Below are 72,089 nucleotides of genomic sequence, written 5' to 3'. Positions count from 1 at the left end.
TGTTGTTAAACAATCTCTAGGAGAGGGACTAGGGGACTTCCTTGCCCGGTTCAACCGATTAAGGATGACTTTGCCAAACATGTCCGAAGGTATAACGGTCGCAGCATTTTAGAACGGGCTGAGCAGGGATGGTTCAAGAGCAACGAGGAAACTTTTAAGTCGGTTAATGAAGTACACCCCCCTCCCCCCAACCACTTGGGACGAAATCCACAATGCTTGTTGTGCCGAAGTCCGTATAGATGAGGACGACCTCAACGGGCCAATCCACCGGCTAACCCTTGTACAAGCAGAATCAATAAAGGATCGAAGAGACAACGCCAGAAGAGATCATCCAATTCCGCGACCTAATAGGGAACGACACCAACCATATATCAAAACGGTCGCCGCCCCCTCTCCCCGCTACGAAGAAGGTCCATCCAGATCAAGGACGGGAACCTATCGGAACGACAGAGGTATGGCCCCTATTATCTGCTCACAATTTTTGTGTTTCACCTACAGAGATAGTCTATGACCTGGAGAAGCTCGGGCCAAAATTGAAATGGCCGCCAAAGATGAGATCGGACCTTAACACTAGAAAATCTGATGCCCTCTGTGAGTTCCATCAAGAACGAGGGCACAAGATGGAAGACTGCATCGTCCTAAGGCAGGAAGTCGAGAATATGCTACGACAAGGACACCTTAAAAAGCTTCTAAGCGATAAGGGAAGAACCAACTTTGCCAGAGGACACGAACATCATGGACCGCCCAAACCACCCTCACTAGCTCGTACCATCAACTTGATTATCGATGACGACGCCTCTATCAATATCGTAAAGTTCACCACTACCCACAAACTCAAGCGATCTATCACTCGCGAATAGTACGACAAACTCGAAGAAAGTATCATTTTTGACAAGTCGAACGCCAACGGTTTAGATTTTCCTCATAATGATGCCCTCGTTGTTACTCTACAAGTTTTAGATACTGATGTTAAATGCATTATGATAGATGACGGGAGCGGCGCGTGCATTATCCATCCCCGAGTACTTACCTAAATAAAACTCGAGGATAAGATAGTATCACGCTAATTAGTTTTAGCAATGCAGTTGAACGGATGTCCGGAGAAATTACACTCCCTGTTTTAGCCGGTGGTGTGACTTTGGAAACAACATTCCACATCATGGACCAAGACACCGCGTACAACGCTATAGTGGGATGACTGTGGATACACACCATGAAGTCCGTCCCCTCTAGCTTATACTAAGTCGTCAAATTCCCAACTCAATGGGAAATATTCAGCATACGAGGAGAGTAGTGTACGTCCCGGAATGCTACCGCATTGCTTTAAACAACACAGCCACCCAACAAAGGAAGGACAAAGAAAAAGAGGCATAGCAATCAGTAGGGTCGAGGTCGGGGTACTACGAGATCGGGGAAGGTATCAAAGATCCCGACGTAGTTGAAGCTGCAGGATCGACCATAGAACACCTCGACTCCATTCAATTAGATCCCAATGACCATAGGAAATGGCCTATAGTGGCTGCAAACTTCAGGAACTGGGTAAATTTAGTCAACTCTTAAAAGCTAATGCGGATTTGTTTGCTTTCAGCTATGCAGATATGCCAGGCATCCCAAAGGAAATCACCACGCATAAACTAAATTTTGACCCCTTCCACCCCCCGGTGAGGCAGGTCAGGCGAAAATTCAAGTTCGCGATCAACGACGCAGTGCGCGAGGCGGTGGAAAAACTGTTAGAAAATTATTTCATAAGGGAGTCCAAGTACCCCAATTGGGTCGCCAATGTAGTAATGGTTAAAAAGAAGAATGGGAAAAGGCGGATGTGCATAAACTTCACAGACTTGAACAAAGTATGCCCAAAGGACTCGTTCCCACGCCTCACATCGACCAATTCATTGACGCAACGGCCGGACATGAGCTGCTAAGTTTCTTGGACGCTTACATAGGCTATAATAAGATCCTCATGGAAGAGTAAGATCAGGAAAAAATCACGTTCATCACCCACCAAGGAACGTACTGCTACAAGGTCATGCCCTTCGGACTAAAGAACACAGGGGCAACTTATCAAATGTTGGTGACGAGGATGTTCATGGATCAGCTCAGTAAGAAAATGGAAGTATATATAGATGACATGCTGGTCAAGTCCAAAAGGGGAGACTATCACATCGACCATCTGAAGAAACTTTCGACATACTCAGACGGTACAGAATGAAACTGAACCCGGAGAAGTGTGCGTTCGGCGTAGCCTCAGGTAAGTTTCTAGGTTTCCTCGTATCATAGCGAGGGATCGAGGTCAACCCTTACCAAATCAAAGCCATTGAGGGGATACCCAAGCTCTTGACCACCAAAAAATAGGTCCAAAAGTTGACTGGCCGCATCGCCGCCTTATCAAGGTTCATCTCGCGGTCGTCGGATAGGTGCCATAAAATTTTTGGCGTACTTAAGAAAAATAACGGCCTCCAATGAACTTCGGAGTGCGTCCAGGATCTGAGGGAACTAAAGGCATACTTGTCGTCGCGGCCCTTGCTTTCAAAATCAGAGTCGGGAGAGCGTCTCCTCATTTATCTAGTTGTATCTAAGGTAGCTATGGGCATAGTCCTAATTCGAGAAAACAAAGGTATGCAATCTCCCATCTATTACATTTATGTGTGTGTGTTTACAGTTTATTCTACTTTATCCTTTCAGACACACGCTTTTACACAGACTAAATCTTCCACTTGCATTTTAAGCTTTTTCTACACAGGTTTCCGTCCATAACTTTCCAATTTCGATTTTACCATTTGAAGAGTTCTCTTCTAGTTCTGCGATCAACTTGTCATTTCCAACTAAAGTGGAAAAATAAGTACATATATGATGGACTGATAGATCAAGACTGGTTGCTTACATGAAACTTGACCGCACTGCAAATTAATGATATACTACTTTAAAATAAGTGGATTAAGACGGGTGGAATTTATTTTGTACAGTGGGTGCATTTGCAAAAGATAAAATAAAAATTATGCTTAACTGGAATGATGTATTACAATAACAATTAAGATGTCAATTTATCAGAAATGATACACTTAAATAGTATAAACAGAATTTAGCTGAATAAATTGGAAATGACCCATATCTAACTAGAGCTGGTTATAAATTTATTTTGTATACAAAAATTTTGTGCGAGACTGCGAGTTAGTGGCTGTACATTGTTTTGACCATGGATTCACGGAATTGTAGCGTTCCGTTTAGAGGGCCTACTAACTATTGGATTCACTATTGCTAAATTTACAGGAGAGAAGTGTCAAACAAACGTCTCACTAAATATTGGTTAAAAAGTATGCAAATGGCAAAAGTGACTCCAAATTATAGTGACGTATAGGAAACTAAAATTCCAAAAAGAGTGACAAAGTCAAAAAAGAGTGACAAAGTCAAAAAAAAGAAAAGGTTAGGAAATGGACAGCAAAAGAAAAGCCTGAAATTATGCAGATTAGTATTAAAAACCCACTAAGTTAAGCAACCAAGGATGTGCAAACACTCCTCCTATATCACTGTGCAAGAGAAAAGATTAGTTCCAGTATTGCTCCTTTTTCTTTCCCTTTTGTTTTTAGCGATCGACTCGTAAAAAGAACTAAATCATGAGGAGATGAGCATGTGGTTGTATCTTTTGCTTTTCAAATAAACGAGTAAATGATCACTGGTATATTCCAACTGAAGGAAAAACGGAGAATCAAGAACACACAGTTCCCCGAAATAGATCAATACTTGTTTCACTAATCGACAATATGCTATAATATGAATTACGTTGTATAAATTCAAAGTCTAAAATCGTACATGTATTATAAAAGTTATTCCACTACTAGAAATCCGGTAAAAACCAACCAAAAATACCAACCAACGTTGGTCGGTAATGGCCAAAAACCGACCAAAACGCGACCATTTACGTATGGACGGTATTTTTGTGGTCGGAAAGGAATACCGACCAAAGTTGGTCGGAAATTACCGACCAACTTTGGTCGGTCAATTAAATTCAAAAAAAAAATATTGCAAAAAAAACCGACCAAAGTTGGTCGGTATTTTAATTATGTAATAAAAAGATTCACCATCTGGGAATCGAACTGGGGTCTGTACTGTGGCAGGGTACTATTCTTCCACCAGACCATTGGTACATTTTGTTTTAAGATTGTCTTTTATTTGATTTATACTTTTTAATTGTATTTTCGCACGAAAATAACCGACCAAAGTTGGTCGGTTTTATTAAAAAGTAAAATTACTGACCAAAGTTGGTCGGTTTTTTTAAATGGCCCGCCGAATTAACCGATCAATTTTGGTCGATTTTCTTAATATTAATTTTTATTTATTTTAATTGAAAAACCGACCAAAATTGGACGATTTTTTGAAATATAAATTTTGCGGGACTCAAAAATAGTTTCCCGCATTTTTTGCGCCAAAGAAAACCAACCAAAGTTGATCGGTTTCGTAAAAAAAATCGATCTTGATCGGTTTTTGCCGAATTTCTTTAGTAGTGTTCCACTTTTTCGCAGAAGATCTCGTTTTTCTCAATAATTTTTCACAAAGGATTAAGGAATTATGGAGAGAGTTTTTCCTGTTTCTTTTGAGAAAAACAATCAATTAAAACAGAGAAAGGAAACCTATTTATGCAAGACAACCCTTGTTTAATTAATTGACACGCCCTACTCCCAATAGGTGTGTTAGTGCTTTGTTATTTTTTTCCAGCAGTCTCAACATAGCTTCTTTAGTACTGTTTTTTTTTTCAAAGCTGTTGGGAAAATATTTTTCTTAAGTCAAGGGTCTTGCATAAACAATCTCTCCACTTTTACAAGATGAAGATAAGATCTGCATATATATTATACTCTTTAAATCTCATATAGTAGAAATACATTAGGTATGCTGTTGTTGGTGGATTGACTATGACGTACCCATATTTCAGTCGTTCTTTCATCTTTTCCCTAATGACTTAGTATGTGAGACAAAATACAATTTCTCTCTTTACTAGGTATATATAAGGCATTATTCTTATATGTCAAAAATATATTTGATTTTATTTTCTTTCTATTTAGAACTTTAACTTTTTATAGTTATAAATACCATCGTTTTAAAAGGTAGCGTTCCAGGACTAATGTTTATTTGTACTCATGGAGGGGTGTTATCCAAGACATGGAAAGTAAGCTCCACGAAAATTTTATTTTCACTAGTAAAATTTTCAAAATTTGAAATGTGGAAAACATATACAGAAAAACGATGCAAAGCGTAAAGCACGCACGAGATAAATGTACCGCCTATTGAAAGCGTTAAGCTTCTCAAAAGGCCAAAAATATTTTTTTTCTCAAATGTATTTTTTCTCCCTAATTTGAGGTGTTTGGCCAAGTCTTTTGAGAAAAAAAAGTGTTTTTGGGAAGAAGAAGAAAAAAGTAGCTTCTTCCCAAAAGCAGAAACAGAAGCCGTTTTGACCTTTCTACCCTTAACAAAATATAGTATATATACCAAAATAACCGTTAAACCTAATACTTAGGATATTAATTTATAAATATTTCATATTATTTTTAGGATAGCTTTCTAATATATAGTGACTTTAGGGGTGAGTGCTTTTATATTTGTTGAATGATTTTTAATATATTTAACTTATATTAAAATAATTAAGTACTTTTAAATTTTATTTTCATATTTTACTTAAATAAAATAAAAAGATTTAATTATTGCATGTAATAACAAATTTTTAACATTATTTATTTACTTATAATATTAACTATTAAGTAAATTTATTCATGTCCTTATTCGTAATTTGATACTTAAAAGCATTTTCTGAAAAGTTTGGCCAAACACAAATTATTGCTCAAAAGTGCTTTTCAGAGTGATTAGCCAAACACAAACTGCTTTTGTATGCTTCTCTCCAAAAATACTTTTTTAAAAGCACTTTTGAAAAAATCACTTCTCAAAATAAGCTGATTTTTTCAGCCTGACCAAACAGACAATTAGTAACATGAAAGTTAATTCCATGTTTGCCTTATGACATTTGGAATTTAATTTCTCTCCTCCAGAACAAGTTCCAACTTTTATCTTTAAAACATTGATCAATTTAGACAACTTATGAATGACAAGTTATGGAAATTTTTGAAGTTTATGCATTGTAATATGTTTTGTGTTTAGCACAATAAACTCCTCGACTTATGATCAGAGGCAGAGTCAAGAATTCAACTTTATGAATTCTGAATTTTAAAATGACGACTTCAAGTGCTAATGATTAGATTCTAAATTTAATATTTATACCTATTTAATAAAATTTTTAATACAAATATATTATTTGAGCAAAAATTATTGGATTTGGCTGAATCCGCATACGGTCTTCTAGCTCTGCCACTGCTTATGAGAGTCTATTACTCAGACAGTCACTTAACTATGTGAAATTATTGAGTAACGTCACTTTTCTTTCATTTGTAACAAGAAAGTCACTCAACTAGTCTTATTGCATGCTCAAAATTGATCTGGTAGGAAAGGAATATCTCACAGATGCATGCTCAAAATTGATATGCATAAAGCATATGACTTTGTAGAGTGGGTCTTTATTGAACAGGTACTACAAGGTTTGCACTTTCCAACAAATTTTGTGAGTTGGATCATGACCTGTTTGAAAATAGTGTCCTACTCAATCAACATTAATGGCAAACCAAGTAGACCTTTTTGCAGCAAAGAGGGGACTTAGACAGGGGGATCTAATGCTCCCCTATTTATTTGTACTTGTGATGGAGTACTTGAGCAGACTACTAAAAAATATGATAAAAAATCCAGCATTCAAGTTTCACCCTAAGTGTACTTAACTTACGATCACTCAGCTTAGATTTGCTGATGACCTACTTCTATTTTGCAAGGGTGATAAGATTTCAGTGCAACTACTATTCAACTGTTTTCGAAAATTTTCACAGGCATCTGGACTTACTGCCAATCTTACAAAGAGCTAGGTATACTTTGGGAGAGTTAATCCAGTGTTTCAACAACAGATATTAGCTATACTAGGATTTTCAAAAGGGGATCTTCCATTCAGATACCTGAGGGTGCCCCTAAGCTCTAAGAGGCTATCTATTACACAATGTCAGTCATTTATAGATAAGATGTTGGGTAAAATCACAAGCTGGACCAGTAAGTTTCTCTCATATGATGGAAGAGTAATGCTAATTAAGAGTGTCTTGTTTGGTATTCAAACATATTGATCGCATGTTTTTGTTTTGCCAAAGAGGATAATCAACTTGATAGTGACAACATGTCGAAGATTCTTATGGACCGGAGATACAGGAAGTTCTAACAAAGCTCTTCTTTCTTGGAAAACTTTATATTATCCCATGACAGCGGGGGGAGTAAACTTTGTTGTTGTAGAAATATGAAACAAAATTGCCATTTGCAAATAATTATGGAACCTATGCAAGAAGAAGGACATATTATGGGTGCGCTGGGTTCATGCTTACTATGGTGCAAACATTCCAATCTGGGAATCTAGGTGTAATCAGGTGTCATGGTTGCTATAGAGAATAGTGAAAGCTAGTAAGTATGTGATTCAAGCTGGGATGAGCATGCAAGATTTGATCAATATACAACAGTTCTCCATCAAAGACTACTACAAGAAACTGAGAGAGGACTTCCCTAAAGTAGCTTGGAAGAAACTGGTGTGCAATAATTATGGTGCACCAAAATGGATATTCATTCTAAGACTAGTTGCTCATGAAAGGTTATATACTAGGGACAGGTTGATGCAATGGAGTATCACCACAAACTCAACTTGTCCTTTGTGCAATGTAGAGAATGAAAGTGTGCTGCATTTATTTTTTGAGTGTGTAATATCTACGGAGATATGGCACGAAGTTCTGCTACAACGACAAGGATGGCATGATGAGGTAGTTTGGGCAGTCACCCACTGTAATGGCAAGAATGTAGATGCTGAAATCTACAGAATGTCACTTGCAGGTTGTGTTTATTTCATATGGTAGGAGAGGAATCAAATATTATTCCAGAACAAAAGGCGAGGCAGTCGATGCATCATTAGACAAATAATACAGGAAATATTTCAACGAGGGACCATGAAGCCACATTTGTCAAAGAAACTAGATAGCCTAAATTTCTACCCTTAAGCAAGAGAGAGCACTGATGTAATGTCAATTAGAAGTAGCTTGTTGGCGTAGATGGTGAGATAGGGAAACTGTAGTCTGGGACTATGTCTAGACTCAGTTCTGGTTCTTAGTTTTGTTTTTCTCTTGTGCTGTAAATATTATTACTTGGTAATGAAAGTTATTATTTACCACAAAAAAAAAAACTCTAAAAAAAAAATTATTCTTATTGCACTCTGATGATCATTCAATCAGATTTAATGATTTTTTCGATAGAAAATACTGACTTGAAGTCCACATGTATTTTTGGACTACATAAAATAATTAACACCAAAACAAAATATAAAAATCCACCCATACACCCATAATTCAGGGTTTGCCGAATTAACTAGCTTGTAAGTTGTAAGTAAGCCATAATTTGAATGGAAAGGTCACGAGATGGAATCTTAATGCAGTTGGCCTTTCTTTTATTTCCTGTTAAGTATGGGAAAAGGAAAAATTTATGGAATACAACGAAATTTTCGGTCATTAAAGAAGATTCTTAATTTGATAGGCACATAGCACGTTTAATTTAGATGTAGACAACATAATTAATTTCCAAGCCGACGATGCCAACGCTATTTTGGGATGGGAAATCACACTGAAAAAGAAGAATCATATTCTTGAGATCGAAATTTCAGGAGTTACGACTCAATTGTAAATATCATATTCATTGGTTGCTATCATAGGGTTCCGAATAAGTGAGTTGCACTCTCTATACATCCATCTGCTTTGCTATTTTTTTGATTTCTCAATAAGGAATGCCTTTTCTCTATTAGTTGGCTTTTATTTCATCACTTTCATAATTGTAGATAACAAAATTGCATGGACTGACGGTCAGTACCGGTTGTGAGTTAGTTTTCAGAGGTGTTTCTTGCGGATGTACCGGGCATACTATCTGGTAGGGATATTAATTTTTATATTGACTTAATTTCAGATACTTATTCCATATCTATTCCATCACACTGTATGACTTCAGCTTTGTTGAAAGAATTGAAGAAACAGTTACAAGATTTACTTGACTCCAACTCTATTTCTAATAGTAGTACATTTTCTCCCCTTTTTACTTTTTGAATAATTGATATATATATATATATATATATATATATATATATATATATATATATATAGTTGCCCCATCAAACCATGTGAGTGTAGACACATTTTTACATTTATTATACTCGTTATTTAAGACTTTTTACCTTAACTTTGAGTCAATTTGAATGCCCTACTAAGGGAATGCAAATCCTCTGCGGTCCCTCTTGTTAGCATTCTAGCCAAAAGGCAAGTAGAGGATCCTTTCCTTATGGTCCAAAATCTTGAAGAACATTAATTGTAACTTTTTGACTTCATTAACTAACACGTACTTTGTGTAAAACAGGAGTAATTTAATTAAGTTGGTGAAGTCGCTTTTTAGTAGTATAAAAATTAAGTTGGTGAAGTCGCTTTTTACTTTGTTTAAAACCGGAGTAACTGAAAATTTTAAAAAATAATTTTTTTGGAGTTTTTTAAATTTTTGAAATTCATCTTCAAGTAAAAATCGAAAATTTCATGGCTGAACGCTATTTTCAAAAAAGGTGAAATATTATTCGAACAAAAGAGAAACTTTTTTTTATATCAAACGGGCCCTAATTCTGCATAATTTGTTTCTAAACCAAATGGCCGTACAAATTTGAAAAGTGTTTGAAAGTGGTAAAAGAATCACAGCACACATATGGTCTCATACTGAACATTTCTAAGGTTGAATAAGAGTCCGGAACCAAAATATGATATTTTTTGACTTAAACGATCGAAATACGTAAAAAAAAAAAAATGGTGACCAAAATACGTGTAACACCCTTTTAAAGGGCGCTATACCTTAACGACCGTTTGCCCATTAAGGTATAGCGCCCTTTAAAAGGGCGCTATATATATTTTTGATTAGACGTCCGGGTATACCGTAGTTTATTAAGGCGCTATATGTATAACGCCTTAATAAACAATGCTTTACCCTTAATACCGTCCCTTCCCTTTCCCCGTTACAGAAGCAAACCAACCCCCCATTTTAAAATCAAAGCAGCGGTCCCCCCATTAACGACCCAAAAAAATTTGAGTGGACTCCACCCGTCCCACAAAAAGTAAAGATTATTGGTCCCACATCCTAGCTAAGCCTCCTCTCGTTGTAGGTTGCTCGTTTCGGATTCAAATCTTCAACTTTCCAAAAAACATAAATCGAGGTATTCCGATTTAGTTTTTGTCGAAACTCGTATAAAAAATACATATTAGTTGTTTTAAATGTGTTCTATGTTGTTTTGTATTTTTTTTTTGCGATTAAACTGGTATGTTATTTTTATCCGGATTAAAATATTAGTGTGCTAAGAAAATATATAAAAATTGAGAAATCATTATTATTTGTTCCAAAAAATGTTAATAAGTTACTTTTTACTGTTCTATATGTATTTTCGTGAATGTTTTGTGATTAAATATATTTGTTATTTTTATCTGGTTTAGATTAGTTATTTGCTTAAAGACTAGTAATATAGTGCCCTTTTAGCGTAGTAAAATATAGTGCCTTTTAGCATAGTATCTCTGAAGTTATTAAAATTAATCATTTAAGTGTATCTCTTATACCCAAAAATACGTCAAAATAGCTGATAGATCAAACACAAACTCTGTCCAATTCTAGTCAACGATCGTAAGAAAATAACATAAGAAAACAATAATATTTTCCGGATATCTTGGTGCTACTAGGCCTCAAATATCGAGCCTTGAACCCATATGTGAATACTTAATAATTAAATCTTGTATCATTATAAAAATTAATTATTTAATTTACAAACAAACATATAAAATTATAAAACTAACATGTAAAATAATAAAACTAACACATACAAGAATTCCAGATATCTTGATACTACTGGGTCTCAAATATCGAGCCTGGAACCCATATGTGAATACTTAATAATTAAATCTTGTATAATTATAGAAATTAATTATTTAATTTACAAACAAACATATAAAATTATAAAACTAACATGTAAAATAATAAAACTAACACGTACAAGAATTCCGGATATCTTGGTGCTACTGGGCCTCAACCTCACTCCCCCTCCCCAATAAAACTCATACTCATTTTGTTACACAACAACGATACCAGTCTATCGTACTCTATTGTAAGCGACAATTTAAAATGACACTGTGGAGATAAACTATAGCTCACTCAGTTATTCGCTATCACAACCTCATCCCCCCAATATAATGAAACCCTTACTTTTCGCTCTTCGGACATTATAACAAAATGCTTGAGAATTTAACAAGAAGAAAAATTTAACAAGAGTTGAGAATATTTCTGAATTGATTTTTGCAAAATCCTTAACGCCTTTAAATAAGGCAATGCCCAATCTGGGGGGTCGAATTTTTTGAGGTATAGCGCCCTTTAAAATGACGCTATACCCATTTGAATTATTGTTATATCAGTTAAGTGCAGATGAGTTATTTTATTGGTGGGCCCACAAAATATGTATAGCGCCGTTTATAAAAGTGCTATATCTGACAATCTTGTATCATAGCACCTTTATAAAAGACGTTATACATATAACGCCCTTTAAAAGGGCATTGTATGTATTTTGGTCACTAAATTTTTTTTTTCACGCATTTCGATCGTTTGAGTAAAAAAAAACTATATTCTGGTTCCGGACTCTTAAAATACAACCTTAAAATATCTTTGGTCGGTCAATCTACACAAGGATCACGAACTTGTGTTTCTTTGCAGATTACAGAAGTCAGATGAAAACAGCACATGAGCTGAAAATTCTCGGATTTCGATTTGCTATAGGGAATTGGAATTTCAGATGGTATTTTTCCCTCTTTCAGCAAATATTAATGACAGGTCTGCTCCATTAATCAGTTAAATTACTAATTACACTATCTTCCTCCTCTCAGATTTATTCAGAGATCCATCTGAACACGTGGCAAAACATGATTGGTTCAACTACTGTTGCTTGGAAGAAAAGCTCGTACGAAGGGTTATTTGTCGACAAATGGCGAAGGAGGGAGAAAAATTATAACGTCGCCATGTGTCGGTGAAGTAAAAGGGCAAAGTCGTAAATAAAGGGAACAACTTAAGGGTAAAAGAGGAATTACAATAATCTATCCCGTGTACGTAGAAAAGTTGTTGTAGATGTAGGACTTTGTAGTCCAAATCTGTCATTTAATTTCTCTCTCAGCATTTAACGCGGCTATCAGTTTTGGCTTTTCGGCTTTGGCACTCTTTCTGTCCCCACCCCCCTATGAAACATCTCCGTCTTCTTTACACTGCCCAAAGAGTGTGATCACCACCTTCTATTTTCATTATTAAGCTGCCGAAGATCAAAGAGCAACCAGATTCTGTGCTAGGTAAAGTTTCTCTTCCAAATGCTCTTTCGGTTATTACACCGAAAGAGAAACGATTGACTGTAACATATTGATTCTGACTATTTTTGGACTGACGCTCGTAGTTTTTGTGGCTTTTGGATCCTTTACTGTTTTGAACAATTATTTGAAATTTCTCGATCACGGTGATTGTGTCCGTGATATTCGCTGTCTCTAACTCTGTGTGTGTGTGTATATGTGCGTGCTTGCGATTTGTATTGGCGGATACAGAGGATGAGTGCGTAATGAAGGAGCAATAAAGGAAACGGATCTGAAGCTGGAGATGAGAAGAGATGATACTTTTTGTATGGAAGAAGAAGCGGAAACTGAAGTTTTGTATTGTGATTAGATGATGAAGATGTACATATCGGCGACAGGGATTAAAAAATTGACTATTTCGAGTACCGCCGCTGTCACGAGCGGCGGAGGTGGTTTTGGATTGCCGGTAGTCATGAAAGGGAAGGGATCATCGCCGAGGATTCGCCGGATATCTTACCGGACATTATTATTGCCGTCTCTTTTGGTTCTCGGTTTACTTTTATCCTTGCTCTTTTTCAGAATTACCTTTATCATGCTCGAATCAGCCGCTTTTTGCTCTTCCTCTATCGGTAAACTATTTTCCGATCGTATTAAAATTTTTTCTTTTGCTTCTTAATGTGTTTTTCGTTTTTTGTTAATAATTTTAATTTTTTATTTCAATTGTTTTGTATTACAGGTTGTTTGGGATGGAGTATTTTCGGCGGGAGCGACTCGGCTGTGGTAAATCATTTTCCTCTTTCTGATAATTTAAAATATAATCTACTCATTGTCATTATCCTTGCGGTGATTAAAATATTGGAAATATTAGATGCAACAATTTTTTTGGTGCCACATCTTTTTGTGAGTTTTTCAGTATCACGTGCTAGTTTTACTATTATCCACGTGGGAGCACCTTCAGAATTTGGATCAAAATTGTTTTTTCTTTTGAGTAAAGTTGTTTGCCTGCTAGAAAGTGTTTCTTTTTTTAAAAATAAAATAAAATACACATAGGGTGAGGGAAGGATGGAAAAATAGGAGAAGATTACAACGTGGGGAATCGTATTTACACCAACAAAGTGAAAGTACTTTGATTTCTTGACTCTATTCGGTCAGAATGCCAAATTCTACTTGTTTGATAGTGCAGGAGTAGTAGTGGAGCCATAAATCTTACTAAATGGTGTCAAAAATAAGGGAGTTAACATGTAACATGTATACATAAAAATAAATTTTTAACCTAACTAAATAATAATAATTTTTCAATGACCCCTTACCATAAGGTGGCACCGTCACTGGTAGGGGACGTCCACGCCAAAAAATGTATCATATTTTGGAATATAAATTTTTCTGCTCATCCATTTTGACAAAAAATAATCATAAAGTAATTGTTGTCATTATTTTTCATTATAGTTTCAATTCGTTACTACTTAATTTAGGTCTCTGAATATTGCAGAGGATAACACTAGAGAAGTGTAGAAAAAAATTTGTGTCAACGTAACACGACTCTACTGAACTTGGTTTCGCTCCTCTACTATAATTCCTACTCCTCCGTTTCAATTTATGTGAACCTATTTGACTGGGCACGAAGTTTAAAAAAAGAGAGAAGACTTTTGAACTTGTGGTATAAAATGAGGCACATATATTTTGTGTGGCTATAAATCGTTGCATAAAGTTAAATTGTTTCCAAATAAGGAAAGATATCATTTTTTTTGGCACGGACTAAAAAGGAAATAAGTTCACATAAATTGAAACGGAGGGTTATAATTTTTAGCTGGCCGGGAAAACCGATAGAGTTCTACAATTTGTAGTTGCCTTAATTATTTCAGGCAGAAGAGTAAATATCAAACTAGGTCCTTGCCCATATCTTACTATACGTAAGTACAACTCAAGTATTATTTTCTATTTAGTTTCAAGGATAACCGGATTTAAAGGAATTGTCGGTAATTGACATCCACTTGTTGGTTTCTGTACATCTGGCCACTAGTACAGCCACATCATGATTCATGTTTTAACCTATCATCCTGACTAGGATTAAGTAATGTTGTTCCATCTTTATTCTTTGACTTTCTAGTCCCACTTGATCTTTAATGCTAGAGCATATTGTAATAAGAAAAAGTGGGAGACACTGCTTCAGTATAAGTCAAAATTGCTCTTAGAAAAATCACTTTCAGTAATCAGTAGGATGCCCACTTGACTTAATTGTTTAAGAGATTAGTTGGCCTTTCTTGTCGTTGCATGTTCACATCGCTATTGTCCATTGATAGAATAACTTTACGTTAATCCAATAAATACGTAATAACTGTCTTTATATACATTATTATTACTTAGCAATAGTTAACTAATACATATTTTTGTATCGATTTAATCACTTAAGTTCATTAAAAATGTGGTTTGGTCTAAGTGAGTGAAAATTTTCCTGACTCTGGAGTCTTGATGAACATGATTCTCCAACTTTTATCGTTTCTATTTCTGATGCTACTTTTACTCCCTTTTTTGACCGTACGGTGAAAAAGCTCAGAGAAGAGTTGATGCTGGCATTGGTGGAGGCAACAAGTGATGGTGAGAATGGAAAAGGAGGGATAGAGAGTTCAACTTCATTACCATCCTCATTCAATGATCTTGTGAAGGACATGACCTCTAGTGGACAAGACATCAAAGCTTTCGCTTTCAAAACTAAAGCTATGGTAACAAGCAACCTTTTACTTCCTGCTTTCCACTTTACATTTAGTTCGCTTTTCTTGCGGGTCATTTCTTTTTATTTATGAACTGCAGCCATAATTCTCGTATACCTAACGTTGTATTTTAGTTTCTAAGTAGTTGGATAATATATTTTTTTTCCAATCCTTTTATCCGTTCCTCTTTGGTTGGAGAATCTTGAATAGAAAATGCACAAGTAGGCCACTTTGTCACATGAATAATCAGACTGCCTGCAATGCTCCATCACTCAAGCAGTGCTGCATGTTTGTTTTGGAATGCGTAATGGCCCAATCCACTTGTTGGCCTTGGCCCTCTGTGTAAAAGTATTCTCTTTACCTACCAATAATACGAGCTAAGGCAATCCTATGATTGCAAATGTTCTGTAGTTACAACTTTAGTAGACAGCTACATTAAGCAATTAAATTACTGGGCACTAAAGTCTGAGCCAGAGTTTCTAAAAAATGTCAATTTTCAGTTAATTTATAGGAGTAGATATTATCGATCATGCCATTTCGGAAAATCTTCCTACTTAATTTTCAGGTCTGTCAAAGCTCTGCTTAATGTCCGAAAAATGGAAACTTCACATAGAAACTGTTTTCCACCTTCGTGGAAGGGGCATTTGCATTGTCAGGATATAGATATTTTTGTCCTCATCTAGCTCCACTAGCCAAGAAAAGCCAAATTCAAAATCTTATCGTTTCCTAGGTTCAGCTACATGTCAGGAATGTATCGAATCTAATCAAACTACTAATTTTAGAAGCTTAGATGGCAGTTCTAATAGCTTCTTTGCATTGTCTTTCTAAGTAAGGTATTGTATCAATGCAGGCCTGGTTCAAGGGATTCAGAGGGTTATCCCAGTATAGATTTTGGAATTAAATTTATCCTGTATTATTTTTATACAAAAATTGTTAATATAACTTATCAGTTATAGAAGGTGTGATAGTTGTCAAGGTTATAGTCCTGGTTTTAATCCCGAGATTATATATCCTGGTTGTGAACCAAACAACCATACCATACCCTGCTTCTATATCCTGAAGCCGAGTCTAAAATGCTGAGTAGTCCAAATCTTTCTTTACCTGTGGAGGAATAAGCATCTTACGGAAGATTTTTGGCAGTTTGGACCCAAAGCTATCTAAGCCAGTTTTTGGTAATGGCTAAAGTAAATTGAACTAGGAAGAGAGTCAATGCTGACGAACAGAGTGAGTCCTTACTCTGATTCCTTGCAAGTAGCGATATTCACAGATATATAGGACTAATAGAGGAAATTAAAGAGAAGAAAATTCTTATCAACCTGAAACCAGAATTTTCATTTAGATTCTTCTCTAAAGGGTAGTCCGGTGTACTAAGCTCCCTCTATGCGCGTGGTCCGGGGAAGGGCCGGACCACAAGGGTTTATCGTACACAGTCATTCTAGGATGTTAGAAACTCATTGTTGGCCTTTCCTAAGCTTCGGTTCCACATTCTACTTGCATTTTTAGTTGAAAATACATACTTGGGACCTTGTTCTTTCCGGACACTTAACAATCAGTTCACTACCTTACAAGTGACATGACTTCTTTTTTTAACTCGCTGAAAATTTCTCGATTATAGAGTAGGTCATAGCAAATTAAATGGAGCACCGTTGTATTGTTATAAATATTTGAAAAAGTTGTATGCTTCTTTCCTTTGTTTAGATAGTGAAGATGGAGAAATTGGTAGAATCAGCTAGACAACGTGAGTCTATTTTCTGGCATTTAGCTTCTCACGGTGTACCAAAGGGCATACATTGCCTATCTCTCAAGTTAGCTGAAGAATATGCTGAAAATGCTGCCGCACGTTCTCGCTTGCCTCCCCCTCAATATGTTTCACGCCTCACTGACCCTTCCTTCCATCACGTAGTTCTTTTAACAGACAATGTACTTGCTGCGTCTGTTGTAGTTTCCTCAACCATTAAAAACTCAAGTATCCCAGAAAGATTGGTATTTCATATAGTTACTGATAAGAAGACATACACCGCGATGCATGCATGGTTTGCCGTGAACTCAGTTAATTTAGCTGTCCTGGAAGTAAGAGGATTGCATCAGTTTGATTGGTCTCATGAGGTGAATATCGGGATTAAGGAGATGATAGAGATCCATCGATTAATCTGTAGACACAAATTTGACCGCATGAAGAGGGAAACTTTGGCAAACGAGTATGAAAATGATAAGGATTTGCAGTATCTACGGCCTAGCTGTGCATCCCTTTTGAATCATCTGCGCATCTATATCCCTGAGGTAATTGCTTAATTTAAGTATTTAACATTGTTTTCACCAACAAAATGATGATCTTTAATAAGAGACATTCAATGAATAATTGATTTTCTCATATAATTTCATGGGTTCACAGCTCTTTCCAGATCTGAACAAGATTATATTTTTGGACGATGATACTGTAGTACAGCATGATTTATCATCTCTATGGGAACTGGATCTCAACGGGAAAGTTGTTGGTGCAGCTTTTGACTCGGGCTGTGGAGATGGCTGTTGCCCTGGAAGAAAGTACAAAGATTACTTCAACTTTACGAGCCCTGTTATATCATCTAACCTGGATTATGATCGTTGTGGATGGCTTTATGGAATGAATGTCTTTGATCTTCAAGCTTGGAGAAAGACTAACATCACTGCGACTTACCATCACTGGCTTAAACTTGTAAGTATAGATCAACCTGAATATGTTGAATCAAAATTATAACTTGCCTTATTATTAGTTCTAAATGCCTATTACAAGGGTCTCACGAATACTTGGGATGTGCATTATGCATAGCTGCTGCTGCAGAATGTTTGAAAGTAGAGCATTTTGTGTCGATTATCATGTGAAATTACACAATTGCTAGCTTATATCTCTTCAGACAGGTTTTTCATGCTATCGAAAACATTTGTCAATAAGGGGTTAGCTTTCTGTTCATAAATAAAAGAGGAACGATCAATCTTATGGAAATCTAGCAATCTTGTCCATTCTTATTTATTTTAAGAAGCTGCTTTAACAGTGTGTTTTGACGATATCATGACTTTGACCTCTTAATTCTATTTTGCAGAGTCTCAACTCTGGTTTTGAACTGTGGAATCCTGGAGCACTTCCACCTTCCCTGATTGCTTTTGAGGGTCATGTGCATTGGATTGAACCTTCGTGGCACATTGCTGGTTTAGGTTATCGATCTGTTATGAATGTCACAGAGTCTATACTGGAGAACGTAGCTGTTGTACATTTCAGTGGACCAGCCAAGCCATGGCTTGAGATTGGGAGCCCTGAGATACGAAGCTTATGGAGTCGCCATGTAAATTTCTCAAACGAATACATTAGGAAATGTGGAATCATGGGGTGAATGGAAGGGGACACAGTCTTACTCTCAACGTGAAATATGTCGTAATTTATTCTTAAGATATATTCTGAGTTGGAGGGAAGAAGGTACAGCCTTCAGTCTCCGATCACACCACTGTAGTCACTGTATAGACTAAGCTAGCGTGCCATACACTACACAGCCTAGATGTTTGACAACTTTCGTGTATTAGGTTGATAGATATAAAGCTATTGTAAAGTCTTTTTTCCACGTTTCCGTACCTATAATAATATCTTAATTATTCTACTCCTTGAAAACTCTTCATCTTTCTATATATTGAAGTCATATGTAGCTTAGTTTCGACCTTCCACGAAGCTTGGATGACTATTTTAATGCTAGTAAGGGCACTATCAGATGTACAAACATTAAGAGAAATAAAGAATCAGATGTCCACTTTTACTAATTTTGAAAAACAATCTGAAATGAAGAACAAAAACGTGTATTTTAGATAAACTATCAACTGAGGTGAAATGGCTATAACTGACCATGTTACTTTTCTAAACACATAATAGAAATCCAAATAACTTTAAGTTAACCATAAGATTTCTTCAGTAAAATGACTAAGCCTTTCCTTGTATAAAATATCATGTACTTTCATGTAATGACAACCAGTTTAAATACATGAGCCAACGGAGGGAAGTCCACCCTCTACGATAAATATGAAGAGATTAATAGCTAGTTTTAAAAATTATCACTAGGTTGCCATACAACAGTTTATAGCATTTATAGAAAGCCTGTAAGAGTAAAAGGCAACATCAAACAAGATTTCATTCCTTAATTAATAGATGACTGAATGCTTGAAAATAAACAGTTAAAATCTCAGTGGTGATAGTTCTGATGATTTACAACTATAGGTTAAAATTGGAGTGACGTTTCTGAAGATGAAGGAAGACCCCTCACCCAAATTCAGAAAACTTGATAGTAGAGCCCTCCAATATATCAGCTGCAGAAATAACATCAGGCAGGAAAAAAAGTGGAAATAATCAGTTAGAGATTATTGTAGCATTACTTTTAAATATGTCCATTAAGATATAGAAAAATATACAATAATCTTGCATACAAGAGCTCAGCTTCAACATTATTTCAAGTAAGCTAAGAGGATGGCATATTGTTGGCTAGCTGTATATGAGACATACAAGCTTCTCAAAATTTTGCCAACTTCAGAAAACTTCCCACTATAGCCTTAGGCCCTTCTTAGATTAGACAAAGCATCTGGTCCTTCATTAAGATTTTGACCAACTATGTACAGCATAGATCAAGATGGGGTGCGGACTTTTCCTGGATCCACTATGAACGCGAGATGCCTTGTGTACCAGGTAGAAATGACACCAGGCAGCCACTCTAAGGGCTGTTATTTAAGAATTAGCCAATGCGTCATGAATTTCACTTTTTCAGGACAATAATGTCCTGAATTTTAGTTTAAAATTTTAGAACAAAATAAATATCGGCGAATCTCTAAATAGCATCCATGAGAATGGTTATATGTGCACTTACCCTTAGCTGCCTTTTTATTTTTATTTTTATTTTTTATGTACAGCATAGAGGAGGATACATAGTATGAAAGTATTTGACCAGTCAACCCAAAACAACTAAGGAAATGGATGGAGTAGTCTATGACTTTTTATTATAAACTCATTTGGAAGTCATTACACAATCTGACTACTATCTAACTCAATACCTTTATTTCCGACTTCTTAGGGACAAATTTCACTAGAAATGTTCTTATACGTAATATGTTGCATCAATATTAATAATTTTACCTTTGAAGAGATAAACTCAATACCAGCCAACATGTGTAACCCGATTTCAAAGTTCATACATAAACCTCAATGCGAATTTAAACTAGTGTGAGAATGAACTTACACACATGGTTAGCTTTGATATCTTGTTGAAAGAATCTGAACATCCTACTTAAAACCTTAAGATCATGGGTTCAATAGTTCAAAACTTATAAATTTATTGGAAATTCCTTCTGCAATTCTTGTGAGACTCCTAGGTAACTCAACCGGACACAGTTGATTCATAATTATAATGAAATGGGTAATACTCATTCTGCCTAGAAGATAGTGGTATAGTGGAGTTAAGTTTTCAGATTCCACTTATTATTTTCAGTGCAATCACACCAGTATCGGATCCTCCAAAAATACACTAGGAAGATCCGACACGCAACCGGCAATATTCTCGGAGAGTCCGAGCAACCTACATTTTCACATATCATGTCTTAAGGCGGGTTTAAGTTATATATACCTATTGGTGCTGACGGGTAAGTGGGATGTTATTTTTTTGTGTAATAAAATAAGTTAAGGCAGATATCAAAGATTGAATCAGAATGAGATATTTTACTACTCTCTTCAACAACTTCCTAGAAAGGTTAATGGGTTAATTCAACTAGATAGATGGCAACTCCCTACTATTAGACGAAGATACGAAAAATGTAATTTCTTTGTTAGTTGATCTTTTAGAGTATGATGAAAGGATTGAATAGGCTGCTTCCTTTCATAACAAATTGGAAGATTGATTCAATCAGTCTTTATTGTAGGACCCTCTTCTATCTTTACTTTTTTGCTTATGAATAGACATGGTAGGGGTCTTGTCTAACCCCCACACCTAAGGCAATATGCCTGAAGGAAAATTTCTATGTTAGTTAATTGTTCGTTGATATGGACTGGAAGACTAAATTTTAACTTCTTAGTCCAATATTTTGAAAGGTTGAACCCATTCAATCTTTGATGTAACAGACATCAGGCCTAGTCCCCCTCCTTCTGTTATCTTTCGCGTTGGAATGAAAGCACACCCAATATCTAAAGGGTGGGATTAAATAAATAAATAAAAAGTTGGTGGGGGAAAGAGAAACTTACACAAGCTGGAGAGCAGTTTGGTCGTCGTGGCGAGAGTAATGGGGATTAGGTTCCAGCAGATTTACAGGCAGGAAGTTGCGAGCATCGTTATAATTCTGAGAAGTAGTCATTGGCTGCTGCTGCTGATTGTATTCAGATCCTCCTGGCATCAAGTTCATTTGCTGTTGTGCTCTCTCTACCTCCGCTATCTGCAACATCTTTGAAAGATTAATTTTGAAGTTAAAGTAATGTTATTTTTATAATAATAGTATCATATAAATATATGGACGCAAGGAGATATACAAATGCATTATTAAGAAAAGCATATTACCTTTGCTCGTAGATACATGTTGGCATTCTGCAGATCAATCTCCTGCAACAAGTTATTTGGCTTTCTTTAAAGATGAAAATAGAACATATATATAACCACTACCCTCTTTGTCATCAATATGCAGGGTTTAGCAAAAAAGGTTTTAACGAAGATCTATCATAAACAATCTCTATTCCTTTTCAGGATAAGAGTAATGCGGCGTCCTTGTGGGAATACACTGCGTGCAGGGTTTAACAAAAAAAGTTTTAGTATGTAAAGCACAGGAATGAGTGGTTTTACCCTCTTTTGCATGAGCTCAATTTCTGAGAAGAGCAATTCATTCTGGAAAATCATAAGAACGTGTCAATCAGGATAATCGGAAAACTAGTGGAATAAGCTAGCAATAAGTGGAATTTACCTTTTTGGAACGGACTCTACCAATGGCCTTCTCAAGTTTCCCTTCCAAATTCTTTAGGTCCCTAGGGCTTAAACTGCTCAGGGCCTCTCCAACTATTTGCCTAAACAAAAAGCATAATCGTAAATCTAGTGAACTGTGCTAATTCATATTAGAGAAGATCTCTTTGTACTGACCTGTTATAAGTCTGTATATCTCGTATTTGTCGTCGCAGTTTGGCTGCTTCTTGCTGGTAATACTGAGAAAAATAAAGTTGCGTCCATTTAATCAACTCTATTATGATATTCACTTGAATAGGAGGATCAAATGCAAATGCACGCCACAAACATTTCTTTTAACATACCATTTCCCATTTGTATTTTTCTGTGATGGATACCAATTACTTTAGTTATGTTCCTACGTTTACTTAGTACGATAAGTCTTTTGTTTTGTCAAAGACTTATATGCCGGTAGATAATGTCCAAACTTGAAGTGTTAGAGAAACTATATATTTATAATGTAATATTAGACTAAGACGGACTTGGACATGATGTGCTACTAAAGACATTTTTATTTATTTAACAATAAGAGGTCGTTTGGTAGGGCGTATAAGAATAGTACTGAGTTTGGTGTATTAATAATGTTGGAATTAGTTATGCTGAAATTATTTCTTATTGACTATTTCATTTGGTATATTAGAAATAACACGCATTGCATATTTTTTTTTTCTTTCTAAAAATTGTTTGTTTATGAAAATACTCTCTATAGATTTAAAAAAGCTTTTGAAAGGTCAATTTTATCTTTATACATTTTATCCATATGTTAAAAACCATGATATTGCTAATGTAATGGTTTGCTATGTATAAAAAGTACTGAATAATGTGTATAACTAATACAGGTACTAATTATACGTAGGTTAAAAACACAACCAAATAAGGAATTAATAACACCAAAGCTAATACATATACTATTATTTTACCTAATACATCCTACCAAACTACCAAACAAAGATGCGCTGCAATATCAAAGAAGTAAAAATAGAAAACGCTATGCGAATACATCAAATATACTTATTTTTACTGTTGATGATGACTCAAGATCGAAGAATAACAAGTATACCTGAGTGTTAGCTTCAGAAACAGACCCTTGACTGGTGGAATCAGCATGGTGTTTCTTGTACCTATCAATGGTCGCCCTAACACTACACATACCCAATTAGAATTGATAAACAAATTAAGGCTTTAACAGTACTCTAATTTAAACCGCATAATTATTTTCTCTTCATTTCCCTCAAAATAACTAAAGCCCGAATTAATTAAAAGCTTGCATTCTAACCAATTTAGAAGAAATCTATGGGATAATTATAGGCCAGCATCTCCTAACATTACTGTGTCAAATGTACCAAAAACCCTGGAGACTTTTTACAACCTACATTTTTCATAAATGTTCAAAAATTTACTCTCTATATAGTTTGAGAATATTAGACTTTTTGTCAAATTGCATCACAAGAAAAGTCTCACAGCCACCAAGCCCTTGGTGGAAAATTAAAAGGGATTTTCAAAGAAATCAATATAAAACCAGCATTCTCAGCTTAAATAGTTATGAACAACCAAGTCACACCAGCTTAAGTAGTTATTTTGTCCAATTTCATTAAATTATTAGCATTTATATATTTGGGCGGGGTGGGTCAAATGATTTTTTGGGTCTTTACAAACTTATTTTTAGTTTTATGATATATCTCTTTTTTTTTTTTTTTATATATATATGAGAGATTTATTTTTATACTTAAAAAGATCTAAAAATGATACTTTCTTAATTTTAACATTGAAAATGGCCATGGAGGCCCATTTCCTCAATTGTTTTCCACCTCTCTTACCAAAAGAAACTAAATTAGGTAATAAGAACTTTTTTTGGGAGGCTATTTGTCAGTTGTGCAGTAGCAGTGTAAGTAGAATTTTAACACAATCAAACATTTAAATTTTTTATATAAGCAGAATGGTAACTTGATGGTAAGTTACCTGTTAGAATATGTAAAATATATTGATAGAGTAGAAGTCTATCACATGGTTTAATCTTTTATTTTTAGATTATTGCATGTTTGGCATTGTTCTTCATGATTGGAACCTAAGTACTAAGGGACGCCAAAGGGAAAATGATGAAAACTCTCACTATTCCATTGGGCAGAAGAAACAGCCCTAAGCAATATATGCACTCTTTATATTATGTTCTTTTTTGCAGAGTAGAGGAATAAAATGTGTTATTTGTACATCATGCCCTTCTACAATTTTGAATTTAAGAAAATGACCTTTTTAGATCTCTTATGTATAAAAGACAGACCTCTTACGTGTAAAAGCAAATATCCCATGTGTAAAATAAGAGGTAGGGTCATAAAACTAAAAACAAGTTTGTAAAGAGCCAAAAAACAGATTAACCCGCGGAATATTTACAATTCAAGAAAGAATATCGCATTCAATGGCACATTCAATAGGAAATAAAGATTCAGGAATTGATGATGATACACAAGAGCTAGACCCCAACATTGCTTTAGGGAAACAAATATTTTAGATGCTGCGCACATATGCGCAAAATATATATTCTTTCATTTTATAGTCAATTCTAATGATATTTCCTTCCACAATAAGATGGCTTCTAAAACTGAACAAAACGTCTTATCATTCCTTTAGATTTACACACCTAGAATAGCACAAGAGCATGTACAAGCATAATTTAGCTGATAACTCAAGTAATACAAAGGGTAAAGTCATCCACTTATGCAACACGAGGAAGTAAAATATCACGCTCTCTCTTGTTAGTATATCTACATTGTAAGAATGTATTGGGATCAACATAATAAGGTGTCACAGAGAGAAAAAAAAAATACTAAAAGACTGTACTATAGTTTAATAAGATTTGGTTTATTGTTGGTTTGACTTCCCTAATGAATGCAACCCAGTACTACTACAACAACAACAACCCAGTATAATTCCACTAGTGGGGTCTGGGAAAGGTAGTGTGCACGCAGACCTTACCCCTACCCTGGGGTAGAAAGGTTGTTTCCGATAGACCCTCGGCTCCCACTGTACTATAGTTTAACAAGATTTGGTCAATTTTATTTTTAAAATCAATTGTTCCCATGACTGGGAGCAAGGTGGTGAGTTCTTGGAGGGAGGGAGACGAGGGTCTATCGTAAACAGCCTCTCTACCCTAGAATAGGAGTAAGGTATGCGTACACACTACCCTCCCCAGACCCCACTAGTGTGATTATACTGGGTTGTAGTTGTTGTTGTTGTTGTACTGGGTTGTATTCATTAGGGAAGTCAAACCAACAATAAAAGAGAGGTGGATGTACACATCCTTACCTCAGCTGCCAAAAAAAAATAAAAATGGAGACCTATATCTACCTTACTAGTAGCAAAATTACAGGTTACAGTCTTGCTTACAAAAACAATAACAAAAAAAAAAATTACTTGCATAGAATCACAAAAAACTGAATTTTCTGTGTTTATGTCTGAAGGAGGTAATTAATTTGGTCAATTAACTTACATATGAATGATTCACTAAAATATAAAAAAGAGCCTGAGATTATTGAGAGAAAATTCTCTCCCTATAAATAAAACTCTCAAAACCTATGGGTTGTGTTACTGTGAGAAAAATATAAATGTGGAAGAGTTCTTTTCCACCAAAAAAATCTTTTTCTTTTTAACCGAAAAAAAAACAATTTTAATTATGATAAAAAATCAGGGCAAACTAACAGAAGGAAGGTTTCTCTAATCTTATACTTCAAACGGTTTGTTTTTCTCCTCAAGACTATTATGCATAAGCACTGCACACGCTATTAGAGGCCTTCTCAATCGCCAAAAAGATTTTGATAGTAAGATCTTCCACACATTATTAGAGGCCTTCTACAACTAGACAAAATACAAAGGCACTCTCTTGGAGTTAGACTTCTTAACTCTCGATGAAGTGATATTTTCTTTGTATGCTAAGTTAGGAAATGGCTGTATTAGAATGTGAATGCTCATTCATCATCTAAAAAATCATGGAGGCAATGCATTTTTATTTATAAAAGAAGTAGTATATAATATATGGATCTATTTTGCCGTGACAATAACAACAACATACCCAGTATAATTTCACATAGTGAGGTCTGGGAAAGATAGTATATACGCAAACCTTACCTCTACCTTATGGAGATAGAGAGGCTGTTTTCAATAGACTTTCTCGTGAAAAATGATACAATTATCTTTCTATATGTGGTTAAGAAGCAACATACAGCCTATCAAAATTTTGAAGTATAAACCTTTCAAAATTTTAATAGCTTGAAGGTGATCTTTGACGTGGTTACAAAGTGGATCGAGTACAAAGAGATGCTTAGCTTATCATAGAAGTACTAATTAAAAAGTTGTCGAGACAAATGCAATAAGGTGCTTATTTTGTCCTCAATTTGTCAATTACTATATGTTGTCAACTACTACTATCCCATCTTATAGGAAGCTGTTTAACTAGAAATTGTTAATTTGGTTAATGTATTATATTAGTGACAATAGAAGAAACTATTAAAAATGATTAAATCATTAATTTGAGAGAGTAATCACATCAAACTTTAAAATTTAATTCATTAAGCTAATTGAAATTTTGAGAGTTGTAAATTTGTATAGTAAAAAATGTTAATCATAGGATTGTCTTTTATTTTTAAAAAAGAAAGATTATGATACAAAATTGTCAAAGAAGAGTTACTATTTGCCTAGAATAAGGACATCTTTGTACCTTATGATTTGTGTATTCCGAAAACTATTCTTTCTTTCTATTGGTACCTCATCCTAAAATTGAGGCTAGTTGCTTAATCTTATGTTGGCTCCTTATGAAGTAACAATGTAAAATGTTCATAATATCTCTCAAAATCATCTAAACAATTTTTGCCTTATCCTTTTGAAAATACTTTTGAAAAATCATTGACTGCAACCAGACCAGAGGAACCAAAAATTAAATTTCAAAATTTCAAAATTGCAAAATAAATTGCCCAACTTACAGGACATAATCTGGCACAAAATCTCTAGTATTGTGCGACAATGAGAAAAGAAAGAACATAATAAGGATTGATGTGTGCACACATCACCTATACATTTTTAGATCAACTGTGGAGTTTCTCAAATTCTTTTGCATTGTAAAGATAGAATTTTTGTTTCGGTTGCCTTATATAATGAACTCTTTATTTTAGTAAAACCAATGTTACCATTTTAGAACTTTAAAGGAAGAAAAAACAGATAGTTCAACAGGATTTTTTAAAGCTAACTCATTCTGTTCTAATTTACTTCCTCCACTTTAATTATTTTTTTGGCTTTTTTGTTGTTGTCTATAATATCTGATTTTTTCAGATATCATGAAGGAATTAATTTCTTTTTTTCAAAGTTGCCGTTGGAGTAAAGAGCTTAGGAGTATTTGTTATATTTTCAATGAACAAATTAAAGTTAATATGGTCAATTTAATTATTAATTAATGCTAAAAGTTAGATTCCTTAATAGATGTGAAAACAATCAAAAAATTATTTAAAGTGAACCGAATAGAGTATTTTATTCTGTTTCTTTTTTTAGTATGTTACAAAAGGAATTAATAGCATTTTTAAATATAAAGTAAATGTAATTTAAACTTTCATTTTACTTTTAACAAGTTATTACTGCCGCACAAATATTGGCATGTTGAAGAGTACAAATTTTAAAGTCTCAATTTCTTCCGGTTCATATAAATTAAAATCGAGGGAGTGAGTAAGTAGCTTTCTGCCATATGCCTCGAGATTAGTAGGTCAAGAGGTTCAACTGGATTTTTTTTAAAGCCAATTCATTCTCTTCTAATTTATGTTAACCTATTTTTTTTTTAGTCTGTTACAAAAGTATAATCTCTTTAAATTTGAAAAATTTGTAATTTAAACTTTTAATTTTACTTTTAAAAACATGTTCCACACAAATATCATAATATAATATTGAAGAGTACAAATTTTAAATGTCTCAATTTATTTCGAATCATATAAATTAAAACCGAGGGAGTGATTAAATAGCTTTCTGCCATATGCTCCGAGAATAGTAGGTGAAGAGGTCAAAATAAAACCAAACTTTTTCCTTAGAAAAAAGGAAATTGGTTTTGGAAATTGAGTCTTCTTTTGGGTTTCCAAGTATTATCCACTGGGTTAAGGATGAACTTAGCTTCTATGGGGAAGACCTGCAACTTACAGTGAGGGGAGAAGTTCTGTAACCTTAATTTCGTCGAGGCAGTGATTGGTTGTCCCCTGCCACGCTGGCGCAAGATCCCACAACATATTGGCTTGAATTCATGTCTCTATCTCTCTCCTTTTTACCCAAGGAATAATACCCTCAAGTTTACCCTTTTACCCATTCCCAAACATCCAAAACTTTATCTTTCCTTTGCAGTTTCCTCCATTATTTTATACTCTCCTTGTGTTTTTTAGTGTGTGTGTGTGTGAGAGAGAGAGGCTTTTAGTGAAGTCTTTCTCTTGTGTAAAGTGTTTTGAGTGCAGCAGATGAGAAGCAGTCAGTTCAAAGAGCAGCCATTCTATGGTTGCACGCTCTTCCCTATGCACGAAAGACATCACATAAAAAGTGCAGTGACTCTCTTTCTCTTTCTTTCCGTACCCCTCTCTCCCCCAACAAATGGTGAAAAATAAGACCAAAATCTGATGAAATTGTGACCCTCTAATAGTTTGACTAGGTCTTCATACATATACTCTCCGTTTTCTTATTCATTTTAATGGACATTAGTTTAAGAAAGAATATCAAAAGTATTCTTAAAGGCCATACTTCTAAACCCTTTTTATAAGAACATGTAAAATTAGATGTTTAAAATAAATATTAAATTTTCAATTATAGAAAGATATAATTTTCTTAACCGAATAAAAAGGAAAGATATCAAGAGTATATGGAATTGCTTATGGCCCTGTTTAAGGAATTTTCCACCAGGTTAGCTGTTTAAGCTTAAAATTCAAATCAAAGTGTTGAAGATAAAACGCAAGAAAGATCTAAGTGTAGAAAGAAATACCGTAATACATAAAGAGTAAAAATTTACCCTTTGAGATAAAAAGTTCTTTTTTTTGAATGAAGTGAGTAGTGATAAAAGAAACCAACCGAGAAAAGGAATATATGACAAAACCTTCTAGTTGTTTAGCTCAGAACTGAAAATTCGTGTCTGACGTGACCAAATATTCGTGTTTAACTCCCGTATGATATGATATCTATGGTCCTAATTAATCACATCAAACCCTAGCCCCATATTTCAATGTTTCATTTCAAGAAATTACTGAAGGTAACAAACCCATTTGCTAAGATCACTCAAACTTAAGTTTTGACTATCCTGAAATTGGAAGTTTAATGAGTTCTATATCAGGCCCTTTCAAGATTATGGAAACCCTAGAAATAGAAATAATAGAGTAGTTTTATTTGGGACTGTAGAGGGATAGAATGGTAAAGAGAAGGGCAGAATCTAATTGCCTTTCTTAAATAACCCTAATTCAACTTTTGACTGGATTAAAGAGGGAACTTGATCTGAAACCCTAATCTGTAAGTTGATAGGCTATGGCCTCTGTGATTTCTAAAATGACATGTTATTAAGGAAACGTCAATTGGAGGAGTAAAGAGCAAATCACAACATGACAGCTTAGAGAGAGAGAAAAATGCACTAGAGGAAATGGCAAAGATGCCAAGAAAATGGAGATAGAGAAGGGAAAGCTAAGATTTTCGTTGTACTTTCTCATATCTCTTAACCTTACTTGTAAGTTTATTTGTACAACATATTTCTCTATATCTGTTTTAAACAGATCTATCTTTAAAATCAAAGAAGCAACTGAGAAGAAGCAACAAAAGAAAGGTTGGTGTTCTAAAGCTCATAAAGAAAAAGAAACAAAAACATAAAGCAAACAATTAGATAAGCAAATCTTTGTGACGAAGAAACTCAATCTTTTAACTGAACACCATATTTACTTTCTTATGTCAAGAAATCCACACACAAAATCTTGACTGACATAAGGCAATCAATCTGCATCTTTTTGTTCTTAACAATAGAAAAAAAAAACATAAATTGACACACACAAACAGAGAAAGAAAAATATTTGGAAAAACAGTTTAGCTGAAATTTTTTAGGTTAAAAGCAGATCTTGGCAAAAAATTGGTCATAAATATTGAACCTGTTATTGGCATATTCATATAGGCGACCACGGCTGGAGAAGACAATAAGGGCAACTTCAGCATCACAAAGTACAGAAAGCTCATAGGCTTTTTTAAGGAGGCCATTTCTACGCTTACAAAAAGTAACTTGTCGATTTGTAGTATTTTCAATCCTCTTGATTTCGATCTTTCCTCTTCCTGATTTCCTCTGAGAATTAGATGACTCAAATTCTTCATTAGGAAACACCATCTTCCCTTCTAAAGCTGAAAAAAGCAAAACCAATATCACGATCTCGTTAGCTGATAATTTCCTCAATCGGGGAAATTAAAAGTGTCGTCTAAGATAAATATATTTTGTGTGCATCCAAAACAAGCAAAACAACAATTTTTCTTAGACTTGCGTATGTTTGTAGTTACTTCTTGATACTTTTATTATGATGTTTTGATCAGGAAATATAGCAAGGATAAGGTAAAGAAATAAAGAAAGTCTACCTAGAATTTCTTGCAGAAAATTCTATTTTGTATAGCTTTGAACATGAGAGCTTGCAGAAAATGGAAGTGAGTTGCACAAGCAGAAGGGTAGTTATAGATAGGAAAAAATTGGACCGTCCAACCGCAATACTACTTTTTGCTTGTATGTCTACACTAAACTACAAATAATTTTTTTGATGTAGTGTAGGTAAGTGGTATTGAAGGAAAGTAACAAAAGAGGATGTAAAATTTTAGGTGTACACTTTGATTAAACTCCATATCAACCATCCATTTTCTCAAAGTATGGGAAAAAGGGAGTGAGAGACAGTAAGAGGCTCTTTTGAAAAGTGACAATTAATGGGATTGAATAGTTTGTTGTAAGTGCAGTCAACCCACAATTTAAATAGAGTAGAGAAAAAAAAGAAACGAGTAAACCCTTTATGTAATTTTTTTTTAAAATTTCAGCTGTAGCCTGTTCAAGATTTCTTTCTATTGAATTCTGACCTCCTCTTTGTTTAAGAAAATATTCACAGCTCCAGTTCACACCTCCTCCCTGAATTTTTAGATGATTAAAGGAAGAAAAAGAGGAACAACAACAAACCCAATGTAGTTCTATAAGTGGAGTTTGGGGAGGGTAGTATGCACGCAAGCCTTACCCCTACCTTTCCAATATACTCAGCTCAAGAAACAGTAAAAACAAAGCAACAAATAATAGTAACAAAAATGTAATAGTCTACGGAAGTAATGACATAACATGTAATAATAAAGAATCAAGAATAATACTAGCACTACTGGTAAGCCTAGGAGAAACTCACAGCTGCGTCTCGACCTTCAGCCCTAATCTTCGACCCCCACACCTTCCTATCGTAGGTCATGTGCTCAGTAAGCTAAAGTAATGATATATCCTACCTAATCACCTCTACCCAATATTTCTTTGGTCTATCATCAACGAGTGCGGAATGGATGGAAACTCTTCACTTTTAACTAGAAATTTTGAATTTAAATTTCAGAAATGAAAGAACTTTTTGGTAGATAGCTTTTTACCTCTCTTAAAATGTTTCTTCTGATTTAGTGAATTTCAAGTATCCAATGGTTAAAGTAAAAAAATAATAATATATATATATATATAAAATGGTCTCTCGATATCCAAAAGTACTTCTCTCTCTTGAATTATTCGAATTTGTTTTTTCGCGTTTCTTGAAGTTGTGACGCCTAGGAACAAGACTCCCATGTGATGTCCTATTGACCATCACCCATTACTCAATTCGTTTATGGTAAGGGTAGGGGAAACCTCATGATACACTTTACTACATTTGGTTGTCATCTATCAGTCTAAGGCCATATGCTGTGTGGTAGCTTTTCATCTTGTGCAGCCAAAATTTACTCCCATTAACTTTACATTGCATTAACGAATTCACCAAGTTGCCTCAGATGTCCGATGTTCAGAAATATCTACCAATGACATAAGATATGGTAACTACGACAACAATAGCAATGACTCATTCTCAAATTAGTTAGCTTAATTTTTTCTTTCAATAGATATTCCCTCCATTTAACTTGGACAGTTTTTATTCCAATACTAGATAATTTCTCGTAGGGATTTTCTAATACTAGAAGATTCCTATATTTTTTCGGTGAAATAAAAATTATGAACTTACTAAAAAACACATGGCAATTACATGTAATATCCCAAGGATCACCGAAAATTGAACTTGAAATTAAGGGGTGCGCACGCTATGAATCCCGTATTACCAAATCTCACATAAAACGCGTACGTGATGATAAAGTGGGCCAGAAAAGGGTGAATTCAGAAATATAACTGGAGAGACGCCTTTTGGGTTAAAGCAACTAAGAGGAATACAACGTGAGGCAATTAGGTCTCCACCGTTACAAGTTAAGTGATATATACAATCACCAGACACGTATGATGGTCGGACAAATTCCTAAGGGATGACATTGTGTCTCCAAGGAGGGATTCCTTAATATTAGGGCTTTAATTGGAAACCTTACCTCACGCCTGATACACACATCTCTCTCTCTCTCATATTTTTCTTCATCTTTTCTGCTTCTCTTTTCTCATCTCCTTTCCTTTTTCTTCTATAGAGAATTCAACAATGGTTTTCAATTATTTGGCTATGAGTTTTGGCTTAATAATTTGACTCAGGTAGCTGAATACTCTAATACACTGGCAATCGACCAACAAGAGACTCCACCTATATGGAACTATGTGCTATACTAGAAGGACTGCAAATCGCTTGGCGATATCATTTAACACCACTAGAAATCAATGTGGATTCGACAGAGATAATATCTATGATGCACAACCATAACATGCACTACTCACCTATACTCTTTGAATGTAGGTACGTACTTCGTCAACTCGGTAGCCCATGTATCGTGCATGTATACAGGGAGCAAAATAGAGTTGCAGATAAGCTGGGACAATATTGAGCAACACTGGAAATGAGCGAGATGGCCACTATTCTGTCACGACCCAAAACCAACCGTCATGATGGCGTCTATCGTGGAACTAGGTCATTCACTACTCAACTATCTTAACACAGTAAAAGCTTTGAAATTATAGACGGAAGCAATTACTATTTAAGGAAAAAACCTTTTTGAAACAGAAATAAACCCGCAACATAATACAATCTATCCCAAAACCGGAGTGTCATCGAGTACATGAGCATCTATACCACGAACAGTCTACTACAATGTCTAAGGAATAAGAAACTGAAATGCAATAAAGATAATGAAGGAGAGCCAAGGTCTGGGAACGCTATGCAGCTACCTCGATAGTCTCCGGAATCAGCTGCTCAAATATCAACACCCGCTATGACTGTGAACACCTGGATCTGCACACGAAGTGTAAGGTGTAGCGTGAGTACAACCAACCCAATAAGTAACAATAATAAATAAAGAACTGAAATAGTGACGATCTACACAGTTATAGTTCATTTATAGTGATCTCAACAAGACAGTAGACCTTCTTCTAAATCCGGCAATTTAAGTCAAATCAGTTTATACATGTCAAGTTCAAGTAAAATTTGGATATAGTATCTCTCAAAAGTTTCAAAACAATGACATATAGCAACTATGTGCAACAACAATGAAAGCAAATACTGCCTCTCAGGGCAACAATCACTCAGTCTTGGTTTACTCACTCTATTTCAGTTTTATTTTAGTTATTCAGTTTCTTGGTATCATTTAATTGGATTTTTTTTAAAATGGCTAAAAACTATTTCTAACATTGGCTTGCCTAGCAAGTGAAATGTTATGCGCCATCACGGTCCCGAGTGTGGAAATTCTGGGTCGTGATAACTTGGTATCAGAGCACTAGGTTGCCCAGGTCTTACGAGTCACGAGCAAGCGTAGTAGAGTTTGGAGGATCAGTACGGAGACGTCTGTACTTATCTCTAAGAGGCTATAGAGTTTAGGAAAAATTTCATTTCCTTCTTTCTCTATCGTGCAATTTTATTCTATAATTGATGATTGAACCATTATATTCTTGTTCTCTTGCAGATGGTGAGAACATGCACAACATCTATAGTCGGACAGGAGCCGGAGCCCCCTGTGGCCGCTACTACCAGGGGCAGAGGCCAAGGCCGAGGTAGAGGTAGAGCTCAGCCTAGAGCTCGAGTACCGGCACCCGCAGTGGAGCCTCATATTGATCACGAGGAGAAGGTTCCAGCTCATACTGTAACCGTCAAGCCAACTCAGGTCCCGATTGGGTTTATAGCCACTCCTTTGATTTAGGATGCTCTAGTTCGTTTGGTGGGCCTTATGGAGAGTGTGGCCTAGATCGGTATATTCCCGGTAGCACCAACCATCTCTCGGGTCGGGGAGAAGCACAGACTCCCGCTACTCACACCCCGGAGCAGCCGGCTCCCCAATATAAGAATCTAGCAGCCCCTTCATTTGGGGTGGTTCAGCCGATTGTTGCGGCACAGGCCGGTGATAGGCCCGCTATTTTATCTAAATTTGACCCCGACCTTTGGCCCATTATAAATAGATTTACTAGGGTTTTTGTGGGACATCTGGTCTGAAAAAGAGTCTACTTTTAGAGCATTGAATAAGCCATTATTTTGGAAGCTTTTGAATAAAGAATCTTTTATCTTTGTAAGCTTTATGACTTCATTTATTGCTTTGTTCTTGGATTCTAGTACGAGTAACTAGTTTTAAATACTAAGGTTGTGGGCCCTAAATGGGTGTAATATTAATGTGTGTTTACCATTGAATATATATATATGGTTGGTTGGTATTTATTCATTTCTCACGCTTCATTTAATGTTGGTGGTTGCAAACATTGACTAATGTCATTTCATTCTATCTTTACTTGGAAAAGTGGGTTAGGGTTTGGTAGAATTGAATAGCAAAAACTCAAGGCTTTAAACCTTTTTTAATAGAATCGCTTAGGAATAAGTGGTTTTTATTTGGCATAAATTGGTTGTTCTTAATTATAACACTTTTATATTTGGGAAAATCATAAATAGAAAATACTACCTAACTATTGGGAAATATTGGGTAGTCATTTAGAAACCATTTGCATATCAAAGGACCTTCCATTAGGAATATATCATATTAACACCGATAACATTACATTCCATTGATGGGGACACAACCTTGGTTTCCTTAATCAAATTAATAACTTTCTCATAACAAAATAGTTTTTTCGATAACTCATAATTATAACACTCTCTTTTAAGCTAACGGAGTAGGATTACGACTTAAGTCAAGTTTCACACTATTCAAGTAACCTTTTCTCACATATTCCCCATGGGATTCGACCCCAACCTAGTTGGGTTATTATATTTGACATCGACCACCTTACACTATTTATTTAGGTGTAATTTGAGCGTATCAAGTCCTAGGCCGGAGAACAAGCAACAAAAAAGGCGACGTTCCTCCGCGGCCGGGGGAAAAAATAAAAAGGCGAAGGGTGCCATGCCCGAGTCGTCCACAGATGCTGTAGTGACGAGCACTACGTCCGAGCTGGCTATAGACACCGTGGTGATTAACCATGATGGAGAAACCGGTAATGATGGGGCTTCTCTACATAAAAGACAATGACCTTCCTCAGTTCAATAGAATGCTCAATCTGGTGAGCTAGTGTAATGACTTGATAGGTCAATTTTGGTTTTAGCCTTCATTTATGTGTTTTGAGACCTCAAATAGCTCCATTTATCCTTTCTCTATTTTTGTGCGCAGTTTGTGTCTTTTTTTGGAAAGTTTTATGTGAAAAGTTGATGAAAATGTGAAATTTTACCTTAAAACTCATTTAAGTTGACAGCGGTCAACGTTTTGTGTAAACAGACTCGGATCAGTGTTTTGATGGTCCCGATGGGTCTATATCGTGATTTGGGACTTGTTCATTACCCAGAATCAAATTTGGAAGTCCCTAATGTGATTTAACGCAATTTGTTGATAACTAGTAATTTGAAGGCTAAAAGAATTCCTAAGTTTGACCGTAGGTTGACTTTGTTACTACCGGGTTCAGATTTCAGTTCTGAAACTTAGTATAGGTTTTTTTCAGTATTTATAACTTGTCTGCAAAATTTGGTGCAAAACGCAGCTGATTTGACGTGATTCTGACGTCTGGTTGTGAAGTTGCATGTTCTTGAGTTTCTTTGAAAATATCATTCATTTTGATGTTCGATTCGTAGTTCTAGGTATTATTTTGGGATTTTGATCATGGGAGCAAGTTCGTGTGATGTTTATACACTTGTGTGCATGTTTAGTTTGGGGCCCGAGGGGCTCGGGTGAGTTTCGGATAGACTACAGAGTGATTTTTGAACTTTGAAGAATGTTGTGCATCAAGTATGCAGATCTTGTATTTGCGAGAACCTATTCGCAAATGCGAGGTCGGGCTCGTATATGTGATTTTGGTGGTGGCTGGGTCAGCTTCGCTTTTGTGAAGTTAAGTTCGCAGATGCGATGGTGGGCAAGTTCATATTTGCAAAATTTTGTGTTGCATTTGCGACTAAAGGAAAATTGGGGCAGACTCGCATTTGCGAGTTGATTGTTCGCATTTGCGGACAGCCCTTATTCGCATTTGCGATAACTTCATCGCATTTGTGACAAAAGCAGGCTCAGTGACTTTTTTGCTTTTGCGAAGAGTTGATCGCTTTTGAGATCATCGCAATTATGAACTATGTTTCGCAATTGCGATAACTGCAACTGGGTAAAAGAGGGAAAAACGGGATTTAGCTCATTTCTCACAAACTCTCAAACCCTAAACACCCTAGAGGCAATTTTCTAAGAGATTTTCTTCCCAAAAATATTGGTAAGCAACTTCAATCTATTTCTTTTCAATTACCCATTACTTTCCAAGTATTTTCAACATTAAATCTAGGATTTTCATGGTAGAAATTAGAGATTTGGGTAGAATTGGGTTTTGTTTTTGTAAAATTGGGATTTAGACCTCAAATTGAGGTCGGATTTCAAAACTAATTACATAATCGGGCTCGAGGGTAAATGGGTAATCGAGTGTTGGTCAGAATCTCGAGGTCTGACCAAGTGGGCCCGGGGTTGACTTTTGTTGACTTTTTGGAAAAAGAGTAAGGATCTTAACTTTATGTATTGTAATTGATTTCCCTAGCATTATTTGTTGATATTAAGTTGATTTTGGTTAGATTCGATTGGTTTGGAGGCGAATTTTAGAGGAAAGGCTTCGGTTGAACTTTAATTTGATTGTGGAGCGAGGTAAATGTTGGGTCTAACCTTGATTTGAGGGAATTAAGAACCTTTGAACTATATGTTATGTCAATTATATGTGTAACGGCGTATATGTGAGGTGACAAGTGTATATACTCCATCAAAGTAATTGTTTCCGTGCTTTCCCGTATTTCATTAATTATCTTATTCTATATCTTAACTGTTACATGCTTTAATTGCTTTCTATGTTGTAACTTGTTACTTATTATCTATTTACTCCTGTATTAAAATGTTTGTTCCATGATTCCATGATTAATTGCTACTTGCCTTAATTGTCTTACTTGTATACTTTAACTCATACATTTGGATTGTCTTGTTGCTTTGTGTTAATTGTAGCATTCCTTGATTTGGTACGGGGTTCTTTATTGCTTTGCTTTCATATTCTTTTATCATAGATATTGTCGTGAATTGAGTTGTTGAATTGATTACATTTATTGATTTAGTTTATGGATCAGGTTGCACGCCCTAATATGTGAAATAAGGGAGGATTGATATTGATATGGTAAAATCGGGTTGCACGCCACAACGGAGTTTATATGTGATTTTGATATGGTGAAATAAGGGAGGATTATGGTATTTATTCTGATTATATGGTGGGATCGGGTTGCGCTCCACAACGGATTTTATATGTTGTTCTTGCTATTGATATGGTGAAATAAGGGAGGATTGTATTTGTACGTTGGGATCGGGTTGCGCGCCGCAACGGATTGTGTGTGTTGTATTCATTATTGTATTGTGTTTGCTTCCGCTAGTTTCAAATGATATACTGAGTGATGATATTTCTAGATTCACTGATTTCGAGGATTGAGTTATTTTCATTAGTTTACTGCTTCGCCGGTATTTCCTGTTTTTCTTTCCTATTATTATTATACTACGTATAGGTTATTATAAGTGACCCTCTTTAGCCTCGTTACTACTTCATTGAGGTTAGGTTCGGTACTTGCAGAGTACATGGGGTCGGTTGTACTCATACTACACTCTACACATCTTGTGCAGATTTTGAAGTCGGTGCTAGCGGCAGTCATTAGATTGTTCGGATTGATTGCTTGACGGAGACTTAAGGTAAAACTGCACGACGTCTGCCGTTTTGAAGTCCCCTTTCATTCCAATCTAGCTATTTGCTGTATTTCAAACAGTTATGCTTTCATTCAAACTTTTTTTTGCAGTACTCTAGTCGTTCATGTACTTGTGATACCAGTTCTGGGATTGTATCTAGCTGTCGTTATTATTTTGGTTTACTCACTCTATTTCAGTTTTATTTCAGTTATTCAGTTTCTTGGTATCATTTAATTGGATTTTTTTAAAAATGGCTGAAAACTATTTCTAACGTTGGCTTGCCTAGCAAGTAAAATGTTAGGCACCATCACAGTCTGAGTGGGAAATCTGGGACGTGACAAGTTGGTATCAGAGCACTAGGTTGCCTAGGTCTCACGAGTCACGAACAAGCGTAGTAGAGTTTGGAGGATCGGTACGGAGACGTCTGTACTTATCTCCAAGAGGCTATGGAGTTAAGGAAAAATTTCATTTCCTTCTTTCTCTATCGTGTAATTTTATTCTATAATTGATGATTGAAATGTTATATTCTTGTTCTCTTGCAGATGGCGAGAACATGCACAAGATCTACATTCAGACAGGAGCCGGAGCCCCTTGTGGCCGCAGTAACCAAGGGCCGAGGTAGAGGTAGAGCTCAGCCTAGAGCTCGAGTATCAGCACCCACAGTGGAGCCTCATATTGATCACAAGAAGAAGGTTCCAGCTCAAACTGTAACCGTCAAACCAACTCAGGTCCCGATGGGGTTTATAGCCACTCTTGTGCTTCGGGATGCTCTAGTCCGTTTGGTGGGCCTTATGGAGAGTGTGGCCTAGGCCGGTATATTCCCGGTGGCACCAGCCATCTCTCGGGTTGGGGAGGAGCACATACTCCCGCTACTCACACCCCGGAGCAGGCGGCTCCCCAATATCAGAATCTAGAAGCCCCTCCATTTAGGGTGGTTCAGCCGATTATTGCGGCACAGGCCGGTGATAGGCCTGCTATGTCTTCTGAGGCTTTGTTGAGGCTGGATAAGTTTACCAATCTCTTTCCTATTCATTTTAGTGGTGCACCTTCTGAGGAACCAAAAGATTATCTGGCCCGGTGCCAAGTGTTGCGGAACATGGGTATAGTTGAGACCAATGTGGTCGATTTTACAGTATTTTAGATGACTGGTTCCAATAAGAAATGGTGGAGATATTTTATGTTGACTAGACCAGGTGGTTCGCCTGCACTTACATAGGATCAGTTCTCACAGCTATTTCTTGAAAAGTTCATCATTGTCACTCTGAGAGAGGATTACCACAGGTAGTTTGAGCATCTTCAGTAGGGTAGTATGACTGTTACCCAGTACGAGACTCGATTTGTGGACCTAGCTCCCCATGCCATTATCTTGCTCCCTACTGAGAGGGAGAGAGTGGTGAGATTCATCGATGGGCTCACTTTCACTATCAGGCTACAGATGGCCAAGGAGACTGGAGATGATATTACTTTCCAGAGGGCCGTAGATATTGCTAGACGGATCGAGATGGTTCGTGGTCAAGAGAGGGGGCCGATGTCTGATATGCGGCCTCGTCATTCCGGTAGCTTCAGTGGTGCCTCATCTGGAGGCAGGGGTACCTTTGGTAGAGGCCATCCTCCCAGACCATTTTAGTCATCGCTTCAGGCATCTCACAGTGCTTCAAGAAGTCATGGTCTTTATGTATCTCATTTTGGACAACCAACCTAAAGTGCACCATTAACTCATATCAGTGCGCCTCCGATTCAGCGCTATCACCATGGTTATCCAGCCCGTTTCGGTCAGCTTCAGTAGCCACATCAACATGATGGGTGTTTTAAGTGTGGAGATACTGGTCACATTAGGAGGTTCTGTCAGAGATTTTTGGGTAGCATGCCACAACATAGTTCTCGTGCCATGGTTCCGTCACCGATTGATCCACCGCCCACTCAGCCAGCTAGAGGTAGGGGCCAAGGAACCAAAGGTGGAGGTCAGACCGTTAGATGTGGAGGTCGGGCTATTAGAGGTGGAGGTCAGGCTGTTAGAGATGGAGGCCATCCAAATAGAGGCCATCCTAGAGACGTAGGTCAAAGTGGTGGGGCCCATCCCCGATTTTATGCTTTCCCAGCTAGACCTGAGGCTGAGTCATCTGACGCCGATATCACAAGTGTTGTTCCAGTTTTCCATAGAGATACTTCAATTCTATTTGATCCGGACTCTACTTATTCCTACGTGTCATCTTATTTTGCTTCATATCTAGTTGTTCCTCGTGATTCTTTGAGTGCTCCTGTGTATGTGTCCAAGCCTGTGGGAAATTCTATCGTTGTAGATCTTGTCTATCAGCTCGTGTGTGATTACTATTGGGAGTTTTGAGACTAGTATAGATCTCCTACTTCTTTATATGGTAGACTTTGATGTTATCTTGGGTATAAATTGGCTGTCACCTTATCATGCTATATTGGATTGTCACGCCAAGACGGTGACCTTAGCCATGTCGGGATTTCCTCGATTAGAGTGGAGAGGGACTTTTGGCCATTCTACCAGCAGGGGTATTTCTTATGTCAAAGCTCAACGTATGGTCGAGAGGATGTCTGGCTTATTTGGACTATGTTCGTGACTCGATTGCGGAGGTTCCTTCCATGGATTCAGTACTAGTTGTGCGTGAGTTTCCAAAGGTATTTCCTGCAGATCTATCGGGGATGCCACCCGACAGAAATATTGACTTCTATATTAATTTACCTCTGGGCATTCAGCCCATTTCTATTCCACCATACCGTATGACCCCGCCAGAGTTGAAGGAATTGAAGGAGCAGTTGCAATATTTTCTTGATAAGGGATTCATTAGACCTATGGTCTCGTCCTAGGGTGCGCCTCTATTGTTCATGAAGAAGAAAGATGGGTTGATGAGGATATGTATAGACTATCGGCAGTTGAACAAGGTCACTATCAAGGATTGATGACTTATTTGTATCCGTTGTCGAGGATTGATGACTTATTTGATCAGCTCCAAGGTTCCAAAGTGTTTTTGAAGATTGATTTGAGGTTTGGCTATCATCAGTTGAAGATTAGGTCATCCGATGTCCCTAAGACAACTTTTCAGACTCGGTATGGACATTATGAGTTCCTAGTGATGTCATTTGGGTTGACAAATTCCCTAGCATCATTTATAGATTTGATGAACTGGGTATTCAAGCCCTATTTGGATTCTTTTGTGATTGTATTCATTGATGATATCTTGATCTACTCCGGTAGTCAAGAGGAGCATGAGCAACATCTTCGGATTGTACTTCATACTCTGAGAGATAGTCAGTTATATGCCAAGATTTCAAAGTGTGAGTTTTTGTTAGACTCGGTCGCCTTTTTGTGGCATGTTGTATCGGTAGATGGCATAAAGGTGGATCCTAAGAAGATTGAGGCAGCTTAAAACTGGCCTAGACCTACTTCAGCTACAGAGATCCGGAGTTTCCTAGGTTTAGCGGGTTATTAGCGCCGGTTCGTGGAGGGTTTTTCATCCATAGCATCTCCATGGACTAGATTGATGCAGAAGGGTGCTCCGTTTAGGTGGTCTGATGAGTGTGAGCTGAGCTTTCAGAATCTCAAGACTACTTTGACTACGGCGCCAGTGTTGGTGTTGCCCACAGGTTTAGGATCCTACAAGGTGTATTGTAATGCATCTCATGCAGGGCTCGATGTAGTATTGATGTAGGATGGCAGGGTGATTGCATACGCGTCGTGGTAGCTGAAGGTTCACGAGATGAATTACCCTGTTCATGACTTAGAGTTGGCAGCCATTGTTCATGCGCTGAAGATTTGGAGGCACTATCTTTACGGCATGTCATGTGAGGTATTCACGGATCATCAGAGTCTACAATATTTGTTCAAGCAGAAGGATCTCAACTTGAGGCAGAGGAGGTGGTTGAAAGACTATGATATCACCATTTTGTATCATCCCAGGAAGGCCAATGAGGTGGCCGATGCCTTGAGTAGAAAGGCTGTGAGTATGGGTAGCCTTGCGTATATTCTAGTTGGTGAGAGGCCACTTGTATCAGATGTTCAGGCTTTGGTCAATCAGTTCGTGAGGTTAGATATTTTGGAGCCCAGTCGTGTTCTAGCTTGCATAGTCTCTCGGTCTTCCTTATATGAGTGCATCAGAGAGCGTCAATATGATGACCTTCATTTGCATGTTCTTAAGGACACAGTGCGTCACGGCAGTGCCAAACAGTATACCATTGGTGATTATGGGGTTTTGCAGATGCAGGGTGGGATTTGTGCGCCTAATGTGGATGGGCTTCGTGAGTTGATTTTTGAGGAGGCCCATAGTTCCCAGTATTCTATTCATCCAGGTGCCGCCAAGATGTATCACAACTTGTGGGAGAATTATTGGTGGAGGAGGATGAAGAAGGATATAGTTGCATATGTAGCTCCGTGTCTGAATTGTCAACAAGTAAAGTACAAGCATTAGAGGCTGGAGATTCCTGAGTGGAAGTGGGAGCGTATTACTATGGATTTTGTTGTTCGTCTCCTACGGACTAAGAAGAAGTTCGACGTGGTATGGGTCATTATGTACAGGTTGACCAAGTTGGCACATTTCATTCCTGCGGCAATTACCGATTCTTCACAACGGTTAGCTGAGATCTACATCTGCGAGATCGTCCGTCTTCACGGTGTGCCTGTGTCCATCATATCTGATCGAGGTACGCAGTTCACCTCACACTTCTGGAGGGCTATACAATGTGAGTTAGGTAGGCGGGTTGAGTTGAGTACATCATTTCACCTCTAGACGGACGGACAGTCCGAGCGCACTATTCCGATATTAGAGGATATGCTTCGCACTTGCGGTATGAATGTCAGTGCTTCTTGGGATCAGTTCTGTCACGCCCCGAACCTAGGAGCGAGACAAGCACCCGGTGCCTCACCTAACCTGGCGTACCAAATTGCGACTAAGGGACTCTGAACATATAATGTCATACTTTGGCCATAGGGCCACCTTGCAAGACAATTTGCGAAGCAAAATATAAAACTGAATGGAAACTAGCGCTAACTAAACATCAATATAAAGCTAGGCCGACAAGGCCGTCCATAGCTACTACAGCTGACAAACCATCAAATATACATACCAGGCCTACAAACCCAACATACTGCACTAACCAACATGATATGTCTACAAGCCTCTACTGATAGATGTATTGTGATCGGAACAGGGCCCCGAACCTACCCATATTATATATATAAATACATACATAAGATGCACACAAAAACCTAGACCCGATAACTCCGAAGGATGTGGAGCTTACCGATCAGGCTAAACTCTGGAAACACCTACTGAGGAGGTTTACTCGTCTGTCTATCTGAACCTGCATGCATGAAATGCAGCGTCCCCGGAAAAGGGACGTCAGTACGAAATAATGTACCGAGTATGTAAGGCAATAACATAACTGAAAATCGAAACTGAACTGATAATATAATAACTAGAAGTAACTGGGAGTCAAAGATGATCTGGAGATATACTTACCTGCTGATAGTGACTAAACTCCTTCAATATAGTAAGTAAAATAATTGTACGGCCTTATAAGGCTCGGTATATATAATTGCTCTGCCATAGTAGGCTCGCTCATAGGCGCTCAGCCATACTAGGCTATGTATCTCGACCATGCTGGGCTCTCTCATAGACGCTCGGCCACAGTAGGCTCGATATATAACTTTCCATCTGATCAGAGGTTGCCCAATAGGGGCCTGCCCATCGATTATAGCTCGATGGTAATGAAAATACTGTAATACTGTATATATAGGCTTGCTTCTCTCTTGACTGGAAGAAGACAATACTAAAATTGAATATAGAGTCTCGATAAGGAATAATATTGTAACTTATGAGACTAGAATAGTGTGAATAAATTCATGAATATGAACTTCTCTTTTTGTCTCATTACTAACACATGTAGCTACGAGATCATGCCAAAATGAAGGAAGGCTTAGCCTTAACATACCTTATCACAATCTTTCCAATCACCAAGTTGAACTCACCTCTTCGCACCTTAATCTACAAGAATGATAATAATACTATCGTTAAGTTACGAAAGTTACAACTATCGCACAACGAACGACAAACTTATTTTGTATTAAAACGGGCAGCATCTCCCCTATAATCCTTACTTCCTCCAAATTCAAGATAACACCAACAATACAAGAACAGAACAATGACAACATATATACATCATTTTCCAGCCCTATATACACCATCAAATACTACAAAACAGCCCAACACACCCCAATCTCTTCATACACAAAACGACCACCGTAGTAGTGTCAAACGACCCGAAAATGTTATGACGAACGACCAGCCAACCACCCTACATTTATATGGTGTTTCTACACCCCCTTCCTCCTCCAAAACTCCACAAAATAGTAGTAAAACACGCAGCCCAACAGCAACACAAAACAGTCCACAAAACAGTCCGCTACAAGTGAATAACTCGAACTCACGGCTTCCGATCACCGTCCCGTGAGTTCTTACAAGTATAGAACGACTTACCATGAATTTACAGAAGAAAAATTGGATGAAATAGAGCAGTAAACTCACCTTATTTGTTGGATAACTCAGCTCTTATCTTGGTTCATCAAACTCTAGGTTTTACCTCCAATTGGAACTTGAAAGGGAGAGAAAATCAATTAGGGTTTGTGGGAAATTTTTGGGAGGATTCTTTGCAGAGCTTATGTCTGGTTATTATGCTCTATTTTAAGTCTAATATATGAAGAAAATATGCCCTTAAAAGGCCTCTTTGGACGACCCGAAATGGCCCATTTTTGGGTTTTCATTTAAGCAAGTAGGTGACACACCTACTTGTCACCTAGCAGCTTGCGCAGTATCGCAAAAATGCCCATATCTCATTACTCCGATGTCATATTGAGAAACGGTTTAATGCATTGGAAAATAGACTCATAGATCTTTAATTTGATGGGTGGAACACCCCATAACTCTAAGTATATTGGGAGAAAATTTCAGTTATATTTTACCCAAAGTTTCAGTAAAACTTATGAGTGTAACTTGTGATGACTTTCATCGACTTTTGTTCCACAACTCGCTTGACATTAAAACATAACACACGGATGTCATACGACTAATATAAATCATAACATAATCTCCTTATCATGTTAATCACCCTAGTCTCACCCCAAAGGTACATGTTATAACATTCCCAACTTGTCGACTTTCGACGAAACATTGTTTTATACAATTGCTTTAGCTTCTGAACTGTCCAACCCTCTTTGTACTTGTTGTTCATGATCTTCAATATTTGTAACCTCATAGGTAACATGATTAACTTACTTTATATACTTTTAAATATTATCTCATTTTTGGTCCTACATTAGTTTGCTTACGACGCATTTTTACGTACAAAAATATAGGGTGTAACATCACTCCCCCCTTGGGAACATTCACCCTCGAATGTTTACTCTTAGAGACTTTGGAAACTTTTGCCAGAGTATCCTTCGTACACTAGGTTAAAACCATCCTGTACGTAGCCAGAAAACATACTATGCATGCCACACATGGCCAATGTTTATAGATAGCAACACTTTGCCTCACCAACCGTAAATCATAAATACTAAAAGTGAAAAACAAAAGCTTACCTGATGACCTGCTAGCCTGAATAGAGTTGTGTTGTAGCATCCCATCTCGAGCCATATCTTCAGTTTGAAATAGGTGGGGGTATTTAGACTTCATTTCTTCCTCCGATTCCCACGTCATCTCTTCTACATTCTTGCTCCTCCATAAAACCTTTACGGAAGCAACCTCCTTATTTCGTAGATTGCGGATTTGTCGGTCTAGGATGGCAACTGGAATTTCCTCGTATGACACGTCCTCTATAATCTGTACATCATCCATGGGCACCACTCGGGTAGGATCGCCAATGCACTTCCGTAGCATAGATATGTGAAAAACCGGATGGACAGACTCCAATTCTGAGGGCAACTCTAACTCATAAGCTACTTGGCCCACTCTCCGAATGATCCTATAAGGCCCAATATACCGTGGGCTAAGCTTGCCTTTCTTGCCAAACCTCATCACGCCCTTCATAGGTGATACCTTTAAGAATACCCAGTCATTAATCCTGAACTCTAAGTCTCATCGCCGGACGTCAGAATATGACTTCTGACGACTCTGAGCTGTCAACAGTCGCTCCCGGATAAGCTTTACTTTCTCTATGGCCTGTTGAACCAGGTCTGGCCCATATAACCCAAATTCCCCAACATCAAACCACCCTATAGGAGATCTGTACTTACGCCCATATAAAGCCTCGTACGGAGTCATCTGAATACTGGAGTGGTGACTGTTATTATATGCAAACTCGACAAGAGGTAGATGTTCATCACAACTTCTTTTAAAATCCAACACACATACTCGTAACATATCCTCGAGCGTTTGAATTGTGCGCTCGGCTTGTCCATCAGTCTGTGGATGAAAAGCTGTGCTGAGATTCACCTGAGTCCCTAGACCTCTCTGAAATGACCTCCAAAAATGTGCTGTAAACTGAGCCCCACGGTCAGATATAATAGAAACTGGTAGTCCGTGTAGCCGCACTATCTCCTTAATATATAACTTTGCATAATCTTCTGCTGTATATGTAGATCTGACCGGTAGGAAGTGAGCTGATTTCGTGAGCCTATCGACTATCACCCATATGGAATCGAACTTACGATTAGAACGAGGTAAACCCGTGATAAAGTCCATGTTTATCGCCTCCCATTTCCATGTCGGGATCTCTATAGTCTGCATTAGCCCTCCAGGCTTCTGGTGCTCTACCTTCACTTGCTGGCAACTAGTACATTGGGCGACAAACTCAGCAATGTTCTTCTTCATATCATTCCACCAGTACACATCCTTAATGTCATGATACATCTTCGTCGACCCAGGATGGATGGAATACCATGAATAATGTGCCTCTGACATAATCCTGTCTCGTAGCCCTGCTACATCTGGAACACACAAACTACCCCTATATCTGAGAACCCCATCTACCTTTAGCTCTAACAGTGGCTTCTTCTGCTGTGGAACTCGCTCTCTCAGCTCGACCAACTCTGGGTCCTCGTACTGCCTTTCCTTGACTTCCGCTATGAGGGATGATTTTGTAGTGTTTTGGAGTACAACTCCACCATCCTCAGAATCTACTAACCGAACCCCCAACAAAGACAATTGATGAATCTCTCTAGCTAATTGTCTTTTCTTGGGCTCTACATGTGCTAAGCTACCCATACATCAGCGACTTAATGCATCTGCTACAACATTAGCTTTCCCTGGATGGTAGAGAATATTAACATCGTAATCTTTTAATAACTCAAGCCATCGCCTCTGTCGCAAATTCAACTCTTTCTGCTTGAAGATATATTGTAGGCTTTTATGATCAGTAAATACATCAACATGAATACCATATAAATAATGCCGCCATATCTTAAGTGCATGGACAACCGCAGCTAACTCGAGGTCGTAGGTCGGATAATTCCTCTCGTGCTTCCTCAACTGCCTTGAAGCATACGCAATTACCTTCCCATGTTGCATCAGAACACATCCTAACCCGACACCTGATGCATCACAATACACGGCATAACCCTCTAGACCCTCTGGAAGTGTTAGAACTGGAGCTGAGGTCAACCTGTTCTTAAGCTCTTGGAAACTCCGCTCGCAAGCCTCTGTCCATTGAAACTTAGTTTCTTTCTGTGTCAACTTCGTCAATGGTGCCGAAAGGGAAGAAAAACCCTCTACAAACCTCCGATAGTATCCTGCTAAGCCTAGAAAGCTACGAACCTCTGTCGGAGTGGTAGGTCTAGGCCAAGATTTCACGGCCTCAATCTTCTTAGTGTCCACCTTTATCCCTTCATCTGATACAATATGCCCCGAGAATGCTACAGACTTCAACCAGAACTCACATTTAGAAAACTTAGCATACAACTTACGATCACGGAGGGTTTGAAATACCGCTCGCAGGTGGTTCACATGCTCATCCTCTGAACGGGAATAAACCAAAATATCATCAATAAATACTATCACGAATAGATCTAAAAATGGCCGGAATAGGCTATTCATCAAGTCCATAAATACAGCGGGTGCATTAGTCAACCCGAAGGACATGACAAGGAACTCGAAGTGGCCATATCGGGTCCGGAAGGCTGTCTTCCGAATATCTTTTTCCCGAACTCTGACCTGGTGGTACCCCGACCTCAAATCTATCTTTGAAAAGCATCTAGCCCCCTGCAACTGATCAAACAAGTCATCGATCCTTGGAAGTGGATACTTATTCTTAATAGTTACCTTGTTCAGCTGCCTATAATCGATACACATCCTCAGCGAGCCGTCTTTCTTCCGCACAAATAGTACTGGTGCACCCCAAGGTGAGGTACTGGGCCTGATGTAACCTTTCTCCAACAAATCTTTTAACTGCTCCTTCAACTCCTTCAATTCGCCAGGTGCCATTCTATACGGAGGGACGGATATTGGTTGAGTTCCTGGAAGCAAATCGATGCTAAAATCAATCTCTCGCTCTGGAGGAATACCTGGAAGCTCATCTGGAAACACATCTGCATACTCTTTGACTACGGGAATAGACTGAAGTGTAGGTATCTCAGCATCTGCATCTCTAACTCGCACAATATGATAAATGCACCCTTTTGCGATCATTTTCCTCGCCTTCAGATAGGAAATAAACCTACCTCTGGGTGTTGGTGTATTACCTACCCATTCAAGGACTGGCTCACCCGAAAATTGAAATCTGGCTGCCTTTGCTCGGCAATCAACTGTGGCATAGCAAGTTGCCAACCAGTCCATGCCCATGATAGCATCAAAATCCATCATCTCTAGCTCAACTAGGTCAGCTGAGGTCTGACGACTACAAATTGTCACCATACAACCTCGGTAAACCCGTCTAGCAATAATCGATTCTCCGACCGGTGTAGATACCGCAAAAGGATTACTTAGTATTTCAGGCACTATACCAAACTTCCTCGCGACAAATGGGGTAATATACGATAAAGTAGATCCTGGGTCTATCAAAGCATAAGCATCGTGAGAGAAAATGGTTAATATACCTGTCACAACGTCTGGTGAAGACTCCTGGTCTTGTCGACCCGCTAAAGCATAGATACGGTTCTGATTACCACTTGAACTGGAACCTCTACCTCTGCCCCGACCTCTACCAGCCGAAGACTGAGTCTCGCACCCTGAAGGATGCACAGACATAGATTATCCGGTTGCTGAACTCGCTAGTTGTGCCATTCCCCCCGAATCTCTATTTGGGCAATCTCGCATCATATGCCCTGGACGCCCACATATATAACAAGCATCAGAACCTGCTCGGCATTGGCCCAAGTGTCCTCTACCACAGATGTCACACCGTGGAGGAAATGACCATGTCTGCGCAGATCCTCGCTGTCGCTGCAAACCCGATGCCCGTGAGCTCTCACCTGGTCCTGACTGAGTATAGCGGTCATACCTGTAACCCTGTAACCGAGGTGGCGGAGGCCTAGGTGGCCGTCCGAAGTACTGGGTCCTATAACTACCCTGAGATTGCTCCTGAGACCTGGGAAATCTCATCCTCTTACGTTGCCCTTGCTCAGCCCTCTCTGTACCCTGCTGCCGACGCCTACCCCTTTCTATATTCTGGGCGAATGCCTGAATCCGGGAGATATCCATACTATCCTGCAATGCAGCGGTGGCACATGCCTCGGTTAACTCTGGGGCTAACCCTGCTATAAACCTGTGAATCCTGTCCCGCATAGTAGCAACTATGGATGGTGCATATCTGGCCAATGAGTCAAAACGGAGACTATACTCTCGAACACTCATATTACCCTGCTTGAGGGCTAGAAACTGATCGACTCGAGCCTGTCGGATCTCCCGTGGTAAGTACTGGTCAAGGAAGGCATCTGAAAAATTCTCCCAAATAGCTGGAGGTGCATCACGTCCCCTGGACCTCTCCCATCCCTCGTACCAAAGGATGGCTATATCTCGGAGTCGAAAAGCTGCTAGCTCAACTTGCCTCTTTCTCCGTGGCATGCATAACACGAAAGATCCTGTGAAGCTGATCTATGAAATCCTGTGGGTCCTCCCTCTGATCTGTCCCCGTGAACTCTGGGGGACTCAAAGCAATAAACTCTCGGACCCTTGAACTCCCAGACCCCTCAGAAGTTCCTGCACTAGCTGATGCCCTAGCCTGTTGCTGGGTAGCTACCAACTGTGTCAACAAATGCACCGCACTCCTCAAGTCCTGATCTGATGGAAGTGGAGGGGGAACTGGATGTGCGGTTTCCCTAGGAATCTCCGTAGTTGGTGGAGGAGCCGGTAATGGCTGAGTAGGGGTCTCACCTTGAGCCTCAGACTGGGCCCCATCTACTGGGGGTACCCTGCTGGTCCCCTCACCTACTGCTGTATCTCTCCTCTGGCTAGCCGTAGTCTTCCTAGTCACCGTCATCTGTGCATGCAAACACCAACACATAAGTTTAATTCAAATTTCCTATAACTCAGTTCTATAGCACGATTTAGATTTCAAAGAAGGGTAACCAACTCCTAAATGCCCTGTAGTTCCCTACTTATATAATGTGGTGCACAACACATCTATAAACAAGACCCTACTAGACACGGCTTGTAGACTTCCTAGGACAGAACTGCTCTGATACCAAGTTTGTCACACCCCGAACCTAGGAGCGAGACAAGCACCCGGTGCCTCACCTAACCTGGCGTACCAAATTGCGACTAAGGGACTCTGAACATATAATGTCATACTTTGGCCATGGGGCCACCTTGCAAGACAATTTGCGAAGCAAAATATAAAACTGAATGGAAACTAGCGCTAACTAAACATCAATATAAAGCTAGGCCGACAAGGCCGTCATAGGTACTACAGCTGACAAACCATCAAATATACATACCAGGCCTACAAACCCAACATACTGCACTAACCAACAGGATATGTCTAAAGCCTCTACTGATAGATGTATTGTGATCGGAACAGGGCCCCGACCTACCCATATTATATATATAAATACATACATAAGATGCACACAAAAACCTAGACCCGATAACTCCGAAGGATGTGGAGCTTACCGATCAGGCTAAACTCTGGAAACACCTACTGAGGAGGTCTACTCGTCTGTCTATCTGAACCTGCATGCATGAAATGCAGCGTCCCCGAAAAAGGGACGTCAGTACGAAATAATGTACCGAGTATGTAAGGCAATAACATAACTGAAAATCAAAACTGAACTGATAATATAATAACTAGAAGTAACTGGGAGTCAAAGATGATCTGGAGATATACTTACCTGCTGATAGTGACTAAACTCCTTCAATATAGTAAGTAAAATAATTGTACGGCCTTATAAGGCTTGGTATATATAACTGCTCTGCCATAGTAGGCTCGCTCATAGGCGCTCGGCCATACTAGGCTATGTATCTCGACCATGCTGGGCTCGCTCATAGGCGCTCGGCCACAGTAGGCTCGGTATATAACTTTCCATCTGATCAGAGGTTGCCCAATAGGGGCCTGCCCATCGATTATAGCTCGATGGTAATGAAAATACTATAATACTGTATATATAGGCTTGCTTCTCTCTTGACTGGAAGAAGACAATACTAAAATTGAATATAGAGTCTCGATAAGGAATAATATTGTAACTTATGAGACTAGAATAGTGTGAATAAATTCATGAATATGAACTTCTCTTTTGTCTCATTACTAACACATGTAGCTACGAGATCATGCCAAAATGAAGGAAGGCTTAGCCTTAACATACCTTATCACAATCTTTCCAATCACCAAGTTGAACTCACCTCTTCGCACCTTAATCTACAAGAATGATAATAATACTATCGTTAAGTTACGAAAGTTACAACTATCGCACAACGAACGACAAACTTATTTTGTATTAAAACGGGCAGCATCTCCCCTATAATCCTTACTTCCTCCAAATTCAAGATAACACCAACAATACAAGAACAGAACAATGACAACATATATACATCATTTTCCAGCCCTATATACACCATCAAATACTACAAAACAGCCCAACACACCCCAATCTCTTCATACACAAAACGACCATCGTAGTAGTGTCAAACGACTCGAAAATATTATGACGAATGACCAGACAACCACCCTACATTTATATGGTGTTTCTACACCCCCTTCCTCCTCCAAAACTCCACAAAATAGTAGTAAAACACGCAGCCCAACAGCAACACAAAACAGTCCACAAAACAGTCCGCTACAAGTGAATAACTCGAACTCACGGCTTCCGATCACCGTCCCGTGAGTTCTTACAAGTATAGAACGACTTACCATGAATTTACAGAAGAAAAATTGGATGAAAGAGAGAAGTAAACTCACCTTATTTGTTGGATAACTCAGCTCTTATCTTGGTTCTTCAAACTCTAGGTTTTACCTCCAATTGGAACTTGAAAGGGAGAGAAAATCAATTAGGGTTTGTGGGAAATTTTTGGGAGGATTCTTTGCAGAGCTTATGTCTGGTTATTATGCTCTATTTTAAGTCTAATATATGAAGAAAATAGGCCCTTAAAAGGCCTCTTTGGACGACCCGAAATGGCCCATTTTTGGGCTTTCATTTAAGCAAGTAGGTGACACACCTACTTGTCACCTAGCAGCTTGTGCAGTATCGCAAAAATGCCCATATCTCATTACTCCGATGTCATATTGACAAACGGTTTAATGCATTGGAAAATAGACTCATAGATCTTTAATTTGATGGGTGGAACACCCATAAATCTAAGTATATTGGGAGAAAAGTGCAGTTACATTTGACCCAAAGTTTCAGTAAAACTTATGAGTGTAACTTGTGATGACTTTCATCGACTTTTGTTCCACAACTCGCTTGACATTAAAACATAACACACGAATGTCATACGACTAATATAAATCATAACATAATCTCCTTATCATGTTAATCACCCTAGTCTCACCCCAAAGGTACATGTTATAACATTCCCAACTTGTCGACTTTCGACGAAACATTGTTTTATTCAATTGCTTTAGCTTCTGAACTGTCCAACCCTCTTTGTACTTGTTGTTCATGATCTTCAATATTTGTAACCTCATAGGTAACATGATTAACTTACTTTATATACTTTTAAATATTATCTCATTTTTGGTCCTACATTAGTTTGCTTACGACGCATTTTTACGTACAAAAATATAGGGTGTAACATCTTGCCGCTTGCAGAGATTCCCTACAACAACAACTACCAGTTGAGCATTCAAATGGCTCTTTATGAGGCATTATACGGGAGGCGGTGCCGTTCGCCAGTTGGATGGTTCGAGTCGGGAGAGGCTCGGTTGTTAGGTACCGATTTGGTTCAGGATGCCTTTGAAAAGGTCAAGATTATTCAGGATCGATTTGCACAGCTCAGTCTATCTTCAAGAGAGGGTATTGATCCAGGTTTCACCCATGAAGGGTGTGATGAGGTTTAGAAAGAAGGGCAAGTTGAGCCCTAGGTATATCAGAACCTTTGAGATTATTGAGAAAATGGGTTAGGTAGCCTAAAGGCTCGCATTTCCACCTAGTTTTTCAGTAGCCCATCCGGTGTTCCATGTGTCCATGCTCCGAAAGTATCACGGTGATCCGTCCCATGTGTTAGATTTCAGCTCAGTCCAATTGGACAAGGATTTGGCTTATGAGGAGGAGCCGGTGGCTATTCTAGCCCGACAGGTCCGACAGTTGAGTTCTAAGGGTTATCCTTTAGTTCATGTGCAATGGAGAGGTCAGTCGATCGAGGAAGCCATGTGGGAGTCCGAGTCGAACATGCGTTGTAGATATCCACACCTTTTCACCAGTCCAGGTACCTTTCTATGTCCGTTCGAGGATGAACGTTTGTTTTAGATGTGGAGAATGAGATGATCCGATAGGTCATTTTCAGTTTTAGCCTTCATTTCTGTGTTCTGAGACCTCGAATAGCTCCGTTTTAGCCTTCCTCAATTTGCGTGCGTAGTCCGTGTCTTTTTCTGGAAAACGTTTATGTGAAAAATTGATGAAAATATGAAATTGTTTCTTAAAAGTCATTTGAGTTGACTACGGTCAACGTTTTGTGTGAACGGACCCAAATCATTGTTTTGACAGTCCTAGTGGGTCCATATCGTGATTTGGGACTTGGGCGTATACCCGAATTCGAATTCGGAAGTCCCTAACTTGATTTAAAGTAATTTATTGAAAACTAGTAATTTTAAGGCTAAACGAATTCCTAAGTTTGATAGTAGGTTGAATTTGTTGCTACCGGGTTCAGATTTCGGTTCCGCAATATGTTCATTTAAGTATTTATAACTTGTCTGCAAAATTTGGTGCAAAATGGAGTTGATTTGACATGACTCGGACATCCGATTGTAAAGTTTCATGTTCTTGAGTTTCTTTGAAAATATCATTCATTTTGATATCTTATTCGTAGTTCTAGGTGTTATTTTGGGATTTTGATTGCGCGAGCAAGTTCGTATGATGTTATTACACTTATGTGCATGTTTGGTTTGGAGCCCGAGGGGCTCAGGTGAGTTTCGGATAGGCTATAGAGTGATTTTTGAACTTAGAAGAATGCTGGTGCATCAGGTTTGCAGATCTCGCATTTGTGAGAACCTATTCGCAAATGCGAGATCAGGCTCGCATATGCGAGGTTGGTGGGGTTGGGTCAGCTTTGCTTTTGTAAAGTTAAGTCCACAAATGCGATGGTGGGTAAGTTCGCATTTGCGAACTTTTGTGTCGCATTTGTGACTAAAGGAAAACTGGGACCGACTCGCATTTGCGAGTTGATTGTTCGCATTTGCGGACATCCCTTATTCACATTTGCGACAACTTCATTGCATTTGCGACGAAAGCAGGCTCAGTGTTGCATTTCGCAATTGCGATAACTGCAGCTGGGTAAAAGAGGGGGAAAACGGGAATTAGCTCATTTCTCACAAACTCTCAATCCTAAACACCCTAGAGGTGATTTTCTAAGAGGATTTTCTTCCCAAAAACATTGGTAAAAAACTTTAATCTATTTTGTTTTCAGTTACCCATTACTTTCCAAGTATTTTCAACATTAAATCTTGGATTTTTATGATAGAAATTAGGAATTTGGGGTTTTTTTTGTAAAATTGGGATTTAGACCTCAAATTGAGGTTGGATTTCAAAACTAATCACATAATCGGGCTCGAGGGTGAATGGGTAGTCGGTTTTTGGTCCGAATCTTGATTTCTGACCAAGCGGGGCCCGGGGTTGACTTTTATTGACTTTTTGGGAAAGTTTAAAGATCTTAACTTTATGTATTGTAATTGATTACCCTAGCATTGTTTGTTGATATTAAGTCGATTTTGGTTAGATTCGATTGGTTTGGAGGCGAATTTTAGAGGAAAGTCCCAGGTTGAGCATTGGGTCTAACCTTGGTTGAGGGAATTGGGGACCCTTGAACTATATGTTATGTGAATTACATGTGTAACGGCGTATATGCGAAGTGACGAGTGTATATACTCCATCAAAGTAATTGTTTCCATGCTTTCCCGTATTTAATTAATTATATTATTCCATGCCTTAACTGTTACATGCTTTAATTGCTTTCTATGTCGTAACTTGTTACTTATCATCTATTTACTCTTGTATTGAAATGTTTGTTTCTTCCATGATCCCATGATTAATTGTTACTTGCCTTAATTGTCTTACTTGTATACTTTAACTTATATATTTGGCTTGGCTTGTTGCTTTGTGTTAATTGTAGCATTCCTTGATTTGGTACAGGGTTTCTTATTGCTTTGCTTTCATATTCTTTAATCGTAGAGAATCTCATTAATTGAGTTGTTGAATTGATTACATTTATTGATTTTTTTTATGGATCGGGTTGCATGCCGCAACGGGTGGAATAAGGGAGAATTGATATTGATATGGTAGGATCGGGTTGCACGCCGCAACAGATTTTATATGTGATTTTGATATGATGAAATAAGGGAGGATTATGGTATTGATTATGATTATATGGCGGGATCGGGTTGCGCGTCGCAACAAATTTTATATGTTATTCTTGATATTGATATGGTGAAATAAGGGAGGATTGTGTTTGTAATCTGGGATCGGGTTGCGCGCTGCAGCGGATTTTGTGTGTTGTATTCATTGTTGTATTGTATTAGCTTCCAATACTTTCATATGATATTCTGAGGGATGATATTACTGAATTCACTGATTTCGAGGATTGAGTTACGTTCATTAGTTTACTGCTTCGCCGTTATTTCTTGTTTTTCTTTCCTATTATTATTATTATTATTATTATTATTATTATTATTATTATTATTATTACTACTATTATTATTATTATTATTAAATTTATTAGTATCATTATTATTATCATTATCATTGTCATTATCATTATCATTATGATTATCATTATTATCATTATTATTATTATTATCATTATTATTATTATTATTATTATTATTATTATCATTATCATTATCATTATTATTATTATTATTATTATTATTATTATTATTATTATTATTATTATTATTATTATTATTATAATACTGCGTACATGTTATTGTATGTGACCCGCCCTAGCCTCGTCACTACTTCGTCGAGTTTAGGCTCTGCACTTACATAGTACATGGGGTCGGTTGTACTTATATTAACTCTGCACTTGTTGAGCAGATTTTGGAGTCAGTCCTAGCGGCGGTCAGTAGATTGTTTCGATTGATTGCTTGACGGACACTTGAGGTACAGTGACAAGCGCAAAATAAGTGTATGAAACTTCGGCTCGCTAGTCAAAGATACTATTGTATTAAATCATCTCCACAAGGATTGGTTTAAATAATGCTCAAAGAAATCTTCAGCTTAACACTATTCAGGAAAATAAACCTTTGATTTTGAGTTATTAACTAACTAAGATTAAAAACTAAGATTCTCAATTGTGAATGAATAATGGAAATTTTGTGACTAAGTAGCAACTATTGAATATCAACCCAAACAAGATAATACAATGTTAATGTCACGACCTAAATTTTCTCTCCGTATGACGTCGTGACGGCATCTAGTCTCTACGACTAGGTAAGCCTAACATTTGCGGAATAATGAAATAAAAACATAATTTTAACAACTAACCGTTCAAAAATACATAGCAATCCCAAAACAAGAACATGGTGAATCACAAACTAAAGAAGGAAAATCTAGTGTCTCTATACATCAGAGTCTAACAAAGGAAAAATACAGAAGATAATGGACATGAGAAAGAGTAGAAGGGGGACTCTGAGGTCTGCGGACGTGGCAGATATACCTTGAAGTCTCCAAAGCTATCCCGGCTCACTGATAGTGCGGCTGATAAGGAGCACCTGGATCTGCACATGAAAAATATGTGCAGAAGAGTAGCATGAGTACACCACAATCGGTACCCAGTAAGTGTCAAGCCTAACCTCGGTCGAGTAGTGACGAGACCAGGTCAGGGCCCTACCGGTATATATATAATAAAACAAGATAGAATGAAATACCGCAGTAAAATAAAGACTGAAATTTAACAAGAATGAAATCATAGAAGACAACAACTCAGTACACAGAGATAACAACAGGGGATCTCCCGAGATACCGTCTCGTAGTCCCAAACGTAAATGTGCAGTACATGGGGATCTCCTGGAATACCGTTCCGTAGTCCCAAAGTAAATATGCAGTACAGGGGGATCTCCAGGAATACCGTTCCGTAGTCCCAAAGTAAATATGCAGTACAAGGGGATCTCCCAGAATATCGTTCCGTAGTCCCCAAGTAAATATACAGCGCAAATAATAGAAATACTACTACATCATGAAATCTTATAATTTAGACATATTGTATTAGACTAAACATGATAGCTACACATATTGGAATAACTCAATTAAGAATGAAAACAGATTAATACTCATAAAAATGGTATAACTATAAAAAAAAAGGAAAACAAGTTGCTGCTTAGTAAGAAAATCAGGTTTTTCCACAACTAGCCCGTGTACGTAGTCGTCACCTCACGTACACGACGCTCGTATATAAAAAACAGTACAAATCCTACTAGGAGTTCCCCCATACAAAGTTAGGCAAGCCAGTTACCTCGAACCAAGCTCAATCAATCGGTCACAATGCCTTTTCAATGAATATCCGGCTCCGGATGGCCCAAATCTAGCCAAAGGCAATTACATATCATAAATACAACCATAATAGACTCATCTAATTAATGAAATCAACATTTTAACAAAAATTCCGGAACCTGGTAAAAGTCACAAAATAAGAACACTCATTCACTCACGAGTTTAACCATATAAAAATTACTCAAATCCGACCACAAATCCCCTTTCAAAATACGAAATCTTTGTTGAAGAAGTTCTTCCAAATTTTTCCCAATTTAAACCCCAAAATTCGAAATTAAATGATGAAATCAACCATAGATTAGTGGAATATAACCATAAAGGAGTTAAGAATCGTTACCCAATCTATATCTCTGAAAATCCCTCAATACCTCGTCCAAAATCCGAGCTCCTAAAAATGGAAAACCCCCCGTTGTTTGGAGACTTTAACACTGCCCAGTGATTCCTTAATCGCGATCCAGGAAATAGCATCGCAATCGTGAAGAACAAATTTGCTGCCCCAGAAATTAACTCTACGCTATCGCGTAAAACGCCACGTGAACGCGATGCTCTGGCTCCCATACTCACGCAATCGTGAACGTCCTCACGCGATCGTGATGAGCAAAACGCGTGGCCCAGCTTTGGTCCACTTAACCCTACGCAAACACGACCTTGTCTCTGCGTTCGCGAAGCACCACCTCACATCACTACGTGTTCGAATGCCCATGTCCGCGAACGCGAAGAACAATTCCATCCTCTGCCCAGCTAAGCCTACGCGATCGCGGATCACCCCACGCGATCGCATATAAGAAAACCAGAACTCAGACACCAGAAAACTTCAGCAACCTCCAAATTCTAAAAATCGATCCGTTGGGCGTCCGAAACTCACCCGAGGCCCCTGAGACCTTAACCAAACATACCAACTAATCCTAAAACATCATACGAACTTAGTCAAATCCTCAAACCACATCAAACAATGCTAAAATCACAAATCATCCTCTGATTCAAACTTAAAGAACTTGAAACTTCCAAATTCAACAACCGATGCCGAAACTAACCAAACCATCTCTGATTGACCCCAAATTTTGTACACACGTCATATTCAACATTGCAGACCTACTCCAACTTCCGGAATCAAAATCCGACCCCGATATCAAAAATTTCACTACCGGCCCATAACTCTAAAAATTTGACTTTCGCCATTTCAAGCCTAAATGAGCTACGAACCTCCAAAACATAATCCGGACATGCCCCTAAACCCAAAATCACCTAACGGAGCTAACGGAACCGACAGAATTCCATTCCGGAGTCATCTTCATTCAGTTCCGAATACAGTCCAAATTCTAAGGCTTAAACCTCCATTTAGGGACTTAGTGTCCCAAAACATTCCGAAACCAAAAACAAAATCTCCTGGCAGTTACCTAAGCAGAAAAAGGTATGGTGGAAATAGTAAATAGGGGATCATGGCTATTACTCTCAAAACGACCGGCCAGGTCGTTACAGTTAATTGCAGCAACACGTCTCTTTCGATTAAAGTAAAACCACACTTAACCTTGCAATTCAATTAGTAACTCATTCAACGAATTCAGGAAAATAACAGAAATAAAACCCAAAACAATAGTCAAATCACAATATCCGTCAATAACCCTAAGAAAGATTACTCCATAGTGGAGAAGTTGTTCATCACAAGAGTATTAAGAGAACAAAAAAATATTACAATCCCCAAATCCAAACAAACTTGCGTATTGAATGAATTCGATGAAGTATTCAGAGTCTATGTTGTTTCCTTGCCTTCTTATCTTCAAACATTGCTCCAAAATTTGAGATACCTTGTTTTGGGACGAGCTAGGCTTCATATAGGACAAAAGGCTGCCTCCAAAATTACAAAAGTAGTCATGGGTCAAATTCCCGGAGAAGGACGTGCGCGGCCGGGCACCTGGGAGTATGACCGCGCACCTCTGGCAGTCTTCTATAGCACTTGCGCGCTCAAGTGCGCATTTGGGGGTCGCTCATGCGTGGCCGCGCACGAGAATTTCTTGTTCTCAACTTATTTTCCACCCACTTAGTGCACTATTTGTCCATTGATCCCCTCTGCGTCACCTGCACTGAAAGACAACATATTAGACCCAAATCAGACCAAATCTCTATCGAATCAACAAAATCAAAGACACAAAGCGGGCATAAACATTAAGTAACTTTAAGATCATCAAACACCTCCACACTTAGCTTTTTCTCATCCCAAGCAAATCTAAAATTAAATTGCTCCTAACACTGCAATCACCTTAGACAAGTGGCCGACCAAAATCAACTCGGTACCATCCTGGGGTCACATTCAACCTCAACCCCGGTCATGACATTCCACTAGTGCTGTGGTTAAATTTGCACCAAATCCTCGCTACACCTCACAAGAAAAAGACAATGCCCATTCACACAACAATTACAAATAATGGCCTAGGGCTGTACACAATAATCACTCGCCCTCACAAAGAAGTGAATCATACTTTCAAGAGTACCATAAGCTTGGCTATCGTGTAACTCTCCACTAATGTAGGAACAGTCTCATCTAGATTATGTTAGACTTTGCATTTGGTTGTAAAGTAGGCTATGAGACGGGTTGGATATAATCTGTATAAGAGTATCTACACCTCCCTAAGAACTTTAATACCTATAACATTATACATGACCTACACTTTTTCCAATTACAAGTGCCCCCAAACTTCCAGTTCAGAATAGCACCCAGTTCTCATTTGTTTAAGCACAACATACAAGGACTTTACATCAGCATGGGAATGTTCACTTTTATTTCCTTACTCAACGTGAGCAAATCTCTACTCTTTTTTTTTGTTTTTTTTTTCAATTCACAATCACCTTCTCTCGTACCTCACATACATTCATGATGGTGCACCTTTTTCTACTTATCATTGGTTCCACTCAAAACTAACCCCCACCCCCACACTTATGTCTCTTTATCTTTTAGCATCACACATAAGGCAGTCAAGTGCTTAGGGACGACTACAAGCTCAGGTTGTAATGTGATTGCCAAATAAAGAAGGAATTAGGCTCAATTGGGTTAACTAGGGATAACTTATCAGTTCTCAGGAGGGTTCAAAGCAATCTAAGAAAAAGGCTATCAAGGAAAGCCTACGGTCATCTCCAAACTCAACTGTTATCTATGATTTTGCCTTAAGCCACAACCAAGCCAAGTTCTAGACCATGCCAGGCATGATTACTAAGAAAACATTTGCCTCACCACACATAGCATTTTGGATAGGCACACAATTCAGACCATAGTCACCAATGGTCTCTTTGACTTACAAGGGAAATATCATGTATCCCACCAGTCAGGCACAATCAACTTTGCCAACCACAAGCAACTTTTCAATAAGAAAACTTATCTAAAAATATATTAATAAAAATCTAGTCTAAAAAGTGTCTGGTTCATAATATTACGACCATGGTAAAGAACCAAATAAGAAACCCATGGAAGTACAAGTGAAGAAGACATCCTAAAGATATTAATAAGAAAATATTGTTGGCCTTTTTGGTTTTGTTTTTTTGTTTTTTTCAATAGGAAAGCAAATTAAACTGTACTATTTACAATACCTTACCCTCACACTTAACTAGTGGCATGTCCCCATATTACAAAATTAAAATGCAAAGGTAAAAGAAAACTCCCCTGATTTGGTCAATCCGTGTCGAAAACAGTGCCAGGGTCCAGGTGACAATCCCAGCCAAGTGCACGCAGTCATGCCATGATCTTCTTCTCGAACTTGGCATTTTGTCTAGCAAGTGAGTCCACTCGAGTGCCCAAATCAGTAACAGATGTGCGTATCCATGCCATCTCCTGTTCCAAGGCAACCATTCTTGTTTCCCATACGCTACCTGAAGATTCTCAAACACCCTGTTCATGCGGGGTAGTAGCATCAACATCCTCTCCGTGCACCTCCCTTTCCTCGATGGGCGCATCGGACTCCTTACTCTCAACCTCAGCAGCCACAACAGGTTCCTTCCCAATGACAACTTTATCAGCCCAAAATTTCTTTTCTCGCTTGACCTTTCCGTCTGTAGCCTTATTTTCTGGTACTCGTGCCTCACGGCATAACTGATTGACTAATGATGGGAAAAAGAACCCATACCTTTGCACCGGACAATGAATTGTCATCTCATCTTGAATGACCTTAGCCACATCAAAGTCGTGGCCAGTGATAAAGCACCAAATCAAAGCAGCCCGAGGACTATTCACGTCAGTTGTGTTGTTGGAAATCATCAGGTGGTTATTAATGATGTATAGCCAGCACTTCCCCTCAAAAGTGAGTGCATCAGAGTGAAATTTGTCCCGGATTAACCACACCACCCCTTCCCGAGCACACAAATGGTCTCAAAGAACTTATTCCACGGGTATGGTTCCTTGCTGTGCGCCAAAAAGTAGATGGTTGTATCAAGATGGTACACCTATGCCGACAGGTGATAGGTCCTTTGGATAGCCTCCTTGGAAAAATCCACCTTTTGCTTTTGGACTGTACACATATAGTCCTCATATTCTAGGCAATTCGCGTAGAATTCCTTAACAACCGTTAAATTTGCCTCGTCAGGTTCTTTGAAGAACACCCCCATTCCTTGCTGGACCAATTCCTCATGAACTCTGTAACACTCATTGAGGAGAGACCCAATGTCGATCCCCCTTTCAGGTATTTGCATTTTGCCTGACTTGCTATTAAATCGTTCTTGGGCCTCCCAGGAGACGAACTTGTTTTGATCATATGGGCGAGAGGATGCAGAAGCTCGCGACCTAGACATGCCCATATCTTTAGCTCTGGACGTGCCTGCTTGCCTACCAGTGGAGGCACTTAGGGTTTTTCTCTTCTTGGAAGTGGCCATTTGCACATGAAACAACCCGACAAAAATTATAAATTAGACTACTCATCGGACCAAGAAGGGTTACTTAGCCATGGGAAGGACCCATCCCACAATTAGTAGAATATACCCCCCATTATCACTCCACCCATATTAAGTACATTGATTATTATCGGGTGAGCAACAAATTCTAGAATACACCGCTTAACCTCATTGTGGCATTTACATAAATACCTAACATGCAAAGCTGCTCCTTTTTCACACAAAGTAATTTTAGCCTTAAGTGGACTACATACACAACAATTCATCTACCTAGCAACCATACTCTCAGCACCCATGTGAAACCCAGTCTTTAACCCCACAAGAAACATAAAAAGAAACAAAAAAGAAAGAACAACAAAAGAAAAAGAAAAAAAAAGAAAAATATGGAAAAAGAAAGTTACATACCCGAGGGGTCAATTAATAGAAACACACTTGAGGGGGGGGGGGAGAGTAAGGGAATGGGGTGGTGTGTGTGTTTGGTCGCGGAGAGAGAGGGAGGTTGGGGGCAGGTTAGGGTTTGGTTTAGTGAGAGAGGAAAGAAAATGGGGGAAGAATTGGAAGAGGGATTTAGTGGGGGGGCTGAAATTCGGGTGTTAAACAAAATAAAGGGGTCGAGTACTTACCTGTGCACGATCGGATCCACTCGTGCACGACCGCGCACACATGCCAGAGTTCTGGTACACATGCACGACCTGATGTGCGGTCATCCCTCCAGGTGCACAGCCACGCATCTCCAGGATTGACGCCGCCGAATTATGCGCGATCAAATGCGCGGTGCACCACTCCAAGTTCGCGGTTGCGCACCTATACACGCAAAACGTGCCTTTTTTAAAGCCTCAATTCTACACTTCCACAATATATACCTTCTTGCAACCACCAAGTCATAATATACACTAACGTTTACCTAGTCTACGCTACAACAAAAACAAAAGAGGAAAATTAAGCTAGTAAAACATTTAGAGGTAGTTCTGAGTTATAGTTGTAAGATTGACTCAACCGCGTATCCTCAGCTGATTATGATGCTCGAGGATTGCTGAGCAAATCCTTCAGAAAGAATGGTTTTAACCTGTGCCCATTCATTTTTAAACTCTTCATTCCTTCCATGTTCTGGATTTCAATCGCCCCATATGGTGATACATGTTTCACCACATACGCTCCCGTCCATCTAGACTTAATTTTTCCGGGGAACAATCTAAGTCTACTATTGTATAGCAAGACCTTTTCCCCTTCATGAAATTCCTTCGGTTTAATCTGACGGTCATGCCATTTCTTCATCTTTTCCTTGAAAATTCGCGCATTCTCATACGCGTCCAATCTGAATTCCTCTAGCTCATTCACCTGTGACATCCTATGCAAACCTGCAAGACTAAGATCAAGACTAAGCAATTTAATTTCCCAATAAGACTTATGCTTTATCTCCACAGGTAAGTGACATGACTTTCCATATACCAACTTGAAGGGTGAAGTCCCTATGGTTGTTTTGAACGTTGTTCTATACGCCCATAGAGCTTCATCTAACTTTACTGACCAATATTTTCTTGAAGCACTAACTATTTTTTCTAGAATTCTTTTGAGTTCATGGTTAGCTACTTCTACTTGCCCACTAGTTTGCGAATGATATGGGGTTCGCATTTTATGAGTTACCCCATATTTAGACAGCAGAGTGGCAAACTGTTTATTGACAAAATGTGACCATTGTCATTGATGATGACTCGGGGAGTTCCAAAACGGGTGAAAATATTCTTTTGAGTAAATTCACATACTACCCGAGCATCGTTTGTCCTAGTGGGGATTGCCTCGACCTACTTGGAGACGTAGCCAATGGCCACTAGGATATACTCATAGGAATGAGACGATGGGAAGGGACCCATGAAGTCGATGCCCCAGATATCGAAGATTTCACATACCAAAATAGAATTCAGGGGCATCTCATCCCTCTTACTAATGTTACCTATCTGTTGGAACTTGTCACATGCAACCACGTAGGATCTAGCGTCCTTGTATAGAGACGGCCAGTAAAAACCAACTTCCATGACCTTCACTGCTATCCCATTTCCTCCATAGTGTCCTCTAGCTGCTCCATCATGACAATGGGATAACATACTTCCCATTTTCTCTTATGGTATGCATCAAAATTTGATGAGCTCGAAATGCACACTTAAATTATGCTCGCTAGTCAAAGATAATATAGTATAATATAATATTGTATCTACAGGGATTGGAGTTAAACAATATTTTCTTAGTTTCTAGCTTGATTGCTATCCAGGAGAATCAACAATTGAGATTTATATGATTAATAACCAAAATTTACTAAGAATCTAAAGTTATTGACTAATGACTATCGCAAAAAAGGTAAGTTGGAGTAGGTCCGTAATGTCAATTATGACTTGTGTGCAAAATTTGAGGTCAATCGAACTTGATTTTATAGGTTTCGGCGTCGGATGTAAAAGTTTGAACTTTTAAAGTTCATTAGGCTTAAATCGATGTACAATTCATATTTTTAGCGTTGTTTGATGTGATTTAAAGGCTTACCTAAGTCTGTATGATGTATTAGGACTTGTTGGTATATTTGGTTGAGGTCCCGGGGGCCTTGGATGAGTTTCGGATGGTTAACAGATCATTTTGGACTTAGAATATTTTTGGTGCTGGGCTGGTGTTGGTGTACTCGCACCTGTGGTGGATTTGGCCGTAGGTGCGATCTCACATAAGCGAGCTTGGATTCGTAGATGCGGGGATGGGGGAAATGGCCAATGGTCGCATATGCGATATGAAGACCACATGAGAGGATTCGCTTCTGCGGAGGAATGAGCGCAGAAGCGGAAAGACCTAGGAGGCCTGTTGGTCGCAGAAGCGGACTTGGTCCGCAGGAGCGGGTGCGCAGAAGTGCTCCTTGGCCACAGAAGCGGAAGCGCAGATGCGCATTTGGGTCTGCAGAAGCGGACGTACCTGGACTATGTTAGAACCGCACATGCGATGGAAATTCCGCAGGTGCGGAACCGCAAATGCGGCTGTGGACTCGCAGAAGCGATTTTGCTAGGCAGAAAATGGGCAATTCGGAGGGATTATTTCATTCTTCATTTTAGTCATTTTGAACTCGGTCTAAGGCGATTTGTTAGAGCACTTTCGAGGGATTTTTTGAGGTAAGCCACTTGTGAACATTTTTATTCAATAATCTTGTCTCCCTATTGATTTTCCCAACTAGTTAATGTGTATTTAAGTGGAATTTGGGAGTTTGAGGCTAGGAATTTGGAGAGTTTGATTTGAGGAATTGAGTGGCGATTTGGTGTCAGATATTGGTAATTTGGGTATGGGTGAACTCGTGGTTGAGTGGGTGTTTTATTTTGGAACTTTTACCCGATTCTGAGACGTGGGCCCGGGTCGACGTTTTGGGCCGAATTTTTGATTCTTTGCTAAAGTCATAGATTTATTATTTAAATTAGTTTCTCGTAGTTGTATTCATGATATGTAATTGCTTTTGGCTAGATTTAGGCCATACGGAGTCAAAAAACGGAGGGAAAGGCATCCTTATCGATTGATTGAGTGAGATTTGAGGTAAGTGACTTGTCTAACTTTGTGTGGGGGAAATCCCCTTATGATTTGGTACTATTGTAACACTTTGTGATATGTGATCACCATGTACACTATGTGACGAGTGCGTACACAGGCTAATTGTGGAAATTTCGGTTCTTGCTGAGTTGTCTTCTTTTAAAATCCTAAATTGCGTTACCTTAGCTTATGTAGTGATCATGTTTAGCCTAGTATCGCATGTCTACGTGCCTTAACCCTTACTTGTAAATTTTTTCAACATGCTTAGTTGAATTATCTGCTTCCCTTGATTTAAATTAAAACTGTAACTGTAAGTTTTCTTGCCATAAATTCATTGTTCCTTCGGTTATCTGCTACATATTTACTTTGGGACTACGAGGCGGTTCCTTGGGATATCCCCATGTATTGCATATTTACTTTGAGACTACGAGGCATTTACTCGGGAGATCCCCCTGTACTGCATATTTACTTTCGTACTACGAAGCGGTTACTCGGGAGATCCCCCTGTCGTGCATATTTACATTTGGGACTACGAGGCGGTACCTCGGGAGTGCCCCTGTTGTTTACTTCTATTTACTGTGCTGATATTTTTCTAAAACTTCTTATTGTTTAAATTCTCAGTCATTTCAAAATATTATTATTATATCTTCTGCCTTACTTTTCTTTTAAACCAGTAGAGCCCTGACCTGACCTCGTTACTACTCTACCCAAGTTAGGCTTGGCACTTACTGGGTACCGTTGTGGTGTACTCATACTACACTTCTGCACATCTTTTTGTGCAGATCCAGGTTCTTCCCACCAGACCAGATACCAGTGAGTTGGATCGCACGTGGTGACTTCAAGGTACATCTGCCAGCGTCCGTAGACCGTGGAGTCCCCCTCTATCCTTACTATGTTGTTTTTCCTTATTTTCTTTAGACTCCGATGGATAGAGACACCTAGTATTTAATCTTAGAAGCTTGTGACTTATTTCTACCGGGTTTTGGGAGTTGTAATTATTGAATAGCAGTTTTATATTTATATATCATGTGTTGAATTTTGGAGTTCAGTTTATTATTCATTGATTCCGCAAATTGTTAGGCTTAGCTAGTCTTAAAGACTAGGTGCCATCACGACGTCCTACCAGTATGGTAGCACTTCCTTCGCAGAAGTTTTAGTCATGCACCACTCTGAACGTGTAACCTGCGCTCAGTCAAAGAACACCAAACGTAAAAAGAGAAAAATAAAATTAAAATAGAAGAAAAATTCTTGAATTAGCACTACAAACTATTTCAAACACTATTAACTACCAATCCCCGACAACGGCACCAAAATTTGATGAGCTCGAAACACACACTTAAAATATACTCGCTAGTCAAAGATAGTATTGTATAATATCGTATCCACAGGGATTGGAGTTAAACAGTATTTTCTTACTTTCTAGCTTGATTGCTATCCAGGAGAATCAATAGTTGAGATTTATATGATTAATAACCAAAATTAACTAAGAATCTGAAGCGATTGACTAATGACTATCGCAACAAAGGTAAGCAAGGAAGTTATCAGTGGGAGAAAATATGGTTCTGATAGGATAGGTGCAAGATAATTGTTTGGGGTATTACTCTAGATAATTCACTCCTAATGTTCAAGTGAGTCTCTTTCGATTACTAAGAAGAATTAACCAACTCAACCAACAATATAATGCAAAGATATAACAAGTTATGCCTCTCTCGATTACATGAACTAGTGAATATAGATGCAACAATTAAATCATACAATAATGCTTTAATACATAAAACTAGAGTTATAATCCACAAACAAATATCAATACACCAAATCCATCAAACCCTAAAGGGAACTACTCCATGGATATGGAGTAATTCATCGCAAATATGTTTAAAGTAAAGGAAAACATAAAACGATCCAAACTCGGGTCTTGAGTAAGGATTGAATGATGAACTCCTTGTGCTTTTGCTTCTCTAACTCCTCATTAGCATCCTTAGGTCTCCAATATGTAAAAAGTCCCCAAAAATAACGTTTTTCCATGTATTTATACCAAGTAGGGTCAGGCCCAGGCGAAATCACCTTCTCCTAACCGAAATAGGAAAATAACTTTGTAAATATTGCACAGGCATGCCATATGGGGAGACGCACCATGCGGGGCATTAGTGGTGAAATCCAGAGAGTTGTTTCTGCCAGGCAGCAGGAAATTGTACACGCGCGGTGCCCCACGTTCCACGACAGTGGGGTTTTCTTAGAGTACAGAAATTTTCGTGCATTTTGACATCCAGATGTGGTTTTTGACCCCCGAACGCGATCCTGACTTAATCCCTTGGACTTTTACTCAGACTTCAACGCTCCAATAGCTCGAATTACATAACGTCTACATAGCTCGAAATCACCCTACAAGGCATAAAACACACAATAAGTACAAAACATTAGCGATTAAAGCTCAAACACAATTAAAGTGCAGTAAATTAGAGTGCAATAAGAGACTAAAATATGAGATTATAGCCTACCATCACATCTCCGAATCATGCCATCTACACACAATTTAAACAAAAAAGGGTCATTCCAGAATTAGCTTTTTACCTCGCTTTGCAACTTACTCTTCTGGAAGGAGGTCAAGTCATGTGGAAACTATCCACTAGCCAAAACGTTGGCTATGTCAGCATACCATGGCGGTCTATCAGAGACCGCTGCAATGGAAAAACTCTGCTAATCACGGAACTCTTCCCGAATGTCTACTACTTCAACATGTGGTTTCTCTAATCATGACAGGTGGTCAGCCACTTGATTTTTTGTCCCTTTCCTGTCTTTGATTTCAAGATCAAACTCTTGTAGCAACTATATCCACCGCATTAGATGTTGTTTTGACTCTTTCTTGCACAGTAAATATTTCAGTGCTGAGTGATCAGTATGCACAATCACCTTGCTTCCCACTAGATAGGATCTTAACTTGTCAAAAGCGAAGATCACTGAAAAAACTCCTTCTCTGTGGTAGCATAATGTACCTGAGGATCATTCAAAGTTCGGCTTGTATAGTAAATGGGTATGAATATTTTATCTCTCATCTGCCCCAGCACTGCTTCCACTACCACATCACTGGCATCGCACATGATCTCAAAGGGTTTGCTACAGTTTGGAGCCACCATTATGGGAGCACTCACTAGCTTTTCCTTGATCAGCTTGAATAATCTGAGGCACTCTACATCAAACACAAACTTCACATCCTTGCCAAGTAATGTTGTTAAGGGCTTGGTGATGCTGGAGAAATTTTTGATGAACCTTCTATAAAACCCTGCATGCCCCAAAAAGCTTCTGATGCTCTTCACTGAAGTTGATGGGGGGAACTTAGCAATCATATCTACCTTAGCTATATCGACCTCGATACCTTCAGCTGTGACTTTATGGCCCAAGACTATCCCATCCTTAACCATAAAGTGACATTTTTCCTAGTTGAGTACTAGGTGAGTGTCTTCACATCGTTTCAGTACAAGTTTAAGATTCCTCAAACAATCCTTGAAGTCATATCCAAAGATATTAAAGTCATCCATGAACACCTCCAGACACTTCCCATTCAAATCTGAAAAGATTGACATCATGCACCTCTGAAAAGTAGATGGTGCATTGCAAAGTCCAAAATGCATTCTCCGGTATGCAAAGATTCCGTAAGGGCAGGTAAATGTGGTTTTCTCAACTTCTTTAGGAGCAATGGGTATTTGATTGTACCCTGAATATCCATCTAAAAGGCAGTAACATCCACGCCCTGCCACCTTCTACAACATCTGATCAATGAAGGGAAGAGGGAAGTGATCCTTCCTCGTTGCATCATTCAGTCTTCGGTAGTCTATGTACATCCTCCAACCAGTGACTGTTCTGGCTAAGAATTAGCTAGTTGTCCACATTTTTCACCAACATCATGCCCCCTTTTTCGGCACAACCTGTACGGGTCTGATCCATTAGCTGTCGGAGATGGAAAATATTAGACTTGTATCCAGCAGTTTGAGTATCTCTTTCTGTACCACCTCCTCAAGGTTTTTATTCAATTTGCGTTGGGGCTACACTACCAGTCCAACAAGATCTTGTGCATGTAAATTACGGGGCTGATTCCCTGAATATATGTTATGCTCCAACCGATTGCTTTTGTATGCTTCCACAGTAAATCCACTAGCATGTGTTCCTATTCACCTGTCAAATAAACAGAAACAATCATAGGAAAATTGTTAAGTCTCCAAAAAAGAATATTTTAAATGTGTTGGGAGTACTTTCAATTCCAACTTTGGCTTGATCTTTTCTTTCTCAAATTCCTCTTCGTCTACCACTTGGTTTTGGTCTTCCAGTGCCTCAGCTTCTTTCTTGATTTCGGGGTCTTCATCCTCTGATGTACTCGACTGACTAATGTATCTTTCCAAAGAATCCCTTACCGACTTGTCTAGCTTGTGTTGTTCATCTAACTCTCCTACCATATCCAGTTTGAAACAAGCATAGGAAGATGCCTCATCATATGGGTATTTCATCATTCTCTTCATTTGAAACACCACTTTTTTGTTTCCTACTCGTAGCATGAGTTGACCCTCGTATATGTTAAGAATCGCTCGGCCAGCACAAATGAATGGCCTCCCCAAGATTAGAGGTACCTCCTTATTCACTTCCATGTCTACTATGATGAAGTCTACCGGGAATATAAACTTGTCCACCCTCACCAGAATGTCCTCGATTATGCCCTCTAGTATGATAGTGGTCTGTTCAGCCAGTTGCAAAGATACCAACACATATTTGATCACTCATAGTCCCTTCCAAATTCTTGAACATTGATAATGGTATCAAGTTAATGGATGCATCTGTGTCACACAATGCCTTGTCAAAATTTTCACTCCCCGACGAGTAGGGTATAGTGAAGCTGCTAGGTCCCCACATTTTAGAGGAATTTTATTCTGTAGGATGGCACTACAATGTGCATTGCATTTGACCACTTTCATTTCCTCGAGCTTTCTTTTACTTGACATGATTTCCTTCAGGAATTTGGCATAATAAGGCATCTGGATGAGCACCTCAGTGAATGGGA

At 38.3% G+C, this 72,089-nt stretch overlaps 3 protein-coding genes across 5 annotated transcripts; 2 read left to right on the top strand and 1 right to left on the bottom strand.

Annotated features, from left to right (window-relative positions):
* Positions 1–12,317: 12,317 nt before the first annotated feature.
* LOC104105468 (probable galacturonosyltransferase 15) lies at positions 12,318–18,834 on the top strand. 2 transcript variants are annotated; one of them, XM_009613781.4, is made up of 7 exons: positions 12,318–12,500; positions 12,747–13,123; positions 13,231–13,274; positions 15,044–15,214; positions 16,901–17,482; positions 17,595–17,897; positions 18,283–18,834. In XM_009613781.4, exons 2-7 carry the CDS (start codon positions 12,865–12,867, stop codon positions 18,568–18,570), a joined length of 1,647 nt encoding a protein of 548 aa, XP_009612076.1. In that variant the 5' UTR covers positions 12,318–12,500; positions 12,747–12,864; the 3' UTR covers positions 18,571–18,834. The 2 variants fall into 2 exon arrangements, with proteins under 2 accessions (XP_009612076.1, XP_009612077.1); XM_009613782.4 differs by having other exon boundaries at positions 12,404–12,500; positions 15,049–15,214.
* Positions 18,835–19,245: 411 nt separating this feature from the next.
* On the bottom strand, positions 19,246–31,134 carry LOC104105469 (agamous-like MADS-box protein MADS1). Of its 2 annotated transcripts, none has more exons than XM_009613784.4 (9): positions 30,787–31,134; positions 30,315–30,558; positions 23,246–23,327; positions 22,324–22,385; positions 22,151–22,250; positions 22,033–22,074; positions 21,754–21,795; positions 21,444–21,631; positions 19,246–19,528 (listed from the first exon to the last, which is right to left on the bottom strand). In XM_009613784.4, exons 2-9 carry the CDS (start codon positions 30,542–30,544, stop codon positions 19,525–19,527), a joined length of 750 nt encoding a protein of 249 aa, XP_009612079.1. In that variant the 5' UTR covers positions 30,545–30,558; positions 30,787–31,134; the 3' UTR covers positions 19,246–19,524. The 2 variants fall into 2 exon arrangements, with proteins under 2 accessions (XP_009612079.1, XP_009612078.1); XM_009613783.4 differs by having other exon boundaries at positions 19,329–19,528; positions 21,444–21,640; positions 30,787–30,926.
* An 8,710-nt stretch (positions 31,135–39,844) lies between these two features.
* Positions 39,845–40,879, top strand: LOC138895429 (uncharacterized). Its single transcript, XM_070180116.1, has 2 exons — positions 39,845–40,039; positions 40,349–40,879. Exons 1-2 carry the CDS (start codon positions 39,845–39,847, stop codon positions 40,877–40,879), a joined length of 726 nt encoding a protein of 241 aa, XP_070036217.1.
* Positions 40,880–72,089: the final 31,210 nt, after the last annotated feature.

The sequence above is a fragment of the Nicotiana tomentosiformis genome, chromosome 7 (genome assembly GCF_000390325.3).
Source record: "Nicotiana tomentosiformis chromosome 7, ASM39032v3, whole genome shotgun sequence".
Taxonomy (NCBI): Eukaryota; Viridiplantae; Streptophyta; class Magnoliopsida; order Solanales; family Solanaceae; genus Nicotiana; species Nicotiana tomentosiformis.
The sequence above is the reverse complement of the archived record's forward strand: the minus strand, read 5'-3'. Positions and strand labels throughout refer to the sequence as shown.

Coding starts and splice junctions, on each gene's coding strand:
- LOC104105468 (XM_009613781.4), top strand. CDS start 12,865: ATGATGAAGATGTACATATCGGCGACAGGGATTAAAAAATTGACTATT. Junction 13,124..13,230: donor TTTTTGCTCTTCCTCTATCG/GTAAACTATTTT, acceptor TTTGTATTACAG/GTTGTTTGGGATGGAGTATT. Junction 17,483..17,594: donor TGCGCATCTATATCCCTGAG/GTAATTGCTTAA, acceptor ATGGGTTCACAG/CTCTTTCCAGATCTGAACAA.
- LOC104105469 (XM_009613783.4), bottom strand. CDS start 30,544: ATGGTGTTTCCTAATGAAGAATTTGAGTCATCTAATTCTCAGAGGAAA. Junction 22,075..22,150: donor GTAGAGTCCGTTCCAAAAAG/GTAAATTCCACT, acceptor ATGATTTTCCAG/AATGAATTGCTCTTCTCAGA. Junction 21,796..22,032: donor TTGAGCTCATGCAAAAGAGG/GTAAAACCACTC, acceptor AACTTGTTGCAG/GAGATTGATCTGCAGAATGC.
- LOC138895429 (XM_070180116.1), top strand. CDS start 39,845: ATGACTGTTACCCAGTACGAGACTCGATTTGTGGACCTAGCTCCCCAT. Junction 40,040..40,348: donor TTGCTAGACGGATCGAGATG/GTTCGTGGTCAA, acceptor GGGTGTTTTAAG/TGTGGAGATACTGGTCACAT.